Here is a 65,495-nt window from a genome sequence, read left to right on the forward strand (position 1 = left end):
TATTATACTGTGGGCTGCAGTGACGGTTAGTACGTAGTATTCCACTGTAAGGGCGGTGTTGTGAGCCTGTATATTGGGCTAGTTGGGGACACTCGTCATGATTACAGTATGAACACCGACTTATAATAGTTGGACTTTGGAGTACAAGCAAAGTATTTATTTCTGACACCCACTCTGTGCAGATGAAACTTATTTAGCTATTACAATCAACGCAGTTGAGCGGGCTGAACACAATGACGACATAGGAGCGCCATTACCTGGATGGTAAAGGGTGTAGATGGCTGCAGCTGAGGACTAGCAGTCGTTTGAATCTGCTTTGGCATCGACAGTTACTCTGACTTTTTCTTTGAAAATTGAACTGAAGATGCCGCTCAAATGATTCCATCGGAAGGTGGATGTGTTTCGCTCTTTTGCCGACACACTACTGCAAAAATGTAATTGGATGGAGAACCCCTATGGATTGTTTTCAGGTGCTGCACCATTTTCTGGATGTGGGTCTGATCTATCAGGCTATGTACAGAGTGATTTTAAGCCCAAATGTTTACTGTATTAGATTATTTATGATAGAAACTTCTTGCAAATGTTTGTTGCAGTTTTTCCCATAAGCATGACCTGCTCACAGCCCGGAACACCTGTAATACAAATACAGTGTAAAATAAATTTGGACAAAGGTTCTGAAACTTTACTGAAACTGCTTCATCACACTTGTTTCAAATCTCCCCTGTCATTCCTTTCCACAGACGGTAATTGATGCCAACATCTTTCCAGTACTGATCGATATTCTACAGAAAGCTGAGTTCAGAACCAGGAAAGAGGCGGCCTGGGCCATCACCAACGCTACCTCCGGAGGAACTCCCGAGCAGATCAGGTTAGACTGAAAGTGGATTAAAGACATCCTGCTTTGGATGAGATGTTAAGTTGTGAAAAGTGCATATCCTTTCATTTTGTGAGGCTTTACATTCAGGATATAATGAAATAAATAAATAAAATTGGTTCTTATCAGATGACCAACAACATATATTACACTGTGATTATTTATTGGACCAAAATGAATCCGAATTGTAGTACCCCCTTACTTTTTCCATAGGAAATGAGAGTGCGTATAGCAGCCAGATGCTACTCATGAACTGCTTGTGATTAACTGGTCGTCAACAGGTGCTCATAGAAATTGAAATGGGAAAGAAACGGGAAAAATAAAGAAAAAACTCCGGTTACACAGACCTCAGCATGTTAAAGTTCATGGCAGTTTAATTAGAAAAAGACTGAAGTATGCTTTGGTTGGAAAGGTCAGGAAAGAGCCTCTTCTCTTTAAAGGATGTGACGGCACAGCTGAGGTTGCAGGATGCCTGCAGGTCTGAAAGCCTAAAACATTAAATGAAAAAAGAAGCACAGATTTCAGTAGTGTAATGTGCAGGTATTTAAATATTTTTCCAACAACTTGCATTTGTAAACATTACTTTTTTTTTTTTTTCATGCTGCTTATAATTGGTTGAATTATTTTATGAACAATTTTATAGTGTCAAAAAATTTGAGATATCCCAATGCCAATTTTTTCTTTCCGATACGGATTCCAGTACTTGGGCTTATAGTATCAGACAATACAAAGTATTGCTTTGATACCAGTGTTTTAAATGAATGAATCATTACATTTTTTTTTTCTTCAAATCAACATCAGATAAAGATTATCTATTAAATAAAGAGCCGTTTCAGAGCCGTATTTCTGACCCTGGAAACAGTACGACAGCTCTAGATGTTCATTAATGTTGTGAAATCCAACATTGTCAATAGCTAACGGGGCCTGATCATGTAGAACAATGAGTTCTATGCGTTTGTTCATCATTGCTCCTGATTTATTGTGCAAACTGCAGCCTTTCGTACTGAATGTGTCACTGTTTTCCCGGTGGGATCTTCCAGCCTAAAATAACACGATGATACCAACATAATGCTAATGGGAGATGGCTATCTCAATTCAGTTCAGCTTTATTTGTATTGTACCAAAGCATAACAAACTTTATCTCAGGGCACTATCTTAGTTCAACAACCCATGTCCCACTGTTTCTCCACCTGGAGACTCAAAACAGGAATTTCGAAAGCAGTATTGACTAACTTCCAGGCCTTTTTAGAGCAACAAAGAATTATTGTAATTCTGTTTTATAAAATGAAATGGTATCTGATCTAGAAGTAGCCATACTCTATTCAGACTCACTTCCCGCTTCCATTTTTTTGTATTAAACAGGAGGATGCTCAGAACTGATGGTAAAATAACCTCAATACAGCGGAGGGAAGAGAGAGTAGCCAATTTAACCAGCAGGCTGCACACAGCAAAACTAGTGGTGTGGAGCGCAATTACCTGAACGTAGATGAACCGTTTGACACCGGACCGAACTACCAGAGGTGGGCAGAGTACTCGACCCCAGTACTTGAGTAAGAGTACAAATACTACTGGTCAAAATTTACTCCGTTACAAGTAAAAGTAGCTCAGTCAAAATATTACTCGAGTAAGAAAGTAGTTGCTTTTAAAGGTACTTGAGTATCCAAAAGTAAATGCTTTTAAATTTACTTTAAGTAAAAGTAAGAGTAAGAGTACATTTCTTATTTTCCACATCAGTAAATTACTATATTTTTTCTAAATTAATTTAAGGATCTTTTAACTTGTTTCTGAGAATTCGATGTTGGGTTGTTGAAAGCAGAGAGGTAGTTCTGCTTCGGCAGACACAATAAACATTTGAAAATAAATGTCTGTGGTTTTTCTGTGCCCTCGTTTTTTACTCGGTCGAACTCAAACATTGAGTTAAGATACGGCCAAGGATTTTGTGAAAGTCCCTGCTCCGAGTCCGGCTCATTATCAGACTCAGACGACTCAGCGGATTGTCTTTCTTCTCCTGACGCAGGCGTAGCCATTGTTGCGGCTCTGTCTTGACTTGTGACTCTGTCTTGACAAACGCAGGCTACTTTGGCGGTATCGTTTTGAGGAGGCTTGACGTATTTCTGCTTTACGTACATCCCAGTGGAGAGCGTGCACTGTGATCGGTCTCCTCCTTTGACAAAAACAGCTTGTGTCCAATAGGATTTTAGGGAAGAAGAAAAAAGAGCAGACCTGAAAGTAACGAGTACTTTTCAGCCTTCCTAGAAATTTACTCGAGTAAAAGTAAAAATATTTGTCTTGGAAATGTATTCAAGTAAGAGTAATAAGTACCAAAGAAATCTAATACTCAAGTAAAGTACAAATCCTCTGGATATGTATTTAAGTACAGTACTCAAGTAAATTTACTCCGTTACTGTCCACCACTGCGAACTACTATAAGTAAATGTGATCTTTTAGAAAGTTAGCCATTTATAAAAGTGTAAGAATTATGTAGTGATGTGCTCAAAGATGTCAAAACTGAGTTGTAGATGGAACATAATCTCTGAAGAATTGCTGCAGTAGTACTTGATCAGTATAATAGCATGTCTGATATCCATCTGGTCTGTGTGTCTTCAGGTATCTGGTGAATCTGGGCTGTATTAAACCCCTGTGCGATCTGCTGACTGTAATGGACTCCAAGATTGTTCAAGTTGCTCTAAATGGGCTGGAAAACATCCTGAGGTTGGGCGAACAAGAAGCTAAGCAGGAGAACAACGGCACTGGCGTCAATCCATACTGCAGTCTCATCGAAGAAGCATACGGTACTTGGCACAAAATGCTCACAATTGCACACACGCTGAAACTCAACATGTAGATTTGAGTGTTAGTATAGCCTTCAAAATGAGTTGGGATTAAGTTAATAATTTGCTGTACACATGACTGAATTGGACTAAAGGTTGATGTTTTCAAACCTGGAGTGCGTATCATTAACAGCTTCATCCATCCGTTAAAGTGGCGGTATTCAGTCATTAATATGTTGGTCACTATAATTCGCAATAAATTCAGCTGAAGATCGAAAAGTGGTATTGCCATAACAGCTTGTATTGGTGAGTCAACTGCACCGGAGTTGTTGTGGTATTGAACGAAAGCAGCTGAAAATGATAGGTTTCTACATGCGCAGATTTATTGAGCAGTTAATGGTTTAAAAAGCAAAACACTGCATCTAAAAATGTAGGTATAAAAGCTTATTCAGCAATATTTTTTTGTGAGGATGAGGAGTTAAATCTTTTAAACAGTTTTTGTCTAAAATGTATGTATCATTGTTCATCTAATGCAGTGACTGCACTGTCTTTTAAATGTGTGTGTTTTAATTTGTTTTAAATGAATTTTTTTTAAATTATTTTATTCTTTATTTCATTCATTAAAAGAAAAACAAAACGGTTCAATATAATTACAACAAATCTCTTTTCTCGAATGGAAGGGAACAGAAAGAAGACTAAGCTTATTTTATCTGTCCCTTTTTCCTAAGAAATCAAATTTCAATTAATGTAGTAATAAAAAAAAAACAAATTACGCAATTAAAGAAAAAACACTTTCCAACGACTGTAATAAAATAAAAACAAAACTACAACAAAGTTATAAAATGACACAAAATAGCTGTCGTCAAACACAGATAGTCGTGTTCTTTTTTGATTCAAAGAAAAAAAATATGACTGGTGTTAAAAAGAGAGAGGGAGAAAAAGAAAACCTCCCTAACTTAAGAATTATCATGCTATTTCTTCATCAAACTGGCTTTTATTATTCTTTTAACTATAATATAATTTGTTGCTGAACCGAAAGTCCATCGTACATCTTCCTAAACATCCTCTGGTCTATTTTTGCTCATTTTTCTAGGTCTGGATAAGATCGAGTTCCTCCAGAGCCACGACAACCAAGAGATCTACCAGAAGGCCTTCGACCTGATCGAGCACTACTTCGGGGTGGAGGACGAGGACAGCAGTCTGGCCCCTCAGGTGGACCAGGCCAACCAGCAGTTCCTCTTCCCCCAGCAGGAGGCTCCCATGGAGGGCTTCCAGCTCTAAGTCAGTGGCCCTTCCCTCAGAAAGAAAAACACCACTCACCCCCTCTTCACCTCCCTATTTTTTGATGGGCTCCTAGAGGCCTAAGTCCTGCCCCCATCTCCTTCACTGACCACCGCAAGCAAACGCGTGCATACATGCCCTTTGGAAGAAAACTGTCTCCCTCTTTAACTTAAACCCCCCCCTCCCTCCATCATTCTTCCCAGCCAGCGGATTGAACCTCTCGCAGAGAAGGCTTCACATTTGTTTTCCCTCCCTGGTCAGTGGGAGCATGTTACACCAATTGCATTACTCTTCTGCAGGGGAACTGATCAACTCATAACCCAAAATGTGAGTCAACCCTGACTTAAAATGCGCACAAAGACATGTTGCTGCCATTTGATAGCTCTTAGATCCACTCATTGGCAGTAGTGGGGGGTTTTGAATTATTGTAATTTCACACATTCGTTTCCAACGGGACATTCCTGTTCTCTGGATCACACATGCTTCCCCTTGCAGAGCGCACAGACTGGAGCACATGAGGTGACTTGTACCCAGCTCTTGATGTCCCTCTGACTTTGTGCAATTCAACAAAAACAACTAACTTTACCCCCTTCTTAGTTGAATAATCCTTTTTTTTTTAACCCCATCTATTATTTATCGGCTTAAATTTTTTATTTTTTTTTCCTCAAATGGGAAGTTCTTGCAATGAGGCACCCCAATAGTTAGGATTAGGGCTGACATGAATTTGTTGCCTAAGGAAAGTATTTTTTTCTTTTCTTTTTTTTCTTCTTTTTGAGACAAATCTATCGGGAGCGGGGGGGACTGATGGGAAGAAGTGTGTAAGACGGTAATAATACGTTACGAGGGAGATATTGGTGAAGGTATTGGGTTTTCTTGGATTTATTAAATCTTTAATATATACATATATATAGAGAGAAAAAAATGGAAAAAAAAAAACAGGTTTTGAGGGTGGAATAGTTAGAGATCCAATGTTCGTCGTGTGCTGTGTTCTTAATAACAATACATCTGAAAAATGAAGTGATCTAACTATTAAAGCATAGTTTGGGGTTTAGGGGGAGAGGAGCCAGCAGCAGCAGCAACAAACCAAACTTATTTTTATATTTAACTGTATTCAGTGGATCACAGATACTGGAAGTGAGGTGCATTACCTTTTGAAGTAATTGAAATTTCAGAAAAGGCAAACATTTATCATTTGTGATTCACTGAAGCACAGTGTTAAAGGTTTGTGCTCGGGCGGCTCGGCCCCGTGTTCCCACTTCTCCCAAGTTGTACGCGTTAGGGTTTTTGCATGGTGTTCTGTTACCCTGCCTATAGTCACCACATATCCCTGGCCAAACACGAGCAGTTGGAATGAAAAAGATGGAAAACGCTGTGAAGAAACACTGTGAGATTTTTCTTGAGCACAGCATCAGTGTTTAAAATAGGAATCGGGCTGTAAAACAGTGACCTTCGAACAGTGACAGTCTAGTTAGCGTGGTGGTGTGTTTTTTTGTTTTGTTTTTTTTGCCGCCACCCCACTCCTTTAATTTCTTTTTATTTATTATTATTTTTAGTAGCAGAGTTGACGAATAACCTATGGCATTCTATATCTTTGGGAAATGAAAATAACAGCTGAATTGTTTAGCCGGGGTCTGTTGTGACGTGTTGATGTAAATAGCCAGATCTCTGCCTGACATTAGAGTCTGCTGCTTGTGCATCCCTGCGGGTCGGACGGCAGCCGGCGTTTGGCCGGGGATATCTGAGCTGAGTGACGAGCCTAACTACAGCAACAATTCAAGTATCAACGTGTATTTGAATTTTGATGTATTTGCATTATGTATATTTGCACACACTTCATGCACACTTGCAGACAACACCAGCAGACACCGTACACACACCTTGCACAGATCAGTGGCTAGTAACAAGCAAATCAGTTTCCATAATCACAGAGTTGTATTAAGAGGTTCTGAAATATTTTCTTCTCCTAAAATAAAAAAATGCTGCCCTTGGTGGTATTGTTTATTAAGAGATTCTGTTTAAATTGGGACAATGAAATGAGGAGTACCTTGATGTCAAAAGCAACTTATGGAAGCTTTATTTTTGTTGTTTCTAGCCACAGGACTTATGATGGATTAAACTAGCACAGTAAACCCCGACCATGGAGTGACTCTGCATCTGAGAGCGTCTCTGGTTGAGGCTTTGTCCATGAAGCAGAACTGTGGTTGTGTGATGTTTGACTAACAGGCACTGGGTGAAGGAGAGGTTGATTGACTCTATCTAGACTATGTCCCGATCAGCCTGGGGGCTCCTGTTCTGTGGATCCCTGAAGCAGCTCTGCCATACGATTTCACATACGTGAACTTAGAGAAATGGGGGGAAAAAAGAGATTTAGAGGAACCTATACTGGACGTTTCTGTTCAAGTATCCATAATTTCACAAGCCTTTAACTTCTAATGTCGGTGAGTATGCTGCAAGAGACCGCTAGTATCCACAGAACATGTGCTCCCAGCAGACATGAGCTCAAAATCGTACGTAATTGAGCAACAACAAAGTACCTCTACATGACAGATGTGTAGAGCAGCATTTAAAACTGAAGTCTCTTGATTTCATGGCCAATTCTGTGCTTGGGCTAAAAATGATGCCAGAATTGCAATATTAAAAATAATTGCATCAACCAGGAATTTTTTTTTTTTTTTTTTTTTCCTTACAAATGAAAATGCACTCCTGCTCACTAAAGTGCCAATCCGACCAACAGAGACTGGAGGTTCTTGTGTGTTTGTCTTTGACTTATAGATTCTTTATATCTTTATTTACTTGAATGTGCACATTTTTTGTGTGCAAAACATTGCTGCTCTATTTTCCTTATCTTTAAAGTTACATTATTTGCCAGTGTTTCTTCGGAAACGTGGCTTTCTTTACTGGGGCACCTAATTGACGATGTCTAATTGTCTTGGGGGAGAAAAGACTTGATTCACTTCACAAAACTGGTGTTTCCAACTACTTTCATTGATGCGATGGTCCTCGCTATGAGTCGTCTTATAGTTTTCCGTGTGCATAGCTGAGCTGCAGATGTTTTGAATCAGACGTGGTAAAAAAAAAAACTTGCAAAAAAAAAAACAACTTGCAGCAACTCCCTCCTTGTACCATTTATCTATTTAAAAAAAAATGTCTGTGCTGATGTGTCCATTGCAGCACCTAAATGGGTCACATGATGCACTTGACTATTTTTTTATTTTTGAGAAAGTATCTATCATAGCGAAAGTTGCAGGTCCAACCCTAGTTTCAGTGAGGTTACCAAAGCTTTGGCATCCCGAAAACTGCTTGACATTTAATAGTAGTGGGTTGATTGAAAAGTCGCTTCAGGCCATTTTGACTTTCTTCTTTTCAATTGAAACTTCAGGTTACCGATACCTATCCTTTTTTTTTTTTCAGAGAAATGGTTCCTGCAGTAAACAACACCCAAATTCAATCCCTTTAGGATTAAATATCCACCTTCTTCAGCTGCTCTCACAAGTGGCACTCATTCCACAGAGTGGAGCAATCGGAGGCAACTGCTTGACATTTTACATTTCAGTTCAAATCTGGGATTCAGAAGTAGTGCAGTGATTTACATTAAAGTATTATAATTTAAAATATATGTATGTTCTGATACATTGACAGGGATTAAGATGCAATTCTAATCACTTCTGAGAAGTGGAGAAAAAGCCTCATTTGAATTTGTCGCAGAAAAAAAAATAGAAAAATAAAATGGTGAGGACACAAGCCTTTTTTTTTTTTTTTTTGCTTTTCTTAATCTTTTTCATGATCAGGATATTCTGGGCTATGTTTTTGGGTCGTTGTGTTAAGAGTACAAGTTTGTCCTAGTCAAGAACCTTGTTATCAACGGGGAAGTGAACAGACATCTCCAAATATCTCAAATCTGACTTGTCTTCCGTCCTAGACACGGTTAGTGTCTCTATCTAAATCTAAAGCCAGGCTCGGCTTAGTCAAGTAATGTCTATGCTACAAATGTTTACAGTGCTACATGTTTGTAAAATACTTTTCGTATGCCATCACTGACCAGTCCTAATGTGTCTTTTGCTCTGGTCTTCTAATTTCTTTAACTTGTATTTATTTTCTTTTTATGATTTTTCATTTGCTCCTAGTTACCCACCTTATACTGTGACTCGACTTGACTTTACCGACGGTATGAATGAGTGACGAGAAACTAATACACTTAACTGAACATGACACACAAACATGAACATGGAAAAAAAAAATGCATACTGCAACAATAAAATGTAAAGAAATTATATCAAAATTGAAGTTGTTCAGAGGAAATACTGTACAAAGCAAATAAAGTTATGTTGCAACACTTTCGTGCATACTTTTTTCTGTTGTTTTTCCTGTAAGTTGTGGGAGGAGTGTGCAGCATTTAGCTAGACATGATGGTACATTTTCCTGGGAAAAGTTTTCTCTTTTTTTGCAACTTTCTCTTTATTGGTGATATAAAGTGTTTTCCAACAATAAAAGAACTAAAAAATAAAATAAGAGAACATACAGGTTGACTTAGGGAATACATTAATAAAAAGGTCAGTTTTCCCACGCGACTTGTATCCTCAACTATTGTGCTCCAGTCGTCCTTTGATGCCAGATTTGTCTGCAGCCATTCCCGTGTAATGGCCTTCTTGCTCGCAGCCAAGAGCACTTTATACAGGTAGTTGTCCTGGGCCATAAGTCCATCTGGGATTTTACCCAGATACAATGCAATAAAGGAAATCTCAAGTCTGAAAATTGTAATTCTTCAGTAAATTCTTGCCAATATGGTTGAATAAGGGGGCATGCCCAGAATACATGGAAGTGGCCTGTCCACACTGCCTCCAGCATATATCCTGGCCCTGAAAATCCTGCCCTTTAAATCTCAGTTTTGGAGTGATAAAGAATCTTATGTTCTTCCAGCAGAATTCCCGCCAGGCCCTGGAGCTGGTGGTCCTAGCCTGACTTTCCCAAATATCTCTCCAGTCATCCTCAGATATCTCCAGGCCAGATTCCCCTTCCCATTTCTGCTTAACCTGGAAAGTGGAGTGGTTTTTGGAACTTTGTAATCTTTTATAAATTTGTGATATTAGATGTTTTCTGTCTTTATCCTTATATGCGTCAGTAAATATATTAATCAAGTTGAATTCAATATTTGTTTGATTTCTTTATTGAAGTAGTCTCTGACCTGGAAATATCTGGGAAAAGTTATTTTCAAGGAAGAATCGTTCAAAATAATTAAGTTATGCATATAAACGTGGATGCCAGTCCAACAGAGAGAGGTCTTTTGACTACAGAGCTATCAGTGGGTAACGTTAGTATATACTCAGGTCTGTCACTTTTAGAGAAGGAAAGGATTGTTAGGGGGACAGACTCAAGCACAGAGAATTTCTTTAGGGAGAATCATGTTTAGGTAGGTATTTAAAGTTAAGAAGAGGTAAACAGCAAGAGTAATCTGATTAGCCTCTCATGGGGAATTTTATTTTTCTTCAACTTTAGGAAGGTCGTGTATCATGGAGTTTTATTTCACCTTTATTTAACCAGATAAAAAGACCCATTGAGGTCAAGACCTCTTTTCCAAGGGTGACCTGGCCAAGGAAGGCAGCAGCACACGTCCACACACAAATAACAGCAATCACGAAATAAACATTAAAATGAGAGTGCAAACTGTTTAGCAAATAAAGTGCAATAGCGGTGACAGTAATATGTAAAAAGCAACTTCAGAAATAATTTAGAATTTAAGAACGCAGGCACTGCCGAAAGGATTCTCGAGGTCGGTTTTTAAGAAGTGAGCGAAAGGCTTCAAAAGAAACAAGTTCAGGCATTTTCAGTTCAAGTTGGAGGGTATTCCGCGCAGAGGGTGCAGAGAAACTAAAAGCTTTTTTCCCCAAGTTAGTTAGGAGTGTTTGAAGCCATGAGTCAGGACTTGATCATTATGTGTGAACAACTTAAAGATTTTTCAAAGATGCTTGGCAACTCATCACCAAGCCATTGCAAACAGCTGATGGATATTAAACAGTCAGGTATCTGGAGCCGGTGCTGCAATCCTTATTCAAGCAACTGTCACTGGGGGGAGTTCAGCATAAGGATGGGAATGCCGAAGTGGAAATTCATGAAGCAAGAGGAGGTGAGTAGAAGCCCCACACTGAATTACAGCAAGCAGCTACTTTTACATGACATTTTTTTGTAATTCCCCTTAACTTCATCTGTACAGCAAACAATCTGCTACTCAACACGTGCTAATCTCTGCCGTTACCCATACTCTTGGGCTTTTCTTTTTCTGTTTGTGTTGTGAACAAATATCACAAACATCTTGCCCTGTTTTTTTCCTCCCTACGGTTTTCAGGTAAGATTTACAAGATTTACACATGATTATGCACTATTTAACACGAGTTACGATGATAGTGTGGTTAGAGACCAGTTGGACCAGTCAGATTTTGTAATGTCTCACCTCTGTTGGTAATCATTCACTGTGAAAAGCAAAATTACTTTCAGACCCCCTATTACAAAACAGTGCAATGTGTAATCTGGACAGTCCAGCCATGCACCGCCTCTGAAAGTCTCCTAAGACTAAATACTGCAATGCAATACTGCATGCAAAGCTATTATATATCATATTTTAGCAAAACTATATACAAGAAACTGTGGAAAAAATAAAATGATGTTCGATCTCTGACCATTTTTGTTACTGATAAAACCTTACCCAAGTAGGAATACTGAGTTGACATCTTGGAAACATTGGTTGATACCTAAAAACACTTTTTAAATATATTTTTCCCCCATTTTTATCACCCAGTGCTCCTACCTAAGTCAGTCCTGGGCATTGCTCTCCCTCTACCAACCCCGGGGGGCCCTGCACTGAGCTCAGGTCTCCTTCTTAACTCTCGCTTCTTTTCACCAGACATGGAGGGGCTTCTCCGGCCGGACGTGGAAAGATCACGTTATTCCGGCCAGATCCTCCCCACCTCATTGGCCGATGTACAGCCCAGGAATGCTGCATGTTTTTGTGAGGGTAGCTCACATTCGCTACCCAGGGAACACGGGGTGGTGCAGTGGTGCACATACTGAAGAGGCTAACTGATTCAAGCAAAGCCAAAAATATTACCATATATTTAAAATCAGTTAATACATTTAGTGACAAATACAGAATATCAAATAAAACACAGTTTATAGTTTATACATTCATTTTCTATACCGGTTTTATCCTCTGCAGGGTCACAGGGGTCTGCTGGAGCCTATCCCAGCTCATCACAGGCCAGAGGCAGGGGCTCACCCTGGACAGCCCACCAGTCTATCACAGGGCCACATATAGAGACAGACAACCATGCACGCTTGCGCACACACCTACGGGCAATTTCCAATGATCAATCAACCTAAGATAGATGTTTTTGGACGAGGAGAACATGCAAACTCCTGCCGGGCCTGGGAATCTAACTAGGAACCTTCTTGCCTTCTTGCTGCGGCCACATTGCTAACCAATAAGCTACTGTGCTGTCCAAGGTTCTGAAAAACCTCAATTGCAAACATATGCTCAAATGTGCGACTTAAGAAAGACCATCTAAACATCCCTCTTGAAGAACCTCTCTAGAACTCCATTACGCATGGATACCTGGAGCTTTTAGATTTTAACTACATGAACCCAATGAAAAATGCACTCTTAAAAATGTGACAGCAAGAAGGTCCTGGGTTCGATTCCCGCCGGGGGACGCTGTGGGTGCTGAAGTGCGTGTTAGTTCCCCCATGACTTCAGCGCCCACACCCTGGGTGGGGTTGGCGAAAGGATCTTTCTGTGTGGAGTTTGTATGTTCTCCCCATGTTCCCTTGGGTAGCAATGTGAGCTACTCTCACAAAAACATGCACACAGTCCTGGGCTACACATGCCCCCTCTGGCCAACCGGGGCGCCAGATGGGGTGGGGAGGATCCGGCCGGAATAACGTGATCCTTCCACGCGCTACGTCCGGTCAGAGAATCCCCAACCTGTCTGGTGAAAAGAAGCGGCCTGTTCACTCCTCAGGTTAAGGAGGAGACCTGAGCTCAGTGCAGGGCCCTCCCGGGGTTGGTAGAGGATGGCAATGCCCAGGACTGTAGCTTAGGTAGGAGCACGGGGTGGTAAAAATGGGAAAAAAAACGGGATAAAAACATTTAAAAAAAAATTAAAAAAAAGACTCTATTCCATCTTAATAACCGTCCTCGTTTGAAAGCTCATCAAACATCTTTAGAAGAACTAAATGGTCTGACTACATGGAAGGGACATACCAATAAGATAAATCATAAGCAAAGTTGAAGCACAAGATTAAACCCCCTAGAAAATTTAACTGATTTCCAGTGCATATAAACCTGCTTTTAAAGGCAGCCATAAAACAAGATGTAATTTACAGTACTTATAAAGAGAACATAGGATTTTTTTTATTTTTTAAAGGTGGTTTTATGCACTCAAGTAACACATTCGTAAATAAAATACATTCTCTCTTAAATGAAAACTTATTTCCTTAAGAAAAATGGTTTTCTAACTCATTTAACTGTCACATCTGATATGCCTTGGGAAATTGTCAAATTTTGCATAATGGACATGTCTTGTTATTCAAAATCAGTCTCTCTTGAGTCAGGAAGGACTGACTCCGTTGAAATTTACACCAACGCATAGATCTCATTTGTTTGTGATTCTTTTAAAGGGCATTCATGCAATCATTTTTTTTTTTTTATATAAAACTAAAGACTTCGTTGAAGTTTTTATTTTAATTAAATTTTTACATCTTCGCTGTAAACAATCAAAAAAGTATCCACCACAAGGAGTCGATGCTTTACTTATTCAGCAGAGGGCGACAAACCTCCCCGGCCGCGTCACCACGTGACCGGAAGTGAGTTGTAGTAACCAGCCTCACGCTGCAGTTAGCTCTTTCAGCCCGAACACTGAGGTAAACAAGCTGCTGACTGGGAAGGTAGGCCTTTAAAAAGTTTCACACGTTTAATCTCCCTCTTTACAGGCTATTTTATGCCTCGTAAACGTGCTAACAGGGGTTAGTTAATGACGTTAAGGACGTTTTATCTGTGTGTAGCGGCTAACGACGGTTAGCAGACAGGTGGACTGGTGACGATTGAGATTAACCTAAACATGCAGAATCTGCAGAAGGACCAATTATTGACGTATAACATGTAGTCAGGTGCCAACTAACTGGACTTAGTGTAAAAGGACGTTATTTAAAGCCGTTACGTGCAGTTTTTTTCTAAACGGCAGCAAAAAATCTTGCAAAGTATTTGCATTTCCCTGTAAATATGAGTTTTTGACTGCAGCTCGGTGCTTTCATTGTAAACCCAACATCACAGAATTGTAATTTTATTTTTTTTTAATGTTTTATTACTTGTTTCAAGTACCAGATATGAAAAAACAAGACACGGAAGAGCTCGCCCCACCGGGCAGCGAGGCTGCTGCACCTGCAGAAGGAGGGATGGAGGCTGCTGCACCTGCAGATGGAGGGGTGGAGGCTGCTGCACCTGCTGATGGAGGGGTGGAGGCTGCTGCACCTGCAGAAGGAGGGGTGGAGGCTGCTGCACCCGTAGATGGAGGGATGGAGGCTGCTGCACCTGCAGATGGAGGGATGGAGGCTGCTGCACCCGTAGATGGAGGGATGGAGGCTGCTGCACCTGCAGATGGAGGGATGGAGGCTGCTGCACCTGCAGATGGAGGGATGGAGGCTGCTGCACCTGCAGATGGAGGGATGGAGGCTGCTGCACCTGCTGATGAAGGGGTGGAGGCTGCTGCACCCGTAGATGGAGGGACGGAGGCTGCTGCACCTGCAGATGGAGGGGTGGAGGCTGCTGCACCTGCTGATGGAGGGATGGAGGCTGCTGCACCTGCTGATGGAGGGATGGAGGCTGCTGCACCTGCAGATGGAGGGATGGAGGCTGCTGCACCTGCAGATGGACCTGTGTCTTCAGCCGGAGCGGCCAAAGACGCCTCAGACAGCAGCAGCCCCAAAGAGTCTGAATCCCCCAGCACACAGACAGATACGCCCCCAGAAGGCCACGAGGCAGGAGGGCAAGGTACTCTTCTTTAAGCTCCGTAGACCATCTCTTTTACAACAGAACTAGGGCTGTCCCGATTTTTCCCGATCCGATCACTTTCTTTGGCTCCCGATACATTTCCGATACTTTTTTTCCGACCAGATACATTTTGGCAATGAATAAAAAAAAAAAAAAAAGAGGACTAAAGCTCAAATTATCCCAAGTTTCTTTAATTGTCCATTGGAGAACAACATGGACATATATTTCAACAAAGCTTATCAGCACTGGTGCCACAAAATGTAAAAACATGAAATTGTAAACTAAAACAAAAAGTGCAGAATAGTGCGATAACAAAAATAAATAAATTTAACTTCAAAGAAGGTAGTTGAATGACATCCAGTCAAACTCACAAACACAAGAAAATTAAAATACTTTTTTGGGTTAAACCTTAGTGCAACATTCTGAATGGCATGGAAATAGCAGCAGCTTAATGTAACATGAACATATATAAAATTTCACAATTCAAACATGTAGAGGGAGAGCCGGAAGTGACGCCGGCTGGAAGTGACATTAAATGCAACAATATATAAAACGATTTAATATATATTAATAACTAGCTATGTCCCAATACTTTTTTGGCTGATACCGTTGTTTTGAAAATGCCGTGATCAGGCCCGATCGATCGATCAGGACAACACTAATCAGAACCATTTGGTTTTGTCTCTAATTCACGTCCTGGGTTATCACAGGTGTTGGTAATTGCTCAAGGTAGAGCTTGTAACAGAGATTGAAACGTGATGTTTAACTTCTTCTTAACAAACACCCTGATACTGAAATGGATGACACAGAAATCATTCAAGCCATTTTTAACATAAACAGAACATTATGTACACAAACGGCACATCCCCACAGATTTTCAATGGGGCTAAGATCAGACCTCTGTGGTAGCCAATCCATGTGTGGAAATGTTGTCTCTTGAACCACTCTTTAACAATTTGATCCTTATGAATCCAGCATTGTCATCTTGGACTGGGTTTGTGCCATCAGGGAAGAAAAAAAAATCCGTTATTGGCATAAACTGGTCATTCAATATATTCAAGTAGTTGGCTGACATCATTCTTTGGGCACATGGGTTTGCTTAACCTAGACCCGACCAATTACCGCAATCTTAGCACTGCTCCCACAGGGCCTCTCTTCTTACCCTGCACACAACCACAGGACATGTCTTCTTACGTGGCTGTTTAAGCCATGAGAAGCTGCTCACTGCATCAGTTAGAGTTCAATTACTTGTTGAAAATATAGTTGTCAGTGCAGTAAATATTCACTGGAAGGCTTGTACCTATTTGCTTAGTTAAATCTGGGCGGTGGGCAGGGCGTATTTTCAATCTTTTTTATGGTACTAAGGGTTAAACTAATTTTTTCAGGCCAGTTTCACAGGTCTTTTTTTTTAAATGATACTGTTGAACCACAATTTCAAAAGCAATCAGAAAATGTTCAGTGAATTATTATTAATGAGTTATTTCAGTGACCATTGTGGGTGTTTTCTTTCTTTAATGGAAAGGCACCAACAAATGTGTGTGTGTATATCAAATAAAATAGGGTTTGTAGTTTAGAAAAAAAAGTGGAACCAATGTGTGCCAAAAGGGCCATGTTGGAAAGCCTGTCTAAACTTTCCTATTCAAACCTTAAAATAATGATTTTACAAGCAATTTCATGGTCAAGAGTCAGACAATGTGTCTACAGTTTTAATAAAACCTTGAGGAGTCTTGCTTGAGTTGCGGCGGGTAATCTGGGACTTGAAACTTTGGGTTTCAATGTGAGAATGTGTTATACGTTTGTCTTTGAAAAACCTTTTACGATGTAAAGTCATCAAATGGATGGTCAGCATTTAGAAACCTCCCTAAAAGCCGTTATACAATATCATGTTATGGAATGGATTTAAATATAGGATATTGAGATTTGCCCTGCAGGTGCAATATTTTGTTTAGACTGCATGTATATATTTTTTCATCTTTGCTGTGCTCCATTTTCATGTTTTTATTTTTACACTTCTGCTGGAATCTCACATGTGTAACCTTATTTTGATACCACATTTATTCAAACAGACCTTGTAGTTTTAGAGGTTTACTCATTTTAAATTATCCAAGTCATTTTCAGGAGGGAATCTCAAAAAATTGCTTTGTTAGGAAAGGATTAATCCCAATCTACATGTTTGGATAATCACAGGTCGGCGCCTGCAACATGGCCTGAAGATCGCAGTTGGAAAGTTAGAAGCCCTTATTCACACAGCCAGTTTGATCTGACTCTGTGACACTTTCACTCCCCTTTGCTGTGTAAAACGCACAGCCGCAGAATGTAACATTTCATTGTCTGTCTGCGGTAACAAAGGAAGGGCGGACTCTGTGAGCGTGAGCTGGCAACATGGAACATGCTGCTCTTACTAAGGATGCTCCTGCGTTTCAGATGATTCTGCAGCGCTGGCATGCTGCGTGTAATCACGCTGATGTGGTCCTGCGCCACTTACGTCTGGCCTTTGTGAAACATTAAGAGAACCGCAGCGGTTCAGTTTACTGGAGTCCCACAGCCTTTATTTGGAGTCAGATGGTTTAGTACTGTACGTAGAAGAACGCAGAAAGAAATGCTGCTCTTGCCTTGTTTCACTGCGGAAACGAACGCTGTGAGATTCAGCTCTTTTCTCCTCTGTGTCTGGTTGCAGAGGCTGCGCTGTCTCAGTGCGACATGGCCGAGGAGCTCAGTCGGCAGCTGGAGGACATCCTCAGCACCTACTGTCGGGAATCAGTCTCGGGTGCCGCCAGTGCCTTGCTCAATGGCCAGTCGCACAGCCTTGTGCTGAATGGGCTGACCAGTGAGAAGGAGGATGACAAGTCGGCGGCGGGCAAAATTAACAGCAGTCAAAACAAGGCAGAGAGAGAGCAGAAGAAGATTCAGGAGAAGAAAAAAGTGAAAGGTCTGGGTAAGAAGGAGTCGAATGTATTGGAACCTGCTGCCAAGACCTCTGCAGGGCAGGGTAGAAACTTTATCACCCTCTGTGTCGCTCTCTTGAGGCATTTTTTCAGTCTTGTGTTGATTATCATGCACATTGTCATTTTATGTAGAACGTTTTTTGTTTTTTTTAATTAATTTGTTTAGATGAACTAGGATTAGTTGGAGATGTCCGATCAATGTCATTGGACATTGTTTTCCATCGTGTAACGGATAGTCTTTACTTCTGTTTCTGCTTGTTTGGTTTAGGTAAAGAAATCACCCTCCTCATGCAGACCCTCAACACACTGAGCACCCCCGAGGAAAAGCTTGGAGGCCTTTGCACCAAGTACGCCGAACTGGTGAGAAGTTCATTCAACTTCTTTGAATACAATACAATACAACTTTATTTATAAAGCACTTTAAAAACACCAACATGGTCCAAAGTGCTGGACAGGCAAATAAAAGACAACACACCATGACACAGGGCACATAAATAAAACAACCATGATAAGTTAAGTCAATAAAAATGATAAAATAGAAGATAAAAGAATAAAATACTAAAAAGGATAAAATAAGCACAACTGTCTTGCTAGGTGTTAAAAGCCAAGGAGAAAAGGTGGGTTTTAAGAAGAGATTTAAAAACAGACAGAGAGGAGGCCTGTTTGATTTGCTGAGGCAGGTTGTTCCAAAGTTTTGGAGCTGCAACAGCGAAGGCGCGGTCCCCTTTGAGCTTCCTCTTAGTTTTAGGCTCTCTCAGGAGCAGCTGATCAGCTGATCAGCTGACCTGAGAGAGCGACTGGGGGAATAAGGGTGTAGGAGCTCAGAGAGGTACGGCGGGGCAAGACCATTCAAGGATTTAAAAGCAAATAAAAGAATTTTAAAATGAATCCGAGACTGTATGGGCAGCCAGTGGAGGGAGGCTAAAATGGGGGAAATGTGCTCATATTTGCGAGTGCCAGTTAAAAGGCGTGCTGCAGCATTTTGGACCATCTGAAGACGGGAGATGGAAGAAGCACTAACCCCCACATAAAGGGCGTTGCAGTAGTCCAGTCTAGTGGTGACAAAGGCATGTATTACTGTTTCAAGCTGCTGTCTTGAAAGAATTGGCTTTATTTTAGCCAGCTGCCGCAAGTGATAAAAACTAGACTTGACAACCGCCCTGATCTGGCTGTCAAGCTTGAGAGCTGCATCCACTTTGACCCCTAGGTTGGTGATGGTTTGAGCTCAGACTCTGTCAGTAAAATTGGCTTTGATCTTCTTAGAACATATGGAAAGCTGGTCGGGATAGAGCTATTCTCTTATTTTATCATCCGTCACTCTAAACAGGAATCTGATCCCACCTATTTTCCGTCATTTCCACGGGTTATAGAGTGCTGTTTAGGAGCAGCTTTTCCAGGCAGACTGTTTATCTGTGTTCACCTGATAAAACCAATCTTTACTTGCTAACTTACTAACTAACGACTACTCTGATAGTTAATTAGTCATCGACTATTAAAATTATTATTATTGATTAGTGTACTAATTGGATTATGGACCTCATTTATTAAATGGCTCTTATTTAGCTCTCAGCTTTTAATTTTTTTGAGGTTGTTTAAATGGTTTGCTTATCATAAATTAAAAACATGAAAGATGGACACTTCATTCAAAAATACATCTTAAACAACTTTACTGCCAGTCATCGTAGCGTTTCATCAGCTGCCACCGTATGGTTTCCCTGGCGCTGTTTTCTTATTGAGCATCATGTGCAACTCTGAGCAGAGATAGAAAGTGAGGGTGACGCCTCACTCTGCCCATTTTATTACAAAAAAAAGTCAACAATTAAATTCGTAGGCAACAATTTTGTCGATTCATGGACTAACTGTTGTACCTGTAAAACAGTTCAGTGTGTTGATTTCATAACGTGTATGTGATGGAAATGGTGTGTTTGTTTTCCAGTTGGAAGAGAACCGTAACACTCAGAAACAGATGAAGGTGCTGCAGAAGAAGCAGAACCAGATGGTTCAGGAGAAAGACAACCTGAGGAACGAGCACAGCAAGGCCATCCTGGCCCGCAGCAAGCTGGAAAGCCTCTGCAGGGAGCTGCAAAGACACAACCGGACACTCAAGGTCATACAACATACCATAACAATGTCTTTTTAAATCACAGTCACTTCTCTCTGAGCTTTTTCCCGTGACTATGTGAAGACGCAGAGCTGTTTACTGAAATTATCAACCTAAGTTAATATGAACTTGAGAGCAGCTAACCTCTCATAAAGGGAGAATCAGCGGTGATCAACACAGAATCAGGAGCGAATGAGAGAGCTGGATATATTTAGATTTATACCACGGTCTGTGTGAATACTCTATTCTGATTGGCCGGCAGGTGGAGGTTATCAATTATAACCTACACTACTAGAAAACAAGTTCGGTCAAATTGCCTGAAAACTTTTAATATCATTGCGCTGGATCAACTGCCAGGTGGTAACCATGGCAACGGAGATTCAGAGAAGAAGAGCCGCAGGACGGCGACATGAGTGATTTTGTAATTTCTTTTGATTTATTTGGTGAATTTAACCGTTTTGATGACTGGGATGCAGAAGAGGAAAGAAAAGAAAATAGCGGAGCTGAGCGGACTAGAATATCTCCTGTTACCAAGGAAACTGAGTTATGGCTTGTTAAAAAACTTTGTAACTTACCAGGTTCCAACGGCTGCAGACGAGAGGTTAAATAGTCCGCTCAGCTGTGGCTTGTTATAAAACTAATGATTTCAACTGAAAACACATTAAAGCATGAGTAACTTATTTAATATTTATGTTTTTTGGTAAGTGACTGTGGTATAAGCGGGATAATGCCCTTCGAGGTGTACACTTCGCAGAGGCACACCGTCCTCCGCTTCGCGTCAGGCGGTTCACGTCCCCGCGTCGTCCATATATTTCTGATAATGTACACCTGCTCGGGCATTATCCCTTACATGAGTTCCACATGGAACTCACAAGGAGAGCTCAGAAGTGTTGGGGTGTAGGAGTCTGAATGGTGGCTCGTGTTATTTTAATGGTATTTGATGATGTGTTTGAACGGTCACATTTTCTTTCTTCTGCTGTGTTGCAAACGGCCACTATTTGCCAGTGGATTTGTGTCTGAACGCTGTAATTGTCTCTGCAGGAGGAAGGAATCCAAAGAACGCGGCTGGAGGAGGAGAAAAGGAAGGAGGTGACTTCTCATTTCCAGGTGACGCTGAACGACATCCAGACTCAGATGGAGCAGCACAACGAGAGAAACGCCAGCCTTCGACAAGAGAACGCAGACCTGGCAGAAAAACTCAAGAAACTCTACGAACAGTACAAACTGCGCGAGGAGGTGAGTGGGAGCCTTTTCTTTCTTCCGTTTTCTCCTTAAAAGATGTGCGTTCTCATTTTCTTGACTTTTTTGGACCCCACTAGCACATCGACAAAGTGGTGAAGCATAAAGACCTGCAGCAACAGCTGGTGGATGCGAAGCTGCATCAGGCACAGGAGCTGCTGAAGGAGTCGGAGGAGCGGCACGAGAGAGAGAAAGACTTTGTAAATATCTGTATCATAGATGCACCAAGACATTTGTCCTGTTGTTGCACAAATCTAACAAGCACTTCTGTTCTCTCTGCAGCTGCTAAAGGAAGCCGTAGAGTCTCAGAGGATGTGTGAGCTGATGAAGCAGCAGGAAGTTCACCTCAAACAGCAGGTTTCTTAAGATTTTACTCTCCACGTTCAGCTGAATGTGTTTATTGTTGGTTTGTTGGACTGTATCTGTGTTGCACGTTGAAACCTTTGTTGCATTATTTTCTCAGCTGTCGCTGTACACAGAGAAGTTTGAAGAGTTTCAGACCACCTTGTCCAAGAGCAACGAAGTCTTCACTACATTCAAACAGGAGATGGAGAAGGTGACGTGTTTCTGTTGGGGTGAAACATGAAGGACATTGCTTTGATTGCCTGCTCAAACTGTTTTTGTTTTTTTCTCCTCTGTGATCACAGATGACTAAAAAAATCAAAAAGCTGGAGAAGGAGACGGCGATGTATCGCTCAAGGTGGGAGAGCAGCAACAAGGCCCTGCTGGAGATGGCGGAGGAGGTAAAGCAGCAGCTGCTCTCTCTGGTCGTCAGCTCTTGTGTTGCTAAAACGGCTCAAAGAACGGACAAAAATCAAGCAGCTTTGGTCCCTGGAGGAGACGGACTCCTTCCGCTATGTTCACTGACCAAAGTGCAAAACATTTGATCAAAGATCAAGATCAAAAATGAGATTTCTTGGGACACAATGTTTCACCAAGACTTAATACGTATTTGATTATTTTCAAATCTTAGCCACTTTAAATTTCAGTTCAGTAATACTTTAACCCCAGATGGGAAATTATATAAACATGGGACATTGTAGACTTGATTGAGAAACGGCACACTAATCTTATTGACGCCTCACAATTTAGGATTATTTGGGAAAGTAGCGGGTTGCAGCAACTTCAGAACAGCCCATGACCTCATGACTAGGGATCTCCCGATCAGTTTTTTTTGGCTCTGATTCTGCGTCATTTGATTCTGAGTATCTACCGATACTGAGTCCTGATCCGATACTTTCATAACAAATTAAAAAAATGAACAAATTAAAAATAAACACATCCAGGTTGTCCACTATTTGTATTCACCTTATTTAGCATTTAAACAGAGCAGCTCTTCGAGGTAGTTTGAACAATCAAGTAATGATAGTGCAAATTTAAATATAAATTTGACTTTATTTGACTTGTTTTTCAACTTATTAGTTTACAGGCACAGATAAGCAAATAAAGGTGCAACAGTGTCCTAAAGTAAGGCCACTAATGTGCTCTTTAGACTTTACTCTTACTTCTTACTGTCCTTTTCTGGCTTAAAGAGTAAAATGTTTGTGTTTGAAGGACCCACGATCTTCCTCGCAGTAGCAGGGTGTCCGTCACGCTGCGTTGAGAAAGCAAGCCCTCGTGCACGCAAAGTCGGCAACAATGCGTGACGCAGCCTGTGGCGTTTTTCTGAACGCTCAGCTCAGGAAGACGACACAGACGCATCATTTGGGTTTCAGTCACCGTTGTAACTTAAGTTTTATTCATTTACCTCCGCTGTAACAGACCCACCACAAACAAACAACTTTATTTAACTCACTTTACGTGACAAGGCCCACACTCCGCACCCCCACCTCTCCCATAGCTTTCTTCATATTAGCAGTGTTGTCGTGCAAAATTATGTAGACCCATTGTTTGTTGATACACTGGTTGTTTAGCATTTTTTCCATAGTCTGTTTGATGCACTGATTAAAATAATGAGAATAAATTAGATATCCGATCCCTAATCGGGATGCAACGTCCGATTTCAGTCAAGTCTGAAAGAACATGATCGGGACATCCCTACCCATGACTGCTGCAAGGCACAAGTCAGGCTCAAAATCAGGCTCAAAATAGTCCCTGAAGTTATCTAGTGCTGCCAGCATCTCTGCACAGAGGCCGAGTCTGATGTGTTTGATTCAGTAAGATAAAAAACAGTTGAGATAATCTTGAGAAACTTCAATGTGATCTCTAAGTTAGGTTTGTAAATGTTGAACTGACTTTACTTAAACTGCCAGCATCTAAACAAAGTCTTCACACCTTGTATTTGTGTGTCTACAGAAAGCCGTGCGGGATTGCGAGTTTGAAGCCCTTCAGGGTAAAGTCCAGAGGCTGGAGAAGTTACGGCGAGCGTTGAAAGTTGAACGAAATGACTTGAACAAGAAGGTCCAGACCCTGAGCGGGGAACCCGGTGGCTCCGCGGTCGCCCCCACCCCCACCCCCGACCCCGGGACTGACTCCCCCTCTCCACCGCCTACAGACTCGGGGCTGGAGCCCGGCACCTGCCCCAGCCCAGACAGCTCCACCTGTCCCCACCCCTGCCACTGTGAGCCCCACCCGGACAAAGACGGCCTACTAGAAGAGGCCAAGCCTCTGCCCGTCCCCGCGCAGCAATGAGGCTGAGCTGCTCACACTCCCCTCCTCCACCTCCAGCATCAACCTACCAAAATATAAGCCACCAGCCCACAAGCCACTACTCCTCCGCCGGGAGAAGCTGATGTTCCACACTGGTCTGGAAGAAGATACGATTGTTACACGTTCATTTGTTCGGAATATCTGAGGGACTTTTTAGCTGAATGGTTAACTTGTGGTCTCCCAGTATCCTCTGCAGACTTTAAAACATAAAAAAACAGCAATCTAAGTATATGTACATGCACATTGTAAGGTTTTAGTATTGTTAAGCATTTGACAATATTTGCAGTAACCTGATTTGCTGCTGTAATTAGAGTTCAGTGATTCATTTAACCCTTTAAAACACAAGATAATTTATATTCAAGTAAGTTAGATAAGGTTTTACTGAGTTACATGGGATGACACAAGTTAGTGTGTGTGTATGTGTGCGTGCGCTACTCTCATTCCCAGTATTGGAAAGGCTTCTGTCACTAAAAGCCTCTTCAGTTTCTGTAGCTAGTAACAACAAATATAAGTAAAGTAAGTTTTAACATAATTATTGAAGGATGGTTCTTTTTTTTTTTTCCTGCACACATTAAATGTTCAAATTATTTTTGTTTTTTTTCCACATTAGATGATTTAGAGTGGGTTTACTCTGATGACCAATCCTTTGTTCTGACATGTCGTTGAGATCAGTTATTTTTGGCTTATTGATTAAATTTGTTTAAAACTTTGTTTAATGACCACTTAAAAACATTTAACTCTGTGCATTTGTGTGTGTGAGATGTGTCTTAAACATCCAGTAGTGATTGTGTCCTCCTAATCTTGGGAATAGCAGTTTGTAATTAGGGTTTAACAAGAGAATGTTCAAGTACCTCTATGCAACGCTTGTGTCTTGGTTTTTTTCTGTGGCAGTTTGAACTGACAAGCACTTACCCGAGAATGTATCTTCACTGTAACACTTTCCTGCATAGAAATGCTGACTATTTTTTTACAGTGCTTCTCACAGCCGAATGTTTTTGTTTTTTGGAGTGGAGGTTAAGTTTGGATCATTTTTTTTTTTTGTTGAGCTACTTTTATTGACTTTGAACATAAACGTTTGCATCTCCCAGATGCTTTTTAAAAGGTGCAGTGACTGAGCCAAGTGGGTAACTGGGGAAATTCAACTTCTTAGTGAAATACTTGACTTCTCAGATGTGTCATTTCCAAACATATCCATTTCTTCTCTACTAACCAACTCGTAGCATTGATCAAATGATGACGAATGAAATGTTAATGGAAACTTAATCTCTTCCGTTGTCCAGTTGGACGGATTCATTGTACCCCGAGTTCATTGACCATAAGAAGGAACCAAAGACGTTTCCTTTTTGTCTTTTTCAGTACTTTTATCTGGCCTTGTATATTTAGTTTCTTGTTAAATAAAAGATGTAACTGTGTAAGTTTGAGTTCTTGGCTGAACTATGACTCAGGGCATGTTTCACTATAAAATATTTGTTGCATATTTTTCATTAAAGAGAGGAATTAAAAAAAATATGGTGGGTTTTGACCTCCTAAATGTCACTTATATTTACTTAGTGAGTGTGTTGTCAAGTGTTTACATCAGTGGATGTCATGACCAGAGAGCTTGCCTGATAACTGCACAATAACATTTGTATTTGATGTTACAATCAGATTACTTTACCAGAGGAAACCATACCAACATTTAGAAATAACGTACAAATAATCTTTGAATAAATAAATGCAAACCAACTTCTCAGTATAATAAAACTAACCTCCTTAGACAATGTTCATCTTTTACAATGTGCAGGCGTTACTACACCTTATTGTAAACACTGCTGCTAAATGACAAAGAATAAAAACGAAAGCAAGCAAAAGTTAAATAATTATCTGGTAGAAGAAATACTAATTCTGTATCCAATTGAAAAGTTCAAGTCCTGCAGCTCCCTCCACCGCTGAAAAGCCACTCCAATATTCGCCCAGGTTTTATTTCCACCATGTTCCGTTTCTTTCTTTTTGGCTTACTTTGCTTACATGTGTAAGTAGTAACTGTCTCTCCACCCTTTTAATAAAACTCTCCCAGGCGCTTCAGTTCACATGTGAGGGGAGAGGGTGGAGGTTTGTATCGTGCGTGTGCATGACTCTTAGCGCGCCCCCTGGCGGTGATTGGCGGAGCTGCAACGGGGACGGTGGACACTTGTAAACTGCAGTGCGAGCTGCAGGGGGCGCCAGAGGAGCGGGTTTGTCTTTCAAATTACCTAGTTTGTGTATTATCAGAAAAATGGTGGTAATTTCATCAAATATGATGAAAATCTTTATTGAACACAATAAAACAACATAGAACAGTAATTAAACATCTTCTCGTAAGGATGATAGTATACTTAGTAGACATAATATAAGATGCTGTCAAAGATAGAGCTATATAGAAAAAACAATTAACTATATATTGAAATAAAAGACAAACAGGGGTTTTTATAAAGTGCAAACTATAAAAGTATCACAGTATTTAAAATCAGGCAAACAAAAGTACCAAAAAGAGGAGCAAGGACTGAGGCATTATAAAAGCAGAAAACAAGATATATCCTCACAAATCTTTTTAGCCATTCAAGTCTATTTTTCTTAGGAATAAGAAGAATAATTTAAAATCATTTAAAAACCGCTCAGAGGGTTTGCTATTCCTCCACTTACTACAATGAATATGATATTTACCCATGAGAATAACTATATTTATTATGTCAGATACATTCGACTTCAAGTTATCTATATAGGAAAAAAATATGAGAGATATCGAAGACTGGTATGTCCTCTACTCTAAGTAGTAACCAGTTTCTTAATTCTAACCAGAAGTTTCTGGACACCGGACACAGGAAAAACATATGTTCTAAAGTTTCATCTGCTACATTACAGAAAGCACATTGATCAACTTTGAACTTGAATTTTTTTAAGGAATTCTGCAACCGGGTACACTTTATACAATATTTTAAAGTGACTTTCCTCAATCTTTGTGGAAATGGGCCATCTAATAATCTAATCTAATCTAATAGAATGAGTTTTTATCAACATAGACGCAGTTATTTTCTCATTCTCTTGAGGTTTTAACCCTCCGTTATAATCATAAAATACTATTGGTTTCCAGGCAGCATTAATCACTTTGTTATTACACTTATTATCATTCAAGCATGGGTGCAGATCCCGGGGGGGACATGCCCCCCCCCCAATTTCTGAAAAACATTAATTTTCCCCCCCAATAAAAATACCCTAAATTATTCAAAATTGAACAAATGTATTTTCAGACTTAAAGGTTGAATATGTAGAATATTTGTTGATAATTTTCCTGATTTTGTTGTGTCTACTGGTCAGATTGATGATAAAAAGGGCAACATGGGTACATTTTGTTGATAATTTTCATGATTTTGTTGTCTCTTCTCTAAATTAATGACTATATAAATTAATGAATATGAATTTATTGTCAAGTTGTATAATCCATGAGTTGTCTAGATACAGATAAGAAGATTACGGCCTGTCCCTGGGTGCGTGCTCTGTTGTGGACCTGGCTGTGTCTGACCATTTCTGCGTGTTTTTTAACATCACCAGTTTTAACCAGCGGGAGGCCCCGGTGAGAACGGTGAGGAAACGTAACCTAACTCCTGAAGTGGCTGCAAATTTTATCCAGATTTTACAGAACACTCCTGCAGAGATTTTACCAGCACCCTGTGATTTTATCGTTGACAATTTTAACAAAATACTCAAAACAACGCTGGACTCAGTGGCTCCGATTTTAACCAAAAGAATTAGCAGAAAACCTACACCCCCATGGAGAACTGAGGAAATAAAGAAACTAAAAAGAAACTGCAGGAGTGCTGAAAGGAGATGGAGGAAATCAAAATTAACCATACACTATGAAATTTTATGCCAACTCCTTAAAAACTACAATAATACTATTAAAAAAGCAAGAACTTCACATTTCAAAAACTTAATTTTAAATAACAAAAACAATTCCAAATTCTTATTCTCCACAATAGATTTTTTAACAAATGGAAACCCTGACAGATCCCATAAAACAGCAACAGACCATTACTGTGAGGATTTTGCAGACCACTTCAGGGGTAAAATTGATGACATTAGATCCAGTCTTTTATCTCAACAGATTTTAACTCTTAACACACCTGGATCAGTGCTTTTACCTGAGGAAACACTGGAGAGTTTTGCCTTGGTTGATGCGGGGACACTTTGTAGAGTTTTCTCCAAGGTAAAGCCCACAACCTGCCTTTTAGACCCCATTCCCACACCGTTTTTTAAAACACTCTATGGATTCTTTGAGGAACAGCTTTTGTATTTGGTCAACTGTTCTCTTCAGACGGGTGTCTTCCCCGCCGCCTTTAAAACGGCGGTGGTGAAGCCCCTTCTGAAGAAGAGTGGGTTGGACCCCAATGTTTTAAATAACTACCGGCCTGTATCCAACTTACCGTTTTTAAGTAAAATTTTAGAAAAACTTGTTTTTAATCAAGTGAATGAATTTTTAAACTCAACACACATTTTAGAGGCTCATCAGTCCGGTTTTAGGATGAACCACAGTACAGAGACAGCACTTTTAAAGATTTTAAATGACATCAGGTGCAATTTAGATAACCAAAAACTCACAGTCTTGGTTCTGCTGGATCTAACCGCCGCCTTCGATACAGTAGACCATCACATTTTATTAAACAGACTGAAGCACCTGGTCGGCCTCTCTGGTACTGTTCTTAAATGGTTCACGTCCTACCTCACTGATCGTAGTTTCTTCGTAAGTATGGATACATGTTCCTCAGGAATCTATAAGATAAGGTGTGGGGTTCCCCAAGGGTCAATTTTAGGTCCAACTCTTTTTAATCTGTACATGCTGCCCCTTGGGGACGTCATCAGGAGACACGGCATCAGCTTCCACAGCTATGCTGACGATACGCAACTGTACATCGCCGTGTCTCCTGATGACACTGGGCCAATTGATGCCCTTTTTAACTGTATTTTAGACATCAAGTCATGGATGGCAGCAAACTTCCTACAGCTCAACCAGGGCAAAACAGAGATTTTACTCATCGGTCCTGAAGGCCAGAGAGAGAAACTTTTACCAAAGTTACAGGATTTTAAACCCTCAAAATCAGTTAAAAATCTGGGCGTGATTTTTGACTCTGAGCTCACTTTTATTCCACATATTAAAAACATAACAAAGATCGGTTTTTACCATCTTAAGAACATAGCCAGAGTCCGCCCGTTTCTCTCTCAGGCCAGCACGGAGGTGCTAATGCATGCTTTTATCTCATGTCGTTTAGATTATTGTAACGCCCTGCTCTCTGGTCTTCCCAAAAAGAACATGTACAATCTACAATTACTACAGAACTCAGCCGCACGCGTGCTGACGAGGACCAGAGGGCGGGAGCACATTACACCTGTTTTAAAATCGCTGCATTGGCTCCCTGTGCGCTTCAGGGTTGATTTTAAGGTTCTTTTACTAGTTTTTAAGTGTCTTAATGGTCTTGGGCCTTCTTATTTGTCTGCACTACTTTTACCCTATCAACCCTCACGGACCCTGAGGTCCTCCGGTGCTGGCCTTTTAACCATACCAAAAGTTAGAACTAGGACACACGGGGAGGCGGCATTCAGTTTTTATGGTCCCCGATTGTGGAACAGCCTCCCGGAGAACCTCAGGGCCGCAGAGACTGTTGATGTTTTTAAAAAGAGGCTCAAGACCCATCTCTTTAATCAGGCTTTTAACTGACTCATTTAACTCTTTTACATTTTTTATGCTCACCCTTATTTTTATTGGATCTTACTACTCTGTTTTATAGTTAGTTTATCCTTTTTATTATCATAATTTATTCTCATTGTTTTATCTTAATGTTTTATCTAAATATTTTAGTCGTTATTTATGGTCTATTTTATACATTTTACTGTCTTAGTCCTTTAGTTTTTAATGTCTTGCTTTTTAGACATACTTTTAGGATTTTACGTTATGTTATACTTTTTAAACTCTATTAGTGTATTTTATCCTGTTTTCTTGTAGCTTTTATCTCCAGTGTTTCCTCATGGGGAGCCTCCATGCTGGGAGTGACTCTGGCCTGCAGGGGGTCGTCCTGGGGGTGGTTCTGGCCTGGATGGTGGTGGAGCTCTGCACCACGGCTTCACCGCTGTGGTGCGGACTCCTCTATCCGTCCGGGCCGGGATGGTCTCTGTGGGCCCCCCCCCCCCCCCTTCTAGCTGCGGGCTATGGGACCTCCTGGCGTGGACGGCTCCCTGTTACCGTTTCCTCACCTGGATCCTCTGTGCCTAGCCATGTCTGCACCATGTGTCTGCTTGTGTCTATCTGTGTGTGTGCGGGGAGGGGGAGGGGGGCACTAATACATTTTATGTTTATGTTTTATGAAAAGCACTTTGTGTTACATTTTTTTTGTATGAAAGGTGCTTTAAAAATAAAGTTTGATTTGATTTGATTTGATTTGATTTATACAGACAAGAAGGGTTAGCCTATTAAGATACAGGATCTCTTCTTCCAGGGAGTCCTGGGAAATGACAATGAAAACGAACATGGACATGTAAATAAATTTGATGCTGGGTCAACTTGTGCTGTGTTTATTGTGCTCTTAGCAATGGGTCCTTTTTTTTAGAACTATTTACCACCATTACTGTGTTAAAACATGGTCAGTTAGTTTAAACAACTTGTTTAGGTCTCCATATTTCATCCATATATCAATTGATCGTGCATAAAGTAGTCCCATAGGACAAAAGGAAGACGGTGAGAAGAATTTGAGATGAGTAGACACTACATGCCCAAAACCTCTTAAAATTATGATTTACGAATATGACAGTTAAGTAAGCAGTGACACACACTGTTGGCTGTTTAGGACAAATAAACAAGAAAGGTAAGCACAATAAATGATTCCCTGTGCAGTATTTTTTGGCGAGCCTTTATCAATTTATGGCATGGTATTAGTTGCATATTGGCAAAAAATTTAAAATTAAAATCAAGTTGGTGTCCCCCCCTATCCTGACATCGGATCTGCACCCCTGCATTCAAGTTACACTCGTTAATCGCCAATCTTGGTAGTATCGTATGTAACTGCGCCATGGTGGGCCCAGGCAGGGCGAAGCGCCGGAAGTGACGTGTGTCACCACGTGACCCCGGAACTGCTCCACTTCCTTTCTGCCGCCGCAGCAGCGCCTGAAACACGAGTGTAGACTTTTCCGTCTTTACGCGAGGCGCAGCACACATACTGGGCCGGCTGGTAGCGCGCAGGGGACAAACATGGTTAGTATTTTACCACGGGAAATGTTTCAAACGAGTTTTGCTCCAGCCCGACTGATGGCCATGTTCTAATTGTAATGGTTACTTGTACTTGGGCTAGCCTTAGCTTAGCTTCCAGAATAGCTACCGTTATCACGGATCTGGTTCTGCCCTGTCTCCTCCGAGCTGCTCTCCAGCATGTGTTGTCATACCTTTAATCACACATTGGACACTTATCAAACAAGTGTTGTCGTGCATGTTCGACAGTTAGAGGTTCATGACGCAGCAATGTGATGGAGATGTGATGGAAATGTGATGGAGATGTGATGGCAGCTGGTACAACATGACCATTGTTGTCTTGTGTCGAGATTAGGGTTGCAAACCGTCCCGTATTTATAAACTAAAGTACGTGTCCAGTATTACTGTGAGAGTCAAAAAATAGTCATAAAATGGCATTGAGCTGTTGAGTTCATAAGTTATTTTTTTCTGTTTTACTACAACTGTAGCCTACAGTCATAGCCTTTGAGGCACAAATATATTTACAAGTTTTCTACAGACTGTGCACTATTACAGAATTGATGTTCTGCTTTCTTTCTATTCTTTTATATTAATTTCTACAATTTTAAGTTAAGCAGGACAGGTTTCTGTTTAAGAAAGATACTTGTTTTATTCAGTTCATTTCAATTTTTTGTATAACTTGTTTTGTATAATTGTATATAGGTTATTTTATTCAGAGCCGTCTTTCTTCCTCTACCTCAAACTGCTGCACCTTAAATGTTTATTGTGTATATATGTCAACAAATACCACATTTGTTTATTTTTGTTAATTTACTGCCTAAAGAGCAAAATTACCGGAGTCAAATTCCTTGTTGGACAATGTTCGAACCTGGCCAATAAAGATGATTCTGATTCAGATTTTGTTATTTTGTATTAAAGTGAGTTGCTGGATAATAAAAAAAAGTTTTGTTTTCCATGTGTTCATGGGATTCAAAAATATAAGATAAGATAATCCTTTAATAGTCCCACAGAGGGGAAATTTGCATGTGCATATGCATCTAATTCAATTCAGGTTCGAGTCAAATAGTTAAAAAATCGTTTCACTCACAAAAAAAGGGGCTAAAAAAATTCACCACGCCAGGAAAGGTGAAGACAATCGGGTCGGCCGGCCCTGCAGATGAGGGGTCCTTTATTTTTTTCACGGAGTTGGCAACCCTAAACATGACCATTGTTGTCTTGTGTTGAGATAAATTAGTCGGTTGTTAGCAGAGAGTGCAGATGTACTTATTGCATTTTGTGGGAAAAAAAATGAATATATATATATATATATATATATATATATATTATATATATAAAAACATGGACGTTGAAGTTTCCGTACTGACCCGCTGTGTTGTTGTTCGCAGAAACCCATCCTGCTCCAGGGCCACGAGAGGTCCATCACTCAAATCAAGTACAACAGAGAAGGAGACCTGATCTTCTCTGTGGCCAAAGACACTGTGAGTTGGTAGAGTGTATTAAGTCCTTCAACCTGTGGATTTGCTTGGAAGTTCATCTTGTTTTGTGATGTCCTCCTGTAGGTAGTCAACGCGTGGTACTCTGTCAACGGGGAGAGGCTTGGCACCTACAATGGACACACGGGAGCTGTATGGTGTATTGATTGCGACTGTATCCTCCCTCAGTAAAATTGTATGCATATGGACAACTTGATCGAGAGTATGGGGTGTTTCTGGTGAAATGCTGTGTGTGGTTTTTGCCAAACATCTTCACTTGGGTATCAGCTGTACAGAGGACATTGATGCAGTTTTCTAAACTTCAATCATACTAACATGTTCATTTGCTTGGCAACCCTTCCAAACAAGTTGCACTTGATTGGTCTTCTTCTGATTGTGCTGTCATGAATTTTAACATGTTAACCAAAGCCTTTAGATTATAAGATCAATCAAATTTTCCCAGTTTCTCTGTGATTTACAATTTTACTTTCCACTTGGGAGCTATCTTTCTGACGCTAGGACGTTGCAAATGGTTTGATGCCCCATTCTAGATTGATTAACAACAGCATTTGTTTCTGAAAGTGCAATGATTGTTTTTCCTTCTTGGTATTGTGCTAACATGCACCTGAATGCTCCAGAGCAGGAAACTACCAGAACATCTGTTTTTATGGATGTTTGCACATCTGCTGGTGACCAGCAGCACCTGGCAGGAGCGTAACTTATTGAAACCTTTTCCCTTTTTTGGGGGGTTACAGGGTTTATAGTTTGGGGGGGAAAAGTTGGCACAATTACATAACTTATTTGTTACTGAAATTTCCAGGTTGTATTATGAAATTTAATTTTTAAATACTGAGAAGATCCACAATGATCATTATGTTTTTACCCAAAGGAGGCTTGAAAGTGACAACACTAACTTTTGTGCATGGTCTTGTTATACAGTGTTTGTTGATGTGTTTCCTGAAGATAGGAAAGGTTGTTTTCTTAACTCCGCTTCTCTCAGGGGACACTAAGAACGTATTAACAGGATCAGCTGACAACAGCTGTCGACTCTGGGACTGTGAGACGGGTAGGTATAAAAGCCTATACTAAAGGCTTGCACCCTTTCTGATACTGATGCCTGAATAGGAGATTCGGGGTGGAGTGACGTGGGTGGGGCTTCTGATTAATAATGTGGATATCATTTTGTTGTCCTTGATTCTGACAAAATACAACAGTTTAATAGTAACAAATTTGATCGAATCAGTATGCATTGTTTCTGTTTGAATAGTTCTGCACTGTAGTCAGCTGTTTAACAATGCCAAATAATGAATAACAGTCTAAGGGTAATAGTTATAAACTATGTCACTGTGTTTATACTCTTATTCCTTGTCATGAACACTTACTGTTTAAACTCACCATGTATCTGCTCTCCAGGTAAACAGCTGGCCCTGCTCAACACCAATTCTGCCGTCAGGACATGCGGCTTCGACTTCAGCGGCAACATCATCATGTTCTCCACAGACAAGCAGATGGGTTACCAGTGCTACCTGAACTTCTTTGACCTCAGGGATCCACAGCAGATGGGTACAAACCACAAGCACACACTCATTTTTTAACAGTAATGGCAGATTAAGCTTTATATATATATATATATATATATATATATATATATATATTTTGCTCTTTTCATTCCAACTTGGTCCTTCCGCCTTTTTGAGCGTAAGCAAGATGACAATGCAAGCAGTCATCATTTTATGCTGTAAATCCTGCTGTTTGACAGCAGACATCCTGAAGCACGAGTAAAAGCTTTCTGCTGTCCGGCTACGTTGCAGGAAAACATGATGATGGAGTCTTACTATGTATGTGGCATAGATGCGGATTTAAGACAATGGCTGTTCTTGCCAAATAAGGGATGGTTTCATTTTCTTTTTCTGAGGGTTTTTTCTTTTCCCTGTTCATATCGTTTGTCCATTATGACCTGACGATCTTTTATGTCTGCAGGGGTGTCAATGTTTTATTAGCACTCAGTCTCAATACAAACAGTCATTTAAAATGAAACGATAATATTTAACCTTTTTAAATGTTTTTGTTGCATGTTCCCAGTTAACGTAGGAGGTTAAGAAATAAAAGGTTTCCAGTCAAGGCATTTTTGAAGAAGGCATACGTGGGAGTAGGTTTTAAGAAGTTTTATTTTAAACCAAAAAGATCCACCAACCGTCGTATTGGGTCTGATTACGTCCCGTAAACTGTAGAGCGAAGCTGTGTCTCTTCTTGCTGTCTCAGTTTATGTGCGCTTCGTCTTTTTAGTTTAGTCACTTTGGTTGCTGTTGGCTGTCTCGTGTTCGACCAGCGCCTCTGTCTACATTTACATGTGAGAATTGTTCTTATGAGCTCAATTTAAAATACCATCGAACATGTTGGCATTTTAACTTTTTCTAGGCATTTTAACTTTTTCTAAGCCATGATTTAATAAAGGCCTTTTATATTTTTCTAACTTCTTGAGTGCCTCGGTTTTTCTAAATTGTTTTTGTACCATCGAACTGACTTTGCTCTGATGTGTACAGTCGTCATGTCGGTACCTTTGAGCAAATCCTGGCCGTTCTAAAACGCTCGAGATACTTCTACATTACTCATAAAAGGCAACGCTTCGCGTTAAGGCTGTTGAAGTTAATGTGTCGACACAAATTGTGTTTAAAGCCACTTGTTTGTTTTACGTGAGATTTTTGCATTCGTGTTTTAGGAAATACGACCCTCGGTCCAACCTGTAGTTTGGACAAACAGAAAGCGATGCAACAGTAATGAAGTATAAAATACAAAGTGAGGTTGTGTTTTTGATATTTTCAAGTTTCTTTTATTCCACAGACTGTAAAATACTAAAAAAAAAAATACAAACAAAAAAAACGTTCTCCTTGTAGGGCGTGCTGCCATGTAGCCGTCAACGCTGCCGGGAACATGCCCACCGTATGTGAACCAGCATTTACTGCGGCTGCCAGCTCCATCAGCTTACCCACGTCAGCAGGAAATAAAATCGCTATATATAAATTCAGCTGAGCAACCTCGTTTCGTGGATCTGAAATCACACAAAACCAAAGTGTTTTTTTTATTTTTAACCAGGCTGTAAATATATTTATTAAAAACTGCTCTAAAACGTGGGATGTTTAATTGGACATACTTTTGTGTTAAAACGATTTTCTGGCCCTGTACTATTGCATTTTCAAAAACATCTTTTTAAGGTAAACAGAAAATGAAAAAACATTATTTTTCTGATTAATCTAGTAATTAATTTAGTTATCTATAAACATCTCTAGAATAATCAAGACTTGAAAACAGAGAGAAGTAGGGCTGTCAACCAATTACATTTTTACCATACAAATAGCGGACATGTAGTGTAGGTATTCGCAGGACCATACACCCACCCTGTATTCATCGTTGAGGCTCAGCAGTTATATAAATTAGGTTATTTAGCTTCCTGAAAATACTTAACAATACAGTTTTTACATCAATAGATAGTTTTTATCCTCCTGATGGCAAAGACATCATTTTTTTGATAGGATAGAATTCAACTTTAATAATCTTAAAGTTCATTGCCACCATGGCCACAACAATACAACGTAGAACAATACACATTAACATGTCTCAACCTAGGGACGGCAGTGGATCAATACAACAAATAATAACCAGAAAATGACCCCCCAAAAAAGGGAGATAAAAGAAAAAGAATACAATGTGCAAGAGAAGTATAGCAGCAAATTAAACAGCTAAGAATATAGCTGCAATTAAAAGTGCTGGTATCCAGTTTGTTTTACTTTCCCGTCTTTGTACATGTGCTCAGTGTTTCCTAGAAATGTTAACACAGTTCCAACTGAAATCTCAACATGTCCTCGATGCTGAACATGCTGCTGAACAGCAGCCTGTCAGAGTGTTAACAGAGAATCTGTCTCTGCAGAGGACAACCAGCCCTACCTCTCCGTGCCCTCCACCGACCCCAAGATCACCAGTGCCGTGTGGGGGCCACTGGGAGAGTTCGTCATCGCCGGCCACGAGAACGGAGAGATCAACCAGTTCAGCGCCAAGGTTTGATACACACAAGGAAATACGTGGGAGCAAGTTCAGATTAACATCTGATAAAGAAAATATTTAGTTGTCAAACACTCTTTTGGTAAATGAAAAGATTGAATTGAAACTAACTTTCACAGTCGGGAGAGGTCCTGAAGAAGTGCAAGGAGCACACCAAGCAGATCAACGACATCCAGTCATCAGTGGACCTTACGATGTTCATCACTGCCTCCAAGGATAACAGCGCCAAAGTAAGCGTGAGCCGCTCCTCGCCCTCAGAGCAGCTTAGAGGTTCTCTAGGAGGTTTGGGGGGCAAGTCGCTTTTGGAACTCTGTCTCAGAGTTACTCGTGTTTGCTCTCTTGTTTTCTCTTCAGTTATTGGTTTCGAGTCTCTCAGGCCCCGTTTAAACGTAGCAAAAACGGTGGTGTTTTCATGCATTTTGGCCGTTCATTTACACGAAAACGAAGCTCAACGTCACCAAAAACTTTCATTTCTGAAAACCCCGGCCAAAGTGGAGATTTGCAAAAACTCTGTCTTCACGTTTGCTTGTAAACAGAGGGAAACGGACATTTAGGCTTCAGAACGTCACATTATGCGACAGAAACGTCACCAGCGTCATCTGTGCGACCTGTGTTTACAATTTGTTTGGCTACTGTAATCACTCGTGTCGTTTGTTTTTTCCCAGGATTCTGATCGGCTAGCATGACTTTATGCTTCTCGTTACACTGCCGTCTGTAGGTGTGGCTGCTCATAGCACCTTAACAGTGTATTTATCCGGGTCTGTGTAAATTATGGTATTTTTGAAAAACATAGAGGGGGAAATATCCGTTTTTGTAAATACTCGTGACTCGACCTGAGTCACCCCTGCCCTCATGTCCCGTGTAGCTCTCCTACGCTGTTGGTTGTATTTTTTTTTTGATGGGGGGGGTGTTGATGAGTGACATGGTGTCCTAAGGTGATGTACTGTTGTTGTGAGATGCAAACAGGGTGGAAGTCCAAAGTTGTTTTGTCTGGTTGTTGCTGATAGTAGACAACAAGAGGCAGACGAGACTTCCAATGACCAATCTGTAAAAAGAGGTTGTGTTAACCTGAATAATCTGGCTAATTCTGCTCTGGTCCTCCATATACAGAAGGCAGACGGAGCCCAGACATGAATTTGGGGCATTAGGTTTTGGGAAGAGTTAAGTGTCTGCAGGATTAATGCTCAGCTAATCTCATTGATACACGGCATCTCCTGCACTGTCTTAGTGGAGCCTTCAGAGATTTCAGCGCATCAAAACATTCCTAACCAACCAGCCAATCCATTTGGCGTCACCACGTCATTAAATAGGTACACTGGTATTTTCCATAACACAGGGTTTGTGTCCGTTGCGCACACGTCTGGGCCGTTTTACCTGGTTTGAAGTGACACATCTAGGTTTTTCTGAATGAAAAGTAAAACAAGTTTACAAACTTGTCAAGTGATTTGGATCAGAACAAACCAAACAGACTTGATTGCACACTAATATATGTATTGTCTTTATGTCCTGGTAGCTGTTTGACTGCAGTACTCTGGATCACATCAAGACTTTCAAGACAGAGAGACCGGTCAACTCCGCTGCCATCTCCCCCATCATGGATCACGTAAGAAGTCAATCGTCGGTTCTTGTCGGCCCAGTATCAAACCACAGGACACTCCCGTGTCGGGCCCTTCTTTCATAACCACCAGAAAAAGACAATAGTAATTAAGCATGTGCTACAATCAAGGAACTGGTGGGAAACCTACAAATACAATACAAATGTTTGAGACGTTTTCTTTAGCCGCTGAAACGCCACATCCAGTCGTTCCTAGATTTGTCTCACCCTACGCGGAAAGTCGTGAATTTGTCTTTTATTGATAGGTAAATGCATTGAAAAGTATGATTTAAAAATATAATTTAAAAAGTAGCTACGTTTAAATCACATTTGAACCAAAATGCTAAGGTGTCCCTGGATGAAGTAGTCTGACGTTCCTGTTGTAAACCTTTCAGGTGGTGATGGGAGGTGGTCAGGAAGCCATGGAGGTCACGACTACTTCCACCAGGATTGGCAAGTTTGAGGCCAGGTGAGTTTAAACGCTGCAGTGAAGCTTCAAATACTGAAACACACATAAGGAATCATCCGTGCAAAGGCAGGCTGGTCCCGGTAATCCTCTTCCTCTGCTGTTCTTAGGTTCTTTCACGCCGCCTATGAAGAGGAGTTTGGCAGAGTCAAAGGTCATTTCGGCCCCATCAATTGTGTGGCTTTCCATCCGGATGGCAAGAGGTACGTAAATGTACAAAGTCTTGTTGAAACTGCCTCACGAGTTGCTGTTAACTTTCCTCTTCTTGTTGTTCTCTACAGTTACAGCAGCGGAGGAGAAGATGGATATGTAAGGATTCATTACTTTGACCCTCAGTACTTTGACTTCGAACTGGAGGCGTAAACAGACTCAACCTCCCTCAACGCCGCAGCATTCTCAGTCTCCCGAGGGGATTCAGCTCCTCCTCTCCTGAACTGATCTGTCAGAAATAAACATTTCCCAGCAGTGGTTGCATTTAGTTTGTACTCTTTGGATTACTTCAAAATAAAGAGATTGAGAGAAGATCGTTTGTAACACCTTTTGAAGTTCTTGTCTCTTTTCTACCAACATTGGACCTGCTGCAACCAGATTTGAGTTTTTTTGCTTTGAAATTGCAGTCTAATGTTCTTTAAAATGTACAAGTTGACCAATGAGAAACTTACAAAAGAGTTTTAGGGCCAGGCAGGAGAAACATGTTTTTTTTATCATTATGCCCTTCGAGAAAAGTCAAAGTACAATTTTGAGTCAAAATTTTGTGAATAAAGTTGAAATGTTTATTCACAAAATTTCTACTTTATTCTTGAAATTAATTTCAACATTCATTTTTACTTCTCGAAGTGCACAGTAAGAAAAAATCTTCCCCAAATATTTCTCCTGCATGGCCCTAATACTCTGTAGTAACTGCTGCAGTTGGTATTGCAAGTAATTTTACTACCAACTAAAGTGTTTTTGTAAATCTTTTGATTCCCTATCCTGTTGACTTTTAGAAGCTGAGACGGCACTGTTGCTTCACAGCCATGACATGGTTCAAACCTCAGCAGGGTCTTGAGTTCTCAGTCCAAAAATATATAGGGTCGGATTAATTGACTAACTGCTTGTGACCTGTGATGGGCCAAGCATTGATCCTAAATTTAACAAGTGTTTGTACTCTTAATACTTGGGCAAAAAGTGCATCAGTTTTCTTTATTTTTTTTTTATAACAAAGTTATGACAATGCACATTTCACAAGGATACAATTCCAGACAACCACGTGGAGGAGCCTCTTACTGGCCGACCTCCATCATGTTGCATGATACAAAATATAAAAATAAGTCGCTCACTCACAAACATCAGCCTCTGCAGAGGTTCACACATCCACATGCAAACAATGCAAGAAGAAAATAAAAACCATGAGATATTTATAAAGAGTGGACTAAAGGGACCGACTGTATTTGTGATTTTAAATAACTTAGAGACCGGATGCTGTCAGGAAAGCTAGGAAAAGGTACATGTTACAGGTGAGGTCATTCTCAACATGCATTCACTGACAAACAGCAAGCCAAAATCACTTGCCTAAAGCTGGTTATTCTAACAGCATCATAAATAGATGTTATCAAACTAAAGAGCCTTGTTGCACGTGAGCACTGGTAAACTACGTCTTTGGAGCCCCACAAACTGGGAAGAATAAGCTCCGGGAGGTTTTCATTTTACAGACCTGGTTCACACAATCCATCAGAAATTTGTGACATTTTTAAGCTGCATGATGAGCCAGAAAGGTGGGATTCACAGTAACAACAGGCAGGGTGTCGTTTCCATAATGCTTAACCGGTTATCAAACCCCTCTCTGATGAAATGTGGTGTGAACCAGGTTTGCCTGGAAGAACAAAAATAATAAGAGGAATACAAAAAGGCCCTATCGCTGCAGTGAAACAGTAATCCGTGGGGCTTGAAGACGAATCCATCAGTGACGCCACGTCTTTGTGCCACACTTCAAGTCGTCTTCCCCTCCTCTTTTGGTCTGAAATACAAACAGTTTTGTAAAAAAAAAAAAAGATTAAAAAACACCTCCCAAACTACATTCTGTCTTCTGTATATAAACTTTACATTGAATCAATATCTTCACTTGGAACCTCAGTGCAACTAGTTTTACTTTCCCAATGTGTTGTATGAAACTACTACTATCCCCATATAATTAAGTCTCATGCATCAAGACTTTTCTTACCCAGATGTGTCCATCTTTTCTTCTTCCTTCTCTTCCTCTTTCACTTCTAGAGGGAAAACAGAAGCTATCATCAGTAAGAAATATTCAGAAGAATACTTCCTATAAATGTGATTGTACACACCTTTATTTTCCTCTACTTCCTTCTCTTCCTCCTTCTTTACTCGTTTAGTCTTTTTGTGGTTGGCGGCATTCCTGCGACCTCCTCCCTGTCCCTCGGCCTCGTCCTCCGAGTCGGAAAACTCTTCCTCACAGGCTATCCTCTTGTCGTGGGCCCGAACTGAAACAGAATACAGAGCTCATAAACATCAAGGGTTTGACTGGTAATCCCTCGCTATAACGCGGTTCACCTTTCACGTCTCGCTGCTTCACGGATTTGCATCGTGTTCTGCATTCTGATTGGCTTCTTCACTTCCTGTGTCAATAACGTTGGTCGCTTAGCAACAATGCTGAGAACGACCAATGAGCTTCAGCAGCAGCTCAAGAAGTTTGATGAATTGGTCATTACAGTTCTCAAATATAATAACCAATGGTAGCATGTCGGTTTATAAGAATCTTTTTGCCCAGAAGAAAAAAAAGCGACAACAACGACCCATAACTATGTTCTTTTCTGGAAAAAACACCTGCACCGCGGGCATTAGAAGAAAAAGACGCTACAGAGCGAGTCAGGATGCAGCAGCATCAGAAGAGCAGTGAAATACGCGCCAGCCACAATTTATCCTACTGCACTTGTTGTATTTTTTTCATAATCATTTTTCATTTCCTCCCATTCAAATCCAATTACTCGGGTCGCGGTGGGGCGGGGCTGATCTACGCAATTTGAAGCCTTGTATAATAATTAGTGCTGGCCAACGATTACATTTTTTAATCTTAATTAGTCCATGATTTCTGTAATTAACTATGCGATTAATCGCGATTAATTGCATATTAATTGCAAATTTATTCACACATTTTGTGCTGTTCTAAATTACCTCAAGGTATGTTTTTTTTAATGTTTTTAATACTGTTAACAACATGAGAAAGGGCAAATATGCTCATTTATGCCAATATTTATTCAACTTTCCACAAAAAAAAGCTTTTGACCTGAATGTAACATTCCTTCACCTGATCCTCAGTGCTCAGCCAAATACTCGTGCGAATCGCAGTGTGCGTGCGCCTGTCTGTACGCGTGTGTGTGTGTGCGGGGGGGGCATTATTTAGATTTTTATGTTTTATGTAAAGCGCTTTGCGTTGCATTTTTTATTTTGTAAGAAAAGCGCTTAACAAATAAAGTTTGATTTGACTTGTCTTAACTTTTTTGCAAGCTGCTCAGCGTTGTCTGCTTTTGACGAGGGGTGAGGGGCGGAGCGAATGGCTGCAAATGGTATTTGAGAATTGACGTATTTCGATGGTAATTCATTTTAAATCGACAGTACATGCAAATAACTTTAGACTTGTCCAGCAAACCATCTGCATCTTTTTGAAAGTGAACTAACCGTTCAAAAGTCCCTTTTAATTCTCCATCTTTCAATCCACCATACGTTTCCTCAGGCTACGGGTGCCGTCGAGCGCCAGAAATGATGTCTTTTTTTTTATTTATTTTTTTTAAATTGTGCGTTTAAAAAAATTGTCGACGTTAAGTTAACGCGTCGTTAACACGTTAACTTGGACAGCCCTAATAATAATATTAAAAAAAAGGTTGCTACTTTGCTGATTTCACTTATCACGGGGTATTTTTGGAACGTAACCCCCGCGAAAAACGAGGGATCACTGTAGTACAAAGAGTTATTTTGTTTGTTTTTGGTACAAAAAAAACCCCCAACACAAACCAAATTCTTGGTAAATGTCTCTTACTGGAGATGCGTTTGTCGGGGTCTTCCTCCTCCTCGTCTCCACTGTCCGGGTGAGGAGCATCTTCGGGGATGGCCTGCATCTGGACGCCAGGGGCGTGAGGCAGCATACGGAGATTTTCAAAGAGCCGCTGTTTGATTTTCTCCAGGTACTCGTTGGTGTTTTGGTTCGTCATGTTGGAGGGACTGATGTGCAGCTTGAAATCAGGCCCAAAGTACTCAAAGTAATCGTTGTAGGGTAACTCGTTGGGGATGGAGCAGTCCAAGGCAACGGCAGTTTCGAAGGTCCAGCAACGAGCCACGTTACGAATGGTGTAGCCCCCCCCACCCAGCATGAGCAGGGGGAGGTTGAAGCTCTTTATGTACTCAACACACTTGGCATGACCTACAAGAAGCAACACATACTCAGGTTAAGGGCTTGATCTGGTGAAAGTACTCAGTCTTTGGAATGTGAAAAGTGTCAACACCTTTGATGGTGAGGTTGAAGCAGCCCAGCCGGTCTCCAGAGAGAGAATCTGCTCCACACTGCAGAACCACAGCACTCGGCTGGTACATCTCCATGACTTTAGCCATGATCTGACACAAACATTCACATTACCTTATTACCACAGAGAAACAACCACGTGTTTGCAGACTAAAGTATTTGTAGTTTTCAAAAGCTAATTATAGACACGCTAAACAAACTTACTGGTTTGAAGATGGCTTCGTAGGACTCGTCGTCGATGCCGTCTCTAAGAGGGTAGTTTACTGCGTAGTACTTGCCCTTCCCTGCTCCGATGTCCTGCAGGGATGTTCCTTAGTTAATTCATGTCAACATATTTTCCAACATTGTATTTTAAGGCTCCTACACACTGCAGGGTTCTTGGCCCTCTCAAACGAAGGATGGTCCTCGAGAAAGAAATAGTGGAAATTACAGGTCCAAATCAGCCGTCTCGTCTCGTCTTAGAATGTGAGCGACGCCACGACCATCGTCACACTGGTCTTGTGACCAAACACTGCTGGATTTCATTTTCAGACCGTGCCTGATATACTTTGACTCTGTCTACTGACTAGCCAATTAAAAAGCAAAGCTAACATGGTTTCGTACATCTGCAGCCTGAGGCATGTGATGTCATACTACACGTTGTCTTTGTAAAACTGACATCCAATTAGGGCTGGGTGATATATTGAGTATAGGCGATGTATCTCGGCTTCTACTCTGTGCGATGTACAAATTGACTATCGTGAATATTCGAATATACATTTGCTTTTAGCTGTGGGCATTAAATTACAGGCTTTTCTCACTCTCTCGTCTCGTCTCTCCTTCTCTGAGACATAAAACAAGCGCACCCTGTTACGCACGTCAGTCACGTGATGTCGTGTGTGCATTATCATTGGCCCCCGACCAGCTGCTGGTGTCGGCGCTGCTGTCCGGGACCGCCGGTCACTTCCACCCCGCTTTAACTTTCCCAAACTCGCCTGTTTGCACCGTCGCGCGTAGCAACCTCTTTTCAAAGCAAACCGGTTTAGTAAAGACGGGAGGGGATGTTTTCTCTTCGCACGGCTCCGGAGGGCCGAGGAGCCGCTCAGCGCGACACGCGCAGCCGAGCCTTTAGGCTGATTTATGGTTCCGTGTTACACCAACGCAGAGCCTACGGCGTAAATGCGCGTCGCCGCGTACCCTACGGCGTAGGTTCTGCGTCGATTTACCGCGGAACCAAAATTCAGGCTTTTCTCTTCCAGAGCTGAGAAACGTCACCTAGTGTTGCTTAAATGTGGCCTCATGAAATCAATCTCTATCATCGAAACAAATCAAACAAGACTATATGACGTCATATTTCTAAAAGTAAGTGAAAGTGATGCAAAGTAAAGGAGGAGAGGATGAAACATTGCAGTCCCTACGCCTACATTAGTCTGAATATAAAGGTGCTCTAAAGGCCCCTCCTGCTCAGAGCAGCTCATCCTGGTAAAACTGGGTAAAACCAGAACATGTTCTTAGCAGATGATCTTCCGAGGGGGAGTCAAAGATGCAACGTGCACTTTCTGTTTTGAAATGACACTTTTTATGTTTATGCCACTCACTGCTTAGTAACTGTTTAATAAATACAGTTTTGGTAAATTTGACTTATTTGAAAGTTTAAAATTAGCATATATTAATGCAGTATGAACAAGAATGTTTTAATGTAGACATATAGAATCATCATACTGGTGTGATTGTAGCATCAAAGTGTTAATTCAAGGCTAAGGCAAAATATTGAGATATATATCGTGTATCGTGACATGGCCTAAAAATATCGAGATATTAATAAAAAGCCATATCGCCCAGCCCTACATCCAATGTTGGTCTCTTCTCCTGAATCATCACCGGGAACTTCTCTTCTTTTCGGTACATATACAAGCGACTACAGAGTGATTCATTTTCACTTTTTATCCCCTCCCCTCCCATATGCGAGAGGGTTTCTGACAGATAACCATCTAACTGTTGAGCGGTTTTGCTTGTCGTCTGCCTGGCATCTGGGTTATTTTCTTGGAGGATCTCGTCAAACATATCAGACAGTGAGGGTTTGCACACCACTTCGGTAGTAGGGGCCCTTTTCTCTGCACTCTCTCCCCGATCTCTGCTGTGCGTCCCGTGACCGTCTCCATCACCAAGCGGTTTTCCCAAATCCAACTCAGCCTGGATCATTTCTCTTGTCCTCTGCTTTTCCCCCACAACCAAGTAATGACCTGACATGCTGACATGTTTGCTGCATTTAACACTGCACGCCCCTCACTCACGCTAATTGATTGCGTCATCACACGCTGTTATTAATTGTTCGTTTTTTTCCCCCACTTATTCCACCAAACACCGAAAGTGTTTTTTTTTGCTATTTTCGGCCGAACAATTTCGGTTACCGAACACTCAGTGCATCACTAGTCTGTGTACTTGATCTTGACATCTTACCCAGGATTAAGCAGATCCAAGTCATACAGTGTGAGATGTAATGATCTGACATGACTGCAGCCTGCAGAAGCTTTTGTAGGGAAACTTACTCTCAGGTCTCCAGTTCCAGGGAAGTATTCCCCATACTTGTGGAAAGAGACTGTCATGACCCTGTCAGTGGTGTAGAAAGCTTCCTCCACCCCATCACCATGGTGGATGTCGATGTCTATGTATAAAACCCTCTGGTGGTATCTGGACAGGGCACAGAATTGAACACGATGAGATTTCTCTCACCAATAAATAAAGTGAAAACAGAATAATTAACATGTGACAGAACTTGTATATCAGCTACAAGCAGCTGTAAATACTTCACAACAGTTAACCCCGACTAAAAAACAAATCAAATCTATATCCATCAATCACACGACCACTTAAACAACTGAAGTGTAATTGGCCACGTTCACAGCAAGTCGTTAACGCTGTTATAAATCTAAACAAACCCCTCTGCAAAGGAACATGATACAAGACTTAAAAAAGGGGCACTATTTGTCAATTTAAAAATGTAAACTGGTGTACAAAAACCAAAGCCTGATTGATAAGAAAGCTAAATGATTACGTAGAAATCAGTAGTGCTTACTTAAGCAGTTCCAGGATGGCGAGGACAATGTCGTTGACGTAGCAGAAACCAGAGGCCTCAGATTTCTTAGCATGATGGAGTCCTCCAGCCCAGTTGACGGCGATGTCTGTCTGCTGCTTGTTCAGCTTCACTGCTCCAGCTGGAGTTTGCAAACAAACATACACAGCAAATAACAATTACAGATAATCTTTCTCATTGTAGAACACTGGACGCCGAGCTGTTTAAAAATTATTTTTAAACCCTTCCCAGGTTCATGTGCAGCAACAATTACTTCTCTAAGACCACTGACTGTGTCTTTCCTTCCTGGCAGATTGATTACACACCTGAATGCTCCAGCCTGCAAACTGCCAATTTGTCTGTATATATGTGTCTGCTCCCCTGGTGATGATCAATTTATCAAGGGCTGATGATCGGCAGCACATGGCAGCAATATGCCCTCTTAAATCACATGGAAGCTGTAAGGGGCCACTTACTACTTATGTTCTTGCTTTTTGGCTTCATTTTTATCAAATAAATAAAGACATGGTGAAAAAAGTTTTTTTTATTGTGGTTCCCACTACATTTTTTTTTTTTATACATATATATTTACACATAAAATATAGGATGTACAGAGTAGTTACTAATTTCTGTACATGACCAGTCATTTACGGTTTATTTTACAAATATAGCACTATCTGTTTGGTATGATGATATTGGGACAGTTTGATAAAGAGTAACTTGTACAGTATGTTATGTATATCCCTTATGTGTGAGTAAGGGGTACCTTGATTGTGTCAAATGCAGCTGGAAAAAAAAACCTACCTACAGAGCCTCCTGTTGAGAGCTGGCAAAACTCAAACAGGCCATCAAACACTGGACAGTCCTCTCCGACATTAACTGTGAGGGGGAGAAAGAAACAATACAACCTGAATATAAGTGAACTCCATTAATGTGGAAGCAGTCAGTCACTGAGATGAAAAAACACTCACATCTCTGCATTTGTTTGCTGTACTCGGACATATTGTCTGGGCGGATGGACCTCAGGAACTTGATGTAGTCATCACTATGGTATTTTGTCATCTCTTCTCCACTGGCTTTGTGTGGTCTCTGAAAATCACACAGGAAAGTAAGAAGTCAGTAACTGTTTTGGGTCATCAATAATAAATACAAAAATAAATGGTCTCGGCTCTGTTTCAGAAAGCAGGTTATGTTGAAGCTCTGAGTATGTTGAACCTGCACTCAGGGAAACTGAGTTTTCCATTTCACAAAGCGAGCTTACTTAACTGCACAATCATACTTGGAGTCAGTTACCACGGTAGTTGAAGTAAATCTGGTCAAGAGCAGTTTCACTTCAACATACCACAGGTTACTTTCAGTCTCCTCCCCGTCACGAAGTTGAAACGAGTTCAGTTTAAATCAGAAAAACGATTGTGTCAGACAAGTAAAGTGATACGAGCTAGTGCTGCCTCAAACGACTAATTCCCCTCCCACAAAAAAAATTATTGCATTTAATTTGTATTCAATATTATTTTGAATGCAACTCAAAAATGTGTAAATGCGCGTGCAGCCCAAAAACAATTGGCACTGACAAATTTTAACAGTTGATTACGTTGACTAATTGTAGTAGCTCTAATCCAAGCAGATTTAATGCACTCAAATCAGACTTGTACTCGTGACACCACAATGCTTTTTAAAGCGCGTTGATCGCACCCTTTTGTGCATCACAAATATCATGTATATTCAAACTTTACACAAGATACTTTGGCTTGTTAGTCATATAAGCTGTTATTTACTTGCAAATGTCAGTTTTTGAACTGAACATACTTTATTCCATAATTGTAGAAAGTTAATTATGCAGAACTGAGAGAATCGAGGTGACTTTCTATAGTTGCGGTAACTGTAAACCGTCTCAGAATTGATGGAAACAAAACCTTTCCTGAAATCGAAAACTTGAGTTTTGTGGACCGAGTTAGTTTTTGATTCTTGACTTTTGAGTTTGTTCAACTTTCTTTTTTAAAGAGGCTCCTGGTTACACTTGGACTACCAAGTAGTCAACTTATTCAGGTAACGAGTTAACGAATAAATAAAAACAGACCGAATACTCTGAATCTAAATATTTACGGTTTATGAGGGAAGTGTGGGATACTATGTCACCATAATGACTGTTATATTTCATAATTAAAATAAGAGAGTGGACGTAGTTTCAATCCAGTTCCAATCAGTATAACCGCAGGATTGTTCACCACACACATGATTGGGTATTGATCCAGTGTGTGAATTTAAAAAAGGACCAAGATAAGGAGGTGTGTATGACAAAGTTTTTTAGTTTTTTTTTTAAAGTAGCTGCAATAGCTGCTTTCACTTTTGTGGATTTGGAAGAGTAGAGACATGAAAACGTGTCACTAAATATGTTCATAGGGGTGTCAACTGTATTCAGACCCTGCTTAGGTGCCTATAGTAGTTACAGAAACACCTTTGTATGTGAATCAGTTACAGCAGAGAATAATTGATGTCAAAAAAAGGAAATTGAAAAAAAGAATTTCTCATAGCATAAATTGATTTATGGGAATTTTTTTGAGTATGCATATTCTAGTCAAATGCAAGTGTTATTATTTGATGGGGAGGCTTGACTTACATAGATCTCCATTTTCCTGTAGAGTCCATAGTTGAGGAGGAGGTTGTGTGTCATGCGGATCCTGTGGGGTTTCATGGGATGGCCCTGTCCATAGTAGTAGTTCCCCACGTCACCTGTATAATATACCAGTCAAGAAAGCTTTACATTACAGTAGAAAACAAATAAACCACACCACCAAACATATTATCCAATTCTGACTTTCAGGTTCACAACTCCAGCCGTCTTCCACAGACTCCACATAAACCATGACAGTCCTCCAAAATGACGCACACGTACAACACAGCTACTATTTGTTATGAGTCATTTGTATTGACAACAGAAAGCAAGATTTGAGTGAGGCAGAATGGATTTTTGCAGCTGTTGTTGGCATCATTTCAACACTAACTACTGCCTGTTCCTCCACTCTCATCCATTATTCTGCTAGTGATTCTCCTTCTGATTCTCACCATGCTGCCAGTATAATGCCATGTTCTGCATGCCTGATAAGAATCGCATCCCCTGTTGCACAATGCTTGGGAAAATATATATATGTACGTTCACCTTTGCTCATGGTAGATGGCCACACATTTAAAACATTCATTCTAGGTCTACGTACTGAAATTATACATTTCTGAAGAAAATCTGAAGTGACAATGGCTTGTACTGTGTGGTAAGAAAAGCCAGCCCCACTAGTTCAACCGTTCAGCAGCGACCACCACAGGACTCTTCACGAATACAGACATGAAGAGTTAAAACAGAATGGCACATGGACATATCAATCACGAGTGTGTGTTCCTTCAAAATCTGGATGCTGATGATAATATAATTTGAGAGCAAGGCAAGAATATTTCCTAGTTGTTAAAGCCAACTGCATAATTTGATCAGGTCGCTGAGTGCTGGTATAAATAACGTAGACATCATGCACTGAATACATTGTTGATCTCAAATTGTTTTTCTCAAAATATCTGTATGTCTATACAGGCTAAATCTGAATTTCTTAATCAGAATCATTAAATCAAAATGCAAAAAGGAGCTGAAATGTGTCTATTTTTATAATACACTCATATTTTTCTCAACTTCTTTGTTAAAGCAGGAAAGGAAACCCAAGAGGTTTAAAATGTTTGAATAAAAATGCTTGTTAAATCACGTTTGACACAAATTAAAAATTTAAATACATATGTATTTACACATAAAATATAGGATGTACAGAGTGGTTACTCATTTCTGTACATGTCATTTGTTTATTTTTTACAAATATAGCACTTTATCCGTCTGGTATGATGATATTGGGACAGTTTGATAAAGAGTCACTTGCACAGTATGTTAGTTATACCCTTTATCTATGAAAAAATCTATCACAAATTAAAACAAATTCTGGTTCCAATCAGATATCTGCAGCTCCGTTATGCACGTGACTAGGAGTCAGACGTGTCAAGTAACAATGTACAAATACTTCGTTACCTTACTTAAGTAGAAATTTTGGTTATCTATACTTCACTGGAATGATTATTTTTCAGACGACTTTTTACTTTTACTCCTTACATTTTCACGCAATTATCTGTACTTTTTACTCCTTACATTTTAAAAACAGCCTTGTTACTCTATTTCATTTCGGCCTTTAAAAAAAAAAACTATCCAGTTAAATTGCTCCATCAGGATAGAGTGAATTTGGCTGTGGTTGTGGCACAGATGTTCTTGTCCAGTTTTGTTCTTACATCCGTAACATTCCTCCAACTAAAATTGGATGTACTTTCCAATAAAGTTTAGGATAAATGATAACATGCCTCTGAAGTTTGACTTTTTGCACCATTACAATACTTATAGGCAACTAGTCATCATATCTCCTGCTCTCTGAAACACATGTTAATGCTCAATAGTACACATATATGGTTCTTTAATATATTTGCATTATACTAAGATGCATTCATTTTCAATGGCTTTTGTCCTTAATGGATTTTTTCCCCCTTACATTACTTTTATACTTTAAGTAGTTTTGAAACCAGTACTTTTATACTTTTACTTGAGTAAAAAACTTGAGTTGATACTTCTACAGGAGTATTTATAAACTCTAGTATCTATACTTCTACCTGAGTAATGAATGTGAATACTTTTGACACCTCTGTTAGGAGTTGACAACTTCATGCCAAACCCAATCCAAAATGTGCCCTGCTTGTTTGCAGGTGTTAAATGTAATTAAAAAAAGAAGATAATCCCTTTAAACTAGACTAACTCTCTCTCACTCACATACACACAATTAAATACAAATCAATATAAACACGTTTAAACAATTCAAGTAACTTCTACACTGTAGCATTTTTCCCCCACCGTGAAGGAAGAGACAGAAGTTAATGACGTTTAAACCGGATTTATGGTCCTGCGTTAAATCTACGCCGTAGGTTACGCGTTGGTGTAACGCAGAACCATAAATCAGCCTTTATCTCCGCGGGTCTCACTAGCATCGCCTCACACAGCTCCCCGCGGTCCCGACTGCTTCACCTGCACAGGAGCAAGCTAGTGTCACACTGAAACGTTGTTAGGAGAACGGGCTGGTCATGCAGAGTGTTTAAACCGCGATGATCAGTCGCTGATCGCTCTGGCTGCAGACCCGGCTAGCGGCTAACGGAGCGAGCTAACTCCACACACCGGCTCGCTAAGCCCGCTCCTTTGGCACGTTTACAATAAAGAGCTCATATGTGAAACATTCCCATTGATGCTCATATGTCTCTACAAGGCCGGGACAAAAAAATACAGAATAAAGGCGTCGTGAGTAGGTATTTACCGTCATAGTAGTAGCAAACTTTCTTCTTTGTTCCTTGAGACAGCGCCATTTTGCACCAGGGAACGCGCCGGCTCGTGCCCGCCGCAGGCTCGTGCCCGCGCTGAGCGGCTCTCGACCAATCACAGACGAGCACCTGCCCCGCTGGGAGGATCCTTTCTGCTCTCTCTATTACATTTAAATAATTCATTAACAAAGTTCAAAGCAAAACAAAAAACAACATAACACAAACTCTCGCCCTGAGGATATAAAATAATAATGAATAAAATGAATAATAAAACTGAGGAGCAAAACCATAGACAGGCCTTGCTTTCTTTAAAGGTATAGTCTGTGATCGTATTCAAAAACATTTATTGTTATACTGGGTGAAATGGTCCTTCCATCCTGAGAGTAGCCAGTGAATAATGTGTTCAGAAAAAGGAAAGAAAAAAATCCGACCTCTCTGACAGCTTTAATCCTGTAAAAACTCTGACCAATCTGTTATTTGCGCACCGAATGGCACGGATTGGTCAGAGGACCAGAGGGTTGGCAGGGGGGACACACCCGAGTCACGTTTTCTTAAGAATGGTGCAGAAAACGAGAAAACGCAGCCAAAAATACCACCTCCCCAGTATGGGGGTCCGTGGGGATGGAGGCGTCTCCATCCCGACGAGGGCGGAGAGCGGCGGTGCGGGTGGCGGTGCGCTGCGGTGCCATGCAGGCTATGTTGCTCTGCCTGGTTAAATAAAGGCGAATGACTGAATGAATATCAAATAAAGCGATATAATTTTTTTTCTTTCTTTATCGTATAATGTTCACAAAGTGTAATGCAATTCATGTCATGGGTAGTGTATTTTGAAGGATCAAATACTCAACATCCCATATTATCAATTTTACATCGTGCAAGAAATGATGCCAAATTTGAAAGTCGACTGTGCAGAACCACAAAGTACAGTAGCATTTCTCGGCGGGTAGCAAGGATTGGCAGAAAAACCGGCCAACCTGATTGCCTTCACCCTTCCAGGCGTGTTGAATTTTTTTAGCCCCTTTTTTTGTGAGTGAAACGATTTTTTAACTATTTGACTCGAACCTGAATTGAATTAGATGCATATTTTTGAATGCCATGAACACATGGAAAACAAATTTATTATCCAGCAATTCACTTTAATACAAAATAACAAAATGAACTGAATAAAATAAGTATCTTTCTTAAACAGAAACCTGTCCTGCTTAACTTTAAATTGTATAAATGAATATATAACAATAGAATGAAAGCAGAACATCCATTCTGTAATAGTGCACATTTTTAGTGCAATAACAAAAGTGCAAACAAAGTCTGTAGAAAACTTGTAAACATATTTTTGCCTCAAAGGCCATGACTGTAGACTACAGTTGTAGTAAAACAGAAAAAAAATAACTTATGAACTGAACTTTGGGGGTCATAGCCTCTATGATCTGTTGTCTGTGAATGTCATTTTCCATTGGCATTTTATGACTATTTTTTGACTCTCACAGTAATACGGGACAAAGTGCGTCCCTTTTCAGCTCAATACTACTTACATACTTTAGTTTATAAATAGGGGACGATTCCGTTTTTCAAGGGACGGTTGGCAACCCTATTCCCAGTCCCGATTTATTAATGGATGCAACATTAGTTTTGGGCAGCCTGATCCTGAAAATAGGTGATTCACAGAGCTACACAGACATGCTGGGTTCTGTGACATCACAGATCCAGATTAGAGCAATCCACTATCACCACCAAACTTCCCGGCATTCTGCATTCTCTGTACGTGTCTGGACGTGGGCATCACAAAGTTGTGACACCAATTTCAAACAATGCAAACCCTGCTGAGGAAACAAGCAGAGTCAAACGACTCACTCCAACTTCTACAAACAATACTGTAAAAACCCGGCTGAAAAGGAATCTGTTCATCTTTTTGGTATTTTGTTGTATCAATTTTAAAGAGAAAATTACTTGGTGATAATTCTAAGTACATGTTTTCATTACTGGGGTTCTGATATGATTCGTCTCAATGAGGACAATGGGGGAGCATGGCTTTGAAAGAAACTGGGGGAGAAAACAACATGCTTTGTCTATAATGTTATCCATATACTGTATTAGAAAGCTCCAATGATCAGTAAATGCAATGATTTACATGCTATGTTTCATTTTGACAATGTCAGTTGCAGACTGTAGACTGATAGGAAGACACTGGAAGGCCTAAAAGCCACCAGCTTTTACCTTTTTCTGGCATATTTGTGAGTTTATAAATTCAGTATTTAATAGTTCTCTCATGCAGTTTTTTTTTTTAATTTATAAAGTTAAAATTTCATTTTTTCCCTCACAAATTATGAGAAAAGTCAGATTACAAACACACAGTTTCTTATTTTTCTTCTTTTTTTGGCAAACTTATGTAGTCAGAAGGAATGTTTTCTTCTTCTTTCTTTTCCACCTTAGAATTCTACCACTGTGTCTGTCGTGGAATTGCTTTTGCTCATGGTGGTTCATCGAGTCTCAGAAAATTTTGAATTTAGGCTTATTTTGCCAGCTCTGATTCACAAATATAGGCTGTTATTTCTCAACAGATTGATAAAGTGCCACACAGATCAGTCCAGTACAGCCGCTCCAGCGGCTGCACCTGTAAACGACCTGGTGTCATTCCCGATGTTGGCCGACAGGTGGCAGCAAACACCAACACCTGTTCAACCCCGGCTCCCACATTTCTGCAGACACAGTTACTGCCGACTGAGAATCAAATCATCTCTGAGGAGACCTGTCATTGGAGCAGGTGCATGGTGTGGGAGGAACAAAACAGTAATATATAGTATAAGACTGATACTGGAAATGAGATCACTGTGGATACGTTATTAATTATTTACGGCTCCCTGTACTTGTTATTGTACAGTGTGAGGAAGGTTCACTCAGGAGGGATTTGCTTTGTACACTTATTATTTCAGTTAAAAACAAGAAGTGAAAGAGCAATGCTACAAAGAGTTCAAGAGTAGGAAATCCAGATTCAATCATTTGTATCTATTTAATGCAGGGTTTGGCAACCCTGGTCCTAAAGAGCCACAGTCCTGCATGTATTAGACATCTCCCTGCATCAGCACTCCTGATTCTAATTAAGGATTGTCATAAACTCATGATCCAGGTCTGCAAAAGTCTGTTAAGGACACTTGTGTCATGGTGCGTTGAAGCAGGGGAAACGTCTAAAACATGCAGGACTGCAGCTCTTTGGGACCAGGGTCACTGACCCCTGGTTTGAAGGCTGGGTCCAAATGGAGCACAGATCTCAACTCATCTTATCACCATGTGAACTAGGTCGTTTCAGCCCGTCTGGCTGCCGTGTTCAGCCGGACATTTTCAGGAGATCTCCGGCGTTCAAATGGAGGGAATTCTCTTGATGTGATGAGGAACAGTCAGGTGTGATGGCGGTGCTCTCGGAGCCAAGGGACCAACAAGACTTCAAGGGTCAATGTGGATTAATTAAATAAATATAAATTCCTATTCCCATTTAAATTTTTGATCATTTTTATTATGTAACAGAAGCTGAAGTGAGGAAAAACAGTGATTGGCTAGCAGCGCGGTTGTGAAATCAAAATGGAGATGCCGGTGAAACCCCAGTGAACTGAAACTACTGGCAGAGTCCCGCAGGGTTAATGCTGGATCAGATTGAGTCATAATCCAACTAAGGTCAAAGTTCGGTCTTTTCTTTCTGTGCTGCAACTGACGCAACTGGGGCGGGTGGGGGATTTCACTCGGGGGGACAATGACTATGATAAAGCTAAAGATAAAGTTATCTGATCATGCACCGTAGTTTGTCTCGGCATCTGGCTCAGAGCTCAGATGAATGATAATATATGACTTATTTTACAGTGATATTATTCATTGAAAAGAAAAACAAAGTGAAGCCAGAAATAAAAAGAATAATAATGTGGGCTATACTACTGAGTTCCTGTATGACTCAGTAGCTTGTAAATGAACCACCAGCAGCAATCACTTGAAGTAAGCATCTCTGTGTGACTTCATGAATTTCTTATTTCCTTTTGAAGAAATGTTGCTTTTTGTCCGCTTATAAACAGCTCTCTTTAGGTCCAACTCCCAGCACGCCCTCTCGGTTGGGATGATATTGGCTGTGCCAATGCAAACCGTGTGTTTTGTTGTTGTTTTCAGCCATTCTGGTGTAAATCTGCTGGCCTACCACTGATCACGGCCCTGTTGGAGGACCTTGTTCCCACCGTAGCAGACAAATGGCCTCTCGTCTCCCACTAGGATCCTCTGCTGTGCAGAACAGGTGATGCCAGACTCGATAAATGCAAGGTGCCCAGGTCCCGTGGTTGGAGAAGACCCACCGTCATACTTGACAGTTGGGTTGGTCTCATCTGTTCATTGTTTCAGAACTGTTGCAGGTTGTTCACATGCATTTTTGCTAAACACCCAGTTGGGTTTTCATGATTTTCTTGTAGCCTTTGTTCAAGGTGTAGATAGGTAGAAAGAAATAATGGAGACGACATGCAGCAAAGGGTTGCAGGCCCGGACTCAAACCTGCAACCGCTGCAGGAGGACTGTAGCCTCAGTACATTAACATTTAACCACTGTGCCACCCAGCAGTCCTGCCGTGTGATATGTTCATGGACCTGCTCAGCACTGCTTGTAGGGTCTGTGATGGAGGTATCGGGTCTCCGGTATTCTCCTACCATTGAACAGTCTGATCCAGTCCTGGGAGCAGTAACAACCGACTTGGATGCTTTCCAATTGTGTGAAATAAGACCTGGAAACACACATTGTGGCAGAGAATTATCTAATTGGTTTACTTCACCGAACGAATTGTTACAGATTACTTTTGTAATACTGTATTTGACCCGGTCTTTGTACGTTTTGACCGTATAGAAACGTAATTCTTGCCATTGTAAGAATAAGATGTACCTGCTGTACTCTACTGCCCTTACTTTTTAACTTGTGCTTTTTATTATTTTACCTCTCTTCTTATCATTTTATTTGTCATTTACTGTTTAATTGTGTGTTGCCGCTTTTAATATTGATGTCAAGCACTTTGAATTACCTTGTGTTGAATTGTGCTATACAAATAAACTTGCCTTGCCTTGCTTTTCCCCTTGTGAGGAATCCTCCTCACTGTAAAATGTTGAATTCCACATTATGGTTTTATAACCTTTTCCAGACTGATGTGTGGCAACAACTTAATTTCTAAGAGATTTGCTGTTCTCTCTCCTGGAATATCTGATTGCTCCACAGCAGCAAACTGCCAGAAGACTTAATTTCATAGAGGTTTAAAATTCATTTGATTGCTTGTTTATCACCAAACTCTCAAAACAATGGCCTAAGTCATAAAAAAAGCATAAAGAACTGAAGCAATGTTTTTTTCTGTTTTCTGAAAAATTTGAGACTTGTTATTTTTTACGAGGGGGACGTTATAATTTCCTCGAGGGCTGATGACTAGTAGCACTTGGCCGCGTCTTACCCTCTTAAATCCTACGGAAGCAATAAGGAGGTACTTAATGTTGCCCACGTGACTTTTCCTTCCAGGTTCATTCAAGAAATAATGGCAGTTAAAAGAGTTAAGCCGTCCTCTGTCTAAGGTTGTTTATACCTAATGATGAGACCAACTTTGATCAGCTATTCTTATGTTTTGTACACAAAAAAAGGATTGAGAGGGGTTTTAGCCTTGCATCAAACAATAGTGAAGCCTTCAATGAGTGTTGATATCCCATTTGAGTATGTGCTACAAGATTATGGCAAATGGCTATTACCGGTATTTGACACTTCAGTGTTGTAAATAACTTGTAAAATGGGTAACAGGTCCTCTAATTGAATTGTGTAACAGCAAATGTAATGGATGATGGAAACAACCCTAGAGACACATCAACAGGCAGGTAACCAACATTTATTTACCATTATCAAGTTTACAATAAAACCAGTAACATCTGTCAACATTAGCAAAATAAAGAACAGAAATCAATCCAATGTATTTACAGAGACAAAGCAGATTCAGGCTCACACACGACAGATAAACAACTCTGCTTCATATCAAACCGCAACAGTGAACATAGCAAGCTTAAGTGTTCTTTTTTTTCATAGCAAGGTAAAAATCAAAATTGTCTATTTTGTTTCTTTAACAAATGAGTCATAACTTCTCTGAATCTTTAAGATGATTTCTATAATACACCACAAAATACTTCAAATTTGGGTTAAAATATAGGAATGTAAAAAGTTGGCAAGTCTCTTAATTTTCTGATTTCATCTTTTTTTTTCTTTTTCTCTTTAACAGTCATTTCAAGTGGTGGTGGTGTCATAGTATCTTATCTAGCGTCATTCCTTCAGCAAGGAGGCATCTTGATCTGCAGATTTTTAGGGAAAAGATGCTTCAACTCCATCTATCCTTCCATCCATCTCTACTTCTGGTGTCATTAGCTGGCGTTCTAGCCGTTTAAATCCATTTTCCACATAGTGACCATCCCACAGCCTCAAACTCAGTCTGGGTCCAGATGTCGCGCAGTAACCAGGGAAGTGATCTAGTGAATCTAGTCTGTCGTCTTGTAATCATGACGAAAAGTGGCACGTCGAGTCTTTCACATACATGTGTATATATTTACATATACATATATCCATATACATATGTATACATATACACATATATATAAATATATATATATATACTCTTAAATTCTCTTTATTTCTCTCGCTTTCTTTCGAAAAACAGTTCACCGAGTTCACTGTGAGCTAAAGGTACAATCACTCTTTCTTTTCAGATGGAGCGGGGGTTGAGCTGCTCTCCTCTGTTGGTTTCGTGGCCTCGGGGGCCGGAGCAGCTGGTTCTTTGGCCTCCTCCTTGGGCGCCTCCTCCTGAGCCGGTGCCTCCTCGGCCTTTGGAGCCTCGGAGGCGGCGGGAGTAGTAGCGGCAGGAGTAGTGGCTGCAGGAGTAGTAGCGGCAGGAGCCTCCTCCTTCGCCTCCTCCTTCTTCTCCTCAGCAGGAGCGGCGGCGGCGGCCGCTCCGTTCTCAGATGGCTTCTCCTCAGAGGGGGCAGCCGCGGCTGCCACCTCCTCTTTCACAGCCTCGCTTTTCTTGCTCTTCTTCAGATTAAGTTTGATGTTGAAGGACTTCTTCAGGGAGAACTTCTTCTTCTTCTTCTTGGGGGTTTCCTTTGCGGCTGCCTCGCCCTCCGGTTTGGCAGCCTCTCCATCTGCAGCAGGTGCCGGCTCAATGCCGTCACCCCCAGCCCCGGCCTCAGACTCCTTGGCCGCCTCGGCCGAGCCGTTGGTAGCAGCAGCATCCCCATCAGGCTTTGTGGAGACGTCGCCATTGGTTTTGACGTGTCCATTCTCCTGGAGATCGAAAGAGGAAAATGTGATAAATAAGTCAACAGCACAGATAACACTTTTTTGAACGAAAAAAGATCTGTATGTATAATGTATAACATGTATAAGACCAGTTGTTGTGCATTTCTCCCTCTCTCTCTCATCCTTTTGCTCATTAATTAACCACCGTGAAGCCTGGCTCAGAGGCGACGCCTTGCAGTACCCTGCACTGGCGTTAGGCGGCGACAGCGCATCGCAGACGGCTTAAGGAACCAGACAGACGTCGGTTCAACAAAGACGAGGCTGGAGCCTCGATGGAGGGATGAGACCCCGCAACCGAGATCCAGTTTATACAACCCTTTTCCTTAAAAATAAATAAATAAACCTCTCCTTTATTAAAAAAAACCCAACAAAAACGTTTTCATATTTAAATCATCCTGTAATCAGGTTAATTGATTTTATAAAGCAGCTAATTTGCAGTCATATTCATGTAATAAGTTATACAGCGTACTGTAAACTAAACGCAATCTTTATCACTTTATTTTTTCCATTACGTTTAATAAGAATTAAAAAAATGTTTAAAGCCAGACGAAATAAAAGGCTCATATTTATATATAAATAAATAAAAACAAAGGGGGGAGTAGTAGACTGCCTACGTGCACCCAAGCTCCCCCTCCCCCTTTAAGCTGCTGTTTGTTTGTGAGGGGGGTTGGGGGGGTACAGTTACCAATATCACACATTTAACTTTAAACTTGGACAACTTAAGTTAAGTTACAAGAGATGAATAAAACTAGGCGCAGTTTTTTTTTTTTTAGTTGTGGGACATTTGTATGAATGAGCCTCCAGCAAGAGACAGACAAGAAGAGATGAACCCCACCTGCCAGAAATGTTGCCACATTGAGATTTAATTCATTCAACTAAAATACACCTGAGATGGTTTTTTTGTGTGAGAAGTTCCCCCCCCCCTACGAGTCTCCCTCATTGAAAGCAGTAAAGTGTGTCCAGTCATGAGGGCATCTACCTGTCCGTTGGTCTTGACAGCTGCAGCATCAGCAGCGGGCGCCTCCGCGGCCACCTCTCCCTTGGATGACTGGGAACCCATTGTCTTGAGTGAGTTTGGGTGGGGGTCTTCTAAAGCAAATGAAAAAGAAAAACTAAAAAAGAGTGGTTTAAATTAATCCAACCCCAGGGCGAGTCACGTATCCAATGTTAAAGCGATGAAAAGTGTGAGGGCTTTTCTTTGAAACAGCAGCAGCTCCTTCCCCTCCGTTAATCCAGCAGTAGTACCGACACCCCGGGAGAGACAGACCCTCTAAATACAACGCTCCGCGAACGCAACGGTTCAACACGCAACAGGAGCGAGGCCCCGCCCCTGGGCGTGGCCTGGTGATGCTCTCAGCCAATGGGAGACCGCCCTGGGGGCGTGTCTGACCGAGTCGACCAATCACCTGTGGCTCATTAAGTATCCCCGCCCCCAGTGTTGGACCCCCAGCATTGAAATCAATTCAGGGCCACTAAATTCTATTAGATATACCTAGATACCTAGAATTGTATTTATTTATTTTTCATTTAATGCAAGTATATTCTATTTACTTGTATTCTGTTTCTACTTCACAATTAATTTCAGCAGGATTTACAAAAATGGTGACACCTGCCACAAAGAGGAGAATGGGTGTGAGCAGACCCAGATGTTTGAAGGAATGTGTAATGCCAATTTAGAAGTTTTAAAACATAAAATGTTTTAAAATAATCACTAATACAGTTTTTTAAGACACTAGAATGATGGATATTAAGAAGTACTGTCACGGAAGACAAATAAATCTCAAGCCAGTTGGACAAACTTCTCTTTAGCCCTGTCAGGATATTTGTTTCCCTTCTGTTCCACTATGCTAATGGTCTTTCATGGCATTGTGTAATGTGTGCTATGGAAATAGTTTCACTTTTGACTATTACTCAAGCAAGGATTAAGGTTTCTGCATGTCTCTTTTGGTTTCAGTATGAATGAAGGTGCTGACGGATCCACATTTTAAATAACAATCTGATTCAGCACTTAGTCAGTCCTTCAGTAAAATCCAACAGAGCCCAGATTTCTGGAAACCACATCTCCCTGAAGGTTCTATGATTTAGGGTCAAGTTGTATTATGACAAACGCCAGGTATACTCTACCAATGCATGCAATTTGCAAAAACACAGAACACTTCTTAGAGTGAAACACAAGATCAATCCAGGTTTTTTTAGTTTATGCTCCAATTTTTAGAAATGAAGTAACATGGTCATGGTCTTTCTGGCAGAAGCGCAAAATGTGTGACGGATGACATGATACCGGGGATAAATTGTGATTAAATGTGAGGGTGAAAGGTTCATTTGGAAAACATGGAAAATCGCGGATTTTCTCTGCAAGCATGGCCAGTCTGTCCCTGTCTCCAACAGCAGGACCAGCTGAGAAGTTAAATGGACTTACTTTTGTCACACAACACAATAAAGAATGAGAGTCCAATCCATTGTGTGGTGTAGTGCTCTCACCGTGGATGTGGGAGCACGTCTCCCGTTGGTCTGGAGAGCAGCCTCTGTGTTGGGACTAATTGCTTGCCACGCCGTCTCCCCATGTCTCCATCACTGGACCTGTTGTTCATGTTTACCAGTCAACAACATACCGGGCAAAATATGGCAATGTGATGATCATGCACATTCCGTGTGATCATTTTCCTCCAATCACATCTCTCAATTTTCAATGCTAAAACTCTTAGTTATAGGAGGAAAACACTTCAGTGTTCATGCACCCAAACTGATCTTTAATGCAACCAATCAGCTTAATTGACTTTGTAAGACTTGGGAACGGCGAAATGCGTGTCAGCCGCTTGTGGTGACGCTGAGCTCCCCACTCTTCCAGGTTGCATGTAAAGCTGCAACACATTTTTGTGATGCATCTTGATTAGCGCAGAACAGAATTTCAACTTTTGCACACTAAGCTTCTTGTACAACTATAAAAATGCATTAGTAATGTGGTTAAGGCAGTTATCTGAGTCAGTACACTCAGACATCTAACCAATGTGGTAAATGCAGAAGTGATGTAAAGTTGCAAAACCCACATTCATGTGACTATAGTAAAGTTTTCTGCTATCAGCTGATGCATTTCACGGTAAAATATAGAAGCTGTTCTCTGTCTTCTTTACATGTGCAGGCTAGTGGATGTGGCTACACATTATATTTGCCGCAGTATGAATACAGATAAGATAAGATAAGAGATAAGATAAGATTATCCTTTATTTCTCCCTCAATGGAGAAATTCACTTTGTGCAGCAGCAGTACACTTGTAAGGAAGGGTAAAAAAAAAAGTAAAAAATATATAATTACGAAATATAAACAGTATATACATTGGAATGAAAAATAAAAGTAGTGCAGTACGGGAAAGTACACAAACTACCAAAGGTGATGTTAGCATTTGTTTCCCACACATATGTTGTGTCTACATTAAAAGAGTGATTTAATCTTGTTTTTGCTGAGCTATGGAGATTGATACCACAGTCATGTTTGTTGGTTTCATATAAATTAATTCAGCTTACCAGCTAAACTCGATTGGGAGTGGGTTACAGCGACATTCATCCCTTGATGTACAGACAGATAGAAAGACTCCAGATATTTAGCTCATTCTTCCAGGTTTCATGTTTCTAAACCCTTCGAGGTGGAAAACACATGCTCGTGCCATTAAGATGACCTCGTTGTTTCGCAGTCATAGCTGTTTCACAATTAATCAAACGAAGCAATGAAAAGCAGCTCCAGTTTTTGCTTTCAAATTAGACCCCAGCGCCCCAGAATCAGAATAAAAGATGTAACACAACAACATTGCCATCTTACAATGGCGTCTCCTGCCAAACAGGCCTCGGCTTCACCTGACGTTTTCTCTTTCCACAAAACTGGGAGACGTGTATGAGTCCTGTAAACCGCAAAAGTATTTCTACCAAGGTGTCCAAATAAGTCTGGCTGTGACGTATTCCTGTACACTTGCACTCTCACAGTCAAAGCGAAGCCTCATCTTTGGAGGAAAACTGAATCAGTTTGAAAAATATGACTTGCAGCTGGTGGAAATCTTGCGTTACAGGAATGGAAATGCGTGTTAAGAGGATTTTGTTAATGGAAGCAGTAATGGGGGGGGTTTGTGATCATTTTAGAGAGCATCTGTGCGACTCAATCAATGCTTTCACTCTGTTAATTTGACGTTTTCCCTCGCTTCATAGCAGTCACATGTAGAAGACAGCCTTTTCTCTCTCGCACATCACGCTGTATCTATCGAGCTGGGCATGTTAATGTCATAATAATGTGTCTTCTGTGCGCTCAGGAATGCCTGGCACGCAGGCCCTCCCGTCTCCTCAAGCCATCTTCTCCTGTGAATGGGCTTCTTCACAAGGCTTGAGGTAGCTCAGGCCTGGGGGGTATGGAGCACTGGGACAGACGCCATCACAGTTAAGTTTTGCAGTTGCATCAAGTGCTCCTTTCTTCTCCCCCCCATGAAACTCCAGCCTCTGTGTGATGCTAATGATGACGGTATTGAGGGCAGGGATGAGGCGCAGGCTCATCGTCTCCTCACATCCCTATCACCACACTTGACAGTTTTCCGTATGTAATGTGCAACTGTGTGTCTGCACACGTGTGTCTGTCTGTGTGTTATGTGTGTATAAGGGAAGCATTGTGATGGGACCAGCCAGCGTCAGGGGGTGTATGGCACACAGATGCACGTCTTTACACTTAAGCACACATCATTCCTACTCACTCAGACACACACACTTACACAAAGAATAAGGGCGTCAGCTGTGAGTTCATATTGATGTCCTGAGAGTTGGAATCCAGGGGCCGGATTGGGAGGATTGATTAGGATGATAAAACCCTGTGGAGATTAGCAGAGATTGTCACAGGCAGAGGGGGTTTGATTATTAAGTAGATTTTGTTGGCAAAGCAATGATGTTAATGATAGTGATAGATATGATATGTGGATAGTGATAAGAGGTCTTCAAAGAACCACTAACACCCTAACCGGTTCACTTGCATTTACATGACTCATGACTTCAGGGACGAGCAGGTTGGGACAAAGAAAAAGTAAAAAAAAACATGTCACAACAAAGAGGAGGAACTGAAGAAACTGGAAAGGGGGAATACAAATATAGTATCTTTTTTAATGCTTACGTCTGGTGATTTGCACTGAAATGCTGCAGTTCCAAAGAATTGCCAATTCACTGCCCCTTTGCTGTCACACTGGTTAAGGTGAAGGTGGCACAATCAAGAGCCAGCCTGTGGAGTCTGACAGAAAGATGGCATTTCACATCAAATGGACGATACAACTACTGAAGTCGAGAGGTTATTGATTGAAGAACCAACTTATTTAAAGACAGACTTACTCTTAGTCTTTCTGCCCTATTCTTTGTGTCTTTGTGTGACTGAGTGGTAATTGAGGAGGAATCAGGGCTTCTGAACCCATTATGTGTCTGACTGCAGTTCTATGTCAGTTCCTTTCATAACTTCCAATCTGCAACGATCCCCTTCATTAACTGATCTCACTTGCTGATTTTCAGATTGCTGATTTGACCTATAAAAGCCAGATAGTATAATTAATAATCAGACATTGGCTGTCTGTTGTGCATCTCATGGCATTCAGGACAAATGTTAAGATGTTATTTCAGTCAAACAGCTGAGATGGGCTTATAGGGGAAATTCGAACAAGCAGATGGGAAATTAGAAATGGATCTGACAAGCGCTGGATTTTACTATACAACTGCTGCATTCAGATATCACCAGGGGCGATCATCTGGGAAATCACCGTAGTCGTTCTTGCCTGTATTTGGAGGAAGGTACTTTCCAGTAAGGTCGCAGCCTAGAGGTAGATAAGAGGACAGAGGAACTGAAAGTATGATGTCATGCTCTCAAAATCACCCAACAACAAGGAGACAACAGTTCATTCAGTCGACATCCATGTTTTTCCACAACACAAAATTATTTGGTCACGTTCAAACGGGGGAAGTCCTCAAGATTAACTGAAAACATTTGCAGGGTGAATTAACTTGTGAAAACATACTTAAATACTTAAAGTCTTGATGAATTCATAAATTAGTTTCCTTAAGGGGTTAAATAAGTATCTTGAATTGAATTGAACTGAATAACTGTGAGTAACACAATAGGTTTCCATTCCATTATGGCTAGTTTTTGAGGGGCCGGATCATTGGCGATGGCGAGATCCTTAACCTCAGAGCTGTGGAGGTCATAAATCAGCATATTTACAGAACCGAAACTGACTACTAAAATGACAGGCCGCTGCTGTGCAAGAAACAAAACTCAAGGAATGAAGAAACTGATGATCTCAGAAATGTAAGCAGGAGTGGCTGAGGGAAACCGCTCGTCATATTTGTGCCACAGGACTTGGGGGATGTCGCCATGCAAATCCTCTTGTTATTCAGCTTGGATCCAACACCGGCTCCATCTCCTGCTTCAGCCAACTCATGTGATGTTGGTGAAGCCAGCGAGGCCCGTCATGTTACGACGTACCAC

The 65,495-nt window shown here is 40.8% G+C and overlaps 5 protein-coding genes across 6 annotated transcripts in view; 3 read left to right on the forward strand and 2 right to left on the reverse strand.

Annotated features, from left to right (window-relative positions):
- Positions 1-9,259, forward strand: part of kpna6 (karyopherin alpha 6 (importin alpha 7)) — a 17,531-nt gene extending 8,272 nt beyond the window's left edge. Inside the window, exons 12-14 of the mRNA XM_061741075.1 lie at positions 741-868; positions 3,482-3,666; positions 4,739-9,259. Of these exons, the coding sequence (XP_061597059.1) occupies positions 741-868; positions 3,482-3,666; positions 4,739-4,926 (501 nt within the window). The 3' untranslated portion in view covers positions 4,927-9,259. The remainder of the gene's footprint in view (positions 1-740; positions 869-3,481; positions 3,667-4,738) is intronic.
- Positions 9,260-14,293: 5,034 nt separating this feature from the next.
- On the forward strand, positions 14,294-25,311 carry txlna (taxilin alpha). Of its 2 annotated transcripts, XM_061741076.1 has the most exons (10): positions 14,294-14,962; positions 17,640-17,897; positions 18,176-18,267; positions 19,844-20,014; positions 21,050-21,244; positions 21,328-21,447; positions 21,530-21,604; positions 21,711-21,803; positions 21,895-21,990; positions 23,543-25,311. In XM_061741076.1, exons 1-10 carry the CDS (start codon positions 14,299-14,301, stop codon positions 23,876-23,878), a joined length of 2,100 nt encoding a protein of 699 aa, XP_061597060.1. In that variant the 5' UTR covers positions 14,294-14,298; the 3' UTR covers positions 23,879-25,311. The 2 variants fall into 2 exon arrangements, with proteins under 2 accessions (XP_061597060.1, XP_061597061.1); XM_061741077.1 differs by lacking the exon at positions 17,640-17,897.
- Positions 25,312-31,025: 5,714 nt separating this feature from the next.
- eif3i (eukaryotic translation initiation factor 3, subunit I) lies at positions 31,026-39,275 on the forward strand. Its single transcript, XM_061741091.1, has 11 exons — positions 31,026-31,151; positions 32,531-32,623; positions 32,705-32,792; positions 33,618-33,683; positions 34,031-34,180; positions 36,543-36,670; positions 36,793-36,903; positions 38,187-38,276; positions 38,663-38,736; positions 38,844-38,936; positions 39,015-39,275. The coding sequence occupies exons 1-11, from the start codon at positions 31,149-31,151 to the stop codon at positions 39,094-39,096; spliced, it is 978 nt and encodes a 325-aa protein (XP_061597075.1). The 5' UTR covers positions 31,026-31,148; the 3' UTR covers positions 39,097-39,275.
- Positions 39,276-39,886: 611 nt separating this feature from the next.
- LOC133460497 (probable histone deacetylase 1-B) lies at positions 39,887-51,775 on the reverse strand. The gene is made up of 12 exons (XM_061741079.1): positions 51,671-51,775; positions 48,913-49,025; positions 47,267-47,384; positions 47,100-47,174; positions 46,299-46,437; positions 45,772-45,913; positions 43,448-43,540; positions 43,227-43,335; positions 42,764-43,144; positions 41,055-41,210; positions 40,934-40,979; positions 39,887-40,729 (listed from the first exon to the last, which is right to left on the reverse strand). Exons 1-12 carry the CDS (start codon positions 51,717-51,719, stop codon positions 40,702-40,704), a joined length of 1,449 nt encoding a protein of 482 aa, XP_061597063.1. The 5' UTR covers positions 51,720-51,775; the 3' UTR covers positions 39,887-40,701.
- Positions 51,776-57,529: 5,754 nt separating this feature from the next.
- marcksl1b (MARCKS-like 1b) lies at positions 57,530-60,279 on the reverse strand. The gene is made up of 2 exons (XM_061741080.1): positions 59,983-60,279; positions 57,530-58,988 (listed from the first exon to the last, which is right to left on the reverse strand). The coding sequence occupies exons 1-2, from the start codon at positions 60,061-60,063 to the stop codon at positions 58,398-58,400; spliced, it is 672 nt and encodes a 223-aa protein (XP_061597064.1). The 5' UTR covers positions 60,064-60,279; the 3' UTR covers positions 57,530-58,397.
- Between the last annotated feature and the right edge of the window lie 5,216 nt (positions 60,280-65,495).

The sequence above is a fragment of the Cololabis saira genome, chromosome 15 (genome assembly GCF_033807715.1).
Source record: "Cololabis saira isolate AMF1-May2022 chromosome 15, fColSai1.1, whole genome shotgun sequence".
NCBI lineage: Eukaryota > Metazoa > Chordata > Actinopteri > Beloniformes > Belonidae > Cololabis > Cololabis saira.

What these genes read in the sequence shown, in the direction of transcription:
- txlna (XM_061741076.1), top strand. Translation starts at nt 14,299, where the DNA reads ATGAAAAAACAAGACACGGAAGAGCTCGCCCCACCGGGCAGCGAGGCT. An exon ending in CCACGAGGCAGGAGGGCAAG is followed by an intron (nt 14,963 to 17,639) that starts GTACTCTTCTTT and finishes GTCTGGTTGCAG; the next exon opens with AGGCTGCGCTGTCTCAGTGC. An exon ending in TGCTGGAGATGGCGGAGGAG is followed by an intron (nt 21,991 to 23,542) that starts GTAAAGCAGCAG and finishes GTGTGTCTACAG; the next exon opens with AAAGCCGTGCGGGATTGCGA.
- eif3i (XM_061741091.1), top strand. An exon ending in TCTCTGTGGCCAAAGACACT is followed by an intron (nt 32,624 to 32,704) that starts GTGAGTTGGTAG and finishes GTCCTCCTGTAG; the next exon opens with GTAGTCAACGCGTGGTACTC. An exon ending in TCAACCAGTTCAGCGCCAAG is followed by an intron (nt 36,671 to 36,792) that starts GTTTGATACACA and finishes TAACTTTCACAG; the next exon opens with TCGGGAGAGGTCCTGAAGAA.
- LOC133460497 (XM_061741079.1), bottom strand. Translation starts at nt 51,719, where the DNA reads ATGGCGCTGTCTCAAGGAACAAAGAAGAAAGTTTGCTACTACTATGAC. An exon ending in ACAGGAAAATGGAGATCTAT is followed by an intron (nt 47,385 to 48,912) that starts GTAAGTCAAGCC and finishes TGTGATTTTCAG; the next exon opens with AGACCACACAAAGCCAGTGG. An exon ending in CTCAACAGGAGGCTCTGTAG is followed by an intron (nt 46,438 to 47,099) that starts GTAGGTTTTTTT and finishes TGCAAACTCCAG; the next exon opens with CTGGAGCAGTGAAGCTGAAC.
- marcksl1b (XM_061741080.1), bottom strand. Translation starts at nt 60,063, where the DNA reads ATGGGTTCCCAGTCATCCAAGGGAGAGGTGGCCGCGGAGGCGCCCGCT. An exon ending in CTGTCAAGACCAACGGACAG is followed by an intron (nt 58,989 to 59,982) that starts GTAGATGCCCTC and finishes TTCGATCTCCAG; the next exon opens with GAGAATGGACACGTCAAAAC.